This window comes from Nelumbo nucifera, chromosome 2 (assembly GCF_055504915.1).
Source record: "Nelumbo nucifera cultivar China Antique chromosome 2, China Antique-T2T, whole genome shotgun sequence".
In the NCBI taxonomy this organism is placed as follows: Eukaryota; Viridiplantae; Streptophyta; class Magnoliopsida; order Proteales; family Nelumbonaceae; genus Nelumbo; species Nelumbo nucifera.
In genome coordinates, this window is record NC_142650.1 from 107,756,229 (window position 1) to 107,828,317 (window position 72,089).

Genomic DNA, 72,089 nt, shown 5'->3' on the forward strand with positions numbered 1-72,089 from the left:
TAGTGGAATCCCAACAATAATTCATTTTTCTTTTTATCTTTTTTTTTTTTTTTGTTTTACTGCAATTCATCTTTCTAGTGAGTCTACCTGGCTTCGCCATACTCACAAGCCTAGTGCTGCTTTCTTCAAACACTTCTGTGTTGAAGCATTTTTGAAAGTCAGGGGAAATTGATTAATGACATTTTTTCTTTAAATGACAATGGTTGATTCTCAACTATCTAAAAACCTGAAATAAATCCATGCATCTGAACCCAGAGACAGCCCAACAGAGGGCTGACCCCTTAAACTTACCATAACTCATAATGTGTAAAATAAAATATTAACCAGATAAGTAATTGGTAGATGTATGACAGTCATTGTTGTTCATATTACTTGAATATTCTACTATTACATTTACAAGATCTCTGTATTCAGTAAACCAATGTTGTAACACTCGGAATCAAACCCTTCCCCAGCTTAAACTTTAAAACCAAAGAACTCCATGTTCTTGTTTCAATCTTGTTTGGGTGTTATTTCAAAGAATATCTATTTCATTGGCTTTAGAAATTACCATGACCAAATATTAGCAATTAGAGTTGTGTTTAAATGAAGCACTAAAAACCATAAATAGAATGTAAAAATTAGGTCTCAAAATGTGTTGAAGCTTATTCAGATAAGAGGCTCAGAATAATGGAAAATGTGCAGAATTAGATGAACAAATTAAACCCATAATTGCCATTAAAAAAATCACTTGCTTGAATCCAGTTTACTCACTCAATGTATGCAAGAAAGAAAACTTAAAGAAAGCTGTAACAACTAGTTGAACAGGTCTGCAGAACTAAAAGAAGAAGAGTATCTTTTCATATACAATGCAAACATTAGTAAAGCATATACAGATACATTATACCAAAAAACCTGCCCAAATCCATTAGCGTATGCATCACTCAGGCGGCGAAGAGAGAATGGCCTTCAAAATCAGCCTAGTGTGAACATGAATCAACTTAAACCGCTTAGCATGAACCTCAGTTTCTACAATCTGTTGCAATCGCCATTCTTCGTTGAAAAGCTTCAGAAGTGACCCGTCCAAATACCGCAACCCCTCTTTCGTGATTTCCCTCCCGGGAAAGCCAGACATCTCTTGCATCAAATACGTGAATTTCTCCAAATTTACAGAAGAAACAGTTTCTCCATTTTCAGCTGGCCTAACGACCGTTTGCATATTTACAGAAGAAATGGCTTCCCCGTTTTCAGAGGACAGAAAAATACAAATAGTAAAGTTCAAAAAAGGAGCAAAACTCAAAGAGATTGAAGATCAAAGCAATGTAAAATGTACCATGAACAAGCATGTAATAGACGAAGAACAAAAATGGCATCTGAGCTAAAATTGAAGAGGTCAGGCTAGACATCTAATTCACAAGATCCTTGAGGACTAACAAGTTTCTTCCATCGCTCAATCAAGTTATTGCAACTAACAGTGAATGTAGTGGAGGGCCGGTGTAGTTGGATTTCGAGAGCGCGCGCAAGAGAGAAAGAGGGCGGGAAGATAATGGAAAAAGGAAAAAGGAGGAGGGGAAAAGAACCTTAATTTGCGGATGATGCATCAGAGGCAGTCGCTATACTCTATAGCGGCAGTTTTAAATGAATGCCTTCTAAGATATTAGCGGCTTTTAGGCCTTCTAAACTATCGCTAGACTCATGTTGGACACAACAAAAAGCTTATACCGAAAAATAGGTTTTCAGTTTTTCTCTCGCTCTTCCCTTCGATCACTGACATTAAAGAGCAATTTCAATATAAGTTTTTTGTTGTGTCCAACATGGATTAAGAGTCCCATGTTGGCAACAATTACATAAGCCGCCGATGACATGGTAATGTTTATATAATTTGAAATGTAAAGCTGATTGTTAGAGTTTTGTTGGTTTTTGGACTAACCTATAGCCTAATTTTCAATGTACAACCGATTTTGACTATAATTTCCTTACTTTAAAACTAATTCAAAAGCAAAGCTATTTTCTTATCTAGATGGTGGGTTAATGATCCAACTTTTCAAAGAAACCCGTGATGTCATAATTGAATTATAAGTATTAAAAAAAAGATAGAATACCCAAACTGAAAATGCATAAAATTTTGTCAAAAACATTTGAGAACATTTATAATGTTATAAGAAATGGAAAATAAAATTTAATAATAATAATAAAAATTGTTATTTGCTAGAAACATTTAAGTTTATTTTTAATCATATTGTTACTTTTGCTAATTTTCAATTTGTATCTTAACTATGAGATATCTAAAATTCAATTAATTAATGTAAAGAAAAATTTCTCACGTGTAACACATGTGCTTATATATATATGTGTGTGTGTGTGTATGTAGGTATCATGTAGACATGTATTTATATATTTATACATGAATGTGCGTGTATATTGTATGTTAAAAATTTTAAATTTAAAGGCAAATTTTTTTCTGGACCATGATAAAATGTTCCTTTAGACATAAGAGTTAATAATGACAACGGGACAGGTTTAGGGCGGGATCATGTTCCCTATCCCTGGACCTTGACCCCGATTTTGAAATAAATTCCTATCCCCGACCTCAATCATTTCTAAGAATCAAAGTTATCCTCCATCCCTAATCTCCAATGGAGAAAGGTCCCCCATGGGGAGTTCCTAGATAGGAGGAAATTACTTGTAACAAAAGGAAGGCCCTTTTCTCCAACTGAGACCATCATCAAGCTAATATTGGTTATTTCTCACGTTGCTGGTGTTTGCTGGGAAAACAACTAGATTTTAACAGTGGCACTGGCATCTGGAGTGATCCATATATATGGCCAAGCAACATTGGAATCGATCAGAGCAGCTCCTCCTGAGTCCTCACCAACATTGCTTGTTAATAAGATGATTGTGTGTAGTTTTATACCTATGTTAGTGGGTATATGTTAATGGGTATTGGCAATGCTAGATGTCCCAACATGGTTTGGTTGTAGGTTGTATGTTTTATACCCAACATACTTAAATTCAAGAGATTTATTTCAATTTTTTATTATTTTTCGTCGTCTTTATTTATTTATTTAATGCTGGAGTTGTTTATTGGGTTCTATATTTAAAATACCGATTTTGGATGGCATTAATGAAATCTAACAAACCATATTGGTGGAAGCAATTAATCCCACCATTAACATAGTGGATTATCGTAATTTAATTATGCTTTGTGATATCATCAATTAATCCCACCATTTCTACGTGACAGCACCATCACGTGCTAAGAATTGGTCACAACGTGACCTGTTGAGGGGTGTCCATCATGGGCGTTTAATCACCAATCACCATGACTAACGCTAAAATCCTCCATTCACGTTTTCCACGGATGGAATATTTTGATAATCATTATGGCTTCCGTTTATTTTTCGGGAAATTATTTATTGGTCCAAGTGTTGGGTGGGAAAGTTATTCATTTGCAGATGGGTATCACTTATCTAATAAGTGATTCTATAAAATCTATATAAATTTGAAGAATATCTTAGTTAATGAGAACCTAAATCCAATTGATTAATTTTCACGGATGTTAAAATCTAAAAAGAGAATGGACCCTATATAGGACAATGTCAATTCGAATTGACAAATTTGATGTTTGTGGCACCACCACCAAATTAATCTTGGAGAAACATGGAAGCTGCTTTCTCGATTTCTCCATCAGATGAGGTACACTTGAGCCATTAAAAAGTAGATTGCAAAGCAAGGTCTTAAAAACTAAATCAGACACGAAACTTTTTTTGGGATCGTTCCCGGGTTAAACGGTTCGACCATCCAGTTTAAATGGATGGCCCTTTTAATTAAAAAATTAAAATAAATAATTACAATAAAAAATGACCAAAACTGTTGTCTAGGTCAACGGTTTAATCGCCTGGATCAACTAGTGGTTTTAGGGTTAAACAAAACTGGTTCTTGGGTCAACTGGTCTGGTCCAAACCATGTTGCATGGTACTAATTGTTAGAGAACAAAAACCCATTCAAGGAACTCACCTAATAGTTTCAGCTATCAGCTCGAACTCACTTTTTGAAATGGTATTAGAGCCTATTTGACCAATTAATTAATTTACTATTAATTCAATACTTATTGCTCCATTATAATTAATTACATTTCAGCATAAGGTATGAATTGTGCTTGTAAGCCTATTAAAGTTCCCTACAAGCAGGCGTGTTAATATATAAACCATTCCACACATTTCTTAATGTACAATTTAAGCTTCTAGGTTGAATGGATCTTTGAGATGGTACATATGAGAACCTGTTTGTACAAATTGTTTAATATTCTATTCTTGTTGGCCCCATTATAATTAATTAAACTTAAGCATAAGGTATAGATAAACCTGTAATTTTTATTGTAATTCCAATAGACTTCCCAGAAAGGGGCGTGTTAGAAAATAGGGGTGAGCAAACAAAAACCGAACCAACCAAAAAAAACCGATTGAAACTGAACTGAAAAATTGGTTAACCGAAGGTACCAATTTAGTTTTGGTTAACCAATATAAAAAATCGATGATTAATCGAACTGACCGGTATACATATATTTCTATATATTTTATACATACTTATGTATATTATATATATTTTATATATCATAAATTAATAAATATGCATTATATAAATATATACTTATAATATATTATATATTATTTATTATTTAAAATACAATATTTTATATATATTTATAATTTTTTATTATATATTTATATATATGTTCATAATATATATTGTAAAAACTAAAAAACCAAAAAATGATAATTAACCGAACTGGTCAACCGATTAACTTACTAGCTTCGATTTAGTTCCAATTACCGGTTTTCCAAATACCGATACAACCGGTTTGGTTCCAAAAAATACCCCCACGGTTTGGCTAACCGAAACCGAACCGTGAGCACCCCTACTAGAAAATAAAAACGATTCAACCACATCACGTAACAAAAATGCATCTTATTATTTTTTACTACGACTTTGTTTGGAAATAGTACAAATACAAATATATAGAGTGTAAATATGTGTATATATATATATACACACACACACAAATATGGAAATGAAATATGTTTATTTGGGGTATGTTTGGTTTGTAGTTGGAATTGAAAGCAAAATCAGAATCAAAATGGTTTATTCCTATAGTCTATTTGGTTTAGACAGAAATGGGAATAGGAATTCAAATTAGTAGAAATGAGATTTCATTCCCAAGGGAGTGGTAGGGATTGGCAATTCCCTCAAATGGGGAAATACCATTCCCCATAGGAATGAGAATGGGATTCTAATTCTGCCCAACCAAACAGTTGGAATTGATATAACGCATTCTGATTCCAATTCTAAACCCTTATTTCTATAAACCAAGCAGAGCCTTAAACCCCTATTCTAAATCCAATTTTTCCAAGCCTTGATTGGCTGGAGACAAAATCTTGCACGTTATTTATCACGATTGAACATGCCAACATTTAGTATAAATGGGGCCCAGATGGAGCCCACATTGAACACTGGTGTGTTCAACCGTGATAGCTAGCCCTGCCCGGTATGTACTATTTTTGTCTCCAGCTCATTCAGACTGGTTGTAGATGAGTCCAGATCTCCTACACTCTAAGTATGTGGGTGGGGGTGAACTTCCAATAACAAACGAACACGTCTTGTGTTTAGAGTGTGGACCCACCCACATGCGTGGAGTGAGACTAAATGGTAAAACTTCCATTTGATTAATATTTTATTTTTTTAATTTAAAAAACCAAGAGTAAAAGTAAAAAAAAAAGGAGTGAGAACCGATCCTGGACTCCATATGATGAAACCCTCCTTCAAGCTAATCTTGAAAGATTCAAGTTCGAGATGAAGAAAAACCTGTGACTTGGTTATTTGAATCGTGCTCTTGACCGAAGGTGGAAGAAGAAAACTCGGTCTTGACTGAAACTAGAATAAGACTCAGATTTATCTTCAATGAAACCTCCAAATCCCGCTCTTGATCTTGACCGAAGATGGAAGAAGAAAAACCAGATTTGAAGAAATATTTAATCGCACAATTCAAAAGGTTTCACCATTAAGATTCTAGGAAGCAACTCACAAACGAGTGCTTTCATATAGATTTTTCGCCCTTCGCTGATGCTTGGAAAAGGGTTTTCTCGTTTGGAGTCCAGGGTTAGTTCCACTTCTTTTTGTTCACTTTAAATCTTTTTTTAAGTTTTAAAAAATAAAATATTAATTTAACAGAAGTTCATTTGTTATTGGAAGTGCACCCCCGCTCACATATTTCGAGTGTAGGAGATTCGGACTCGCAACCGGGATCTCCATTTGTTTTAGAGCTTTGGAATTTGAAAATGTTTAGGGTAGTCTCCGCACAAAATACAATGCATAATTTTTAATTTTTTATTATATAGTTAAATTGCAGATTAGTATTTTGTACTTTGAGACTATTCTTACTTTATTACCCGTTTTTCAAAATGTGCCATTAAGCAACTCTTTAAAACTATCAATTTCGTCCAAAATTGTTAATCAACCTTAGATGACATGTGAAATGATAAAAATACCTTATGAGTTTTGAATAGGCAATAGAATCATCATTTTGAAATGGTCAAAATAGCCATGTTTAAATCCCTTTTTTCACTATGATTGGGCACTATTATTCACTTTATGCCCTAACCTTTCTTTCTGTTGAAGAAGCTAATATGAAAAAACATTGTCACAGAGGACGATGTCGTTGTTGGGGAAGGGGGATTAGACTGTTGTCATTGTAATCCTTTTTTTTTTTAATTATTCAATTCATAACAAAGAGGGTTTTAGATTGTTGTTGTTGCCAAACTTGAATATGTTAGTGTAGTAGGAAGTTTGATGTATGCTATACTTTGTATTAGACTTGATATTGCATTTGCAGTAAGTAAACTTAGTTGATTTACATGTAATCCCGGTGTAGAGCATTAGAAGAAAATTGGGAGAGTTCTTGGGTATCTCAAAAGAACCTTGGAACTTGAATTGTTCTATTGTGATTAACAAGTTGTACTAGAAGGGTATATTGATGCAAGTTGGATTACTGGTAATGAAGATAACAACTCCACCTCTGGGTGGATTTTCGTCCTTGGTGGGGGTGTAATATCTTGGGCATCCAATAAACAAACTTGTATATTTCACTCGACCATGAAATCTGAATTCATAGCATTGGTGACTACTGGAAAAGATGTTGAATGTATTAGGAATTTATTATTGGATATAAAACTTTGGCTTAGTCCTATGCCTCCAATTTCTATTACTATGATAGTGAAACAGCTCTGTCAAGAGCCTATAGTGATATATACAATGATAAGTCCAGACATATAAGTCTAAGACATGAGTTTGTTAAGCAATTTATGTGAGCTCATCACTATAATTTATGTGAGGTCAAGTAAAAATATGGTTGATTCTCTAACCATTGGTTCTTCTAGAGAATTTGTAAGAATGACAACTAAAGAGATGGGATGATTAAAACCCTTTACTTAGTCACCTGTAATGACAACCCGACTTGAACTGGAAACATCAGTATTGGGTTTAATGGGTAACAACAAGTTACAACAATGTGGCTATTAGTAGCGACTTTGAGAAATTTCCCATCACAATATAAACAGTGTTGTTCGTTATGTTGAGAGGTTGACTTAAACTCTTAATGAAGTTTTGAAATGTGTCAAATAACAGAACACATAGTGGAGTTTTACTAACTTGAACGTAGAAGTTGTGTCACTTTTCATGAGAGCTTGTATTTGTTCTCAGGATTGTTCATGAAACTAGGAAAGAAGCACGAGGCTACAACAGTGCTTAGCAAAATTTGAAACTCATGTAGAGATTGAACATTTTTTTTTTCTGTATGGGTATCTCCGGTCTGTCTTGAGTGTAATTGGTTTAAGGTCTTGCCACTAATAACCTTGACAAGGCTCTAGGATATCTGTACTAATAAAATGTTTAAGTTATAAAACTTTTGTATGGATAACTATATTATAGTAGTTTGAATCAAGAAAGGCCTATGTAATTGATCAATCAAAGTGGGGGATTGTTAGATTTTAATCTCATTAAAGATTAAATCCTATAGGTTTTAGAGGAATGTCAAATGAAGATAAATCCTTAAAATAAGGAATGTCAAATGCCCCCTATGAACAACGAGTTTTTAACTGTATAAATCCTTAAAATGTCAAATGCAGCTTAAATCCTATAGGGGAAAAGGCAAGGTTGAGAAAATGGACAGTCCAAAACTGGGTTGTGATTCCTTGGGGTGGTTTAGAGGATTCCAGTTCAACTATTGCTTTTTTTTGGTTGTTTTTTGATTGGGTGTAGGGGATGAGGTTTTAGTTTATGTAAAAGTTGTAGAGCATGTAGTTCTGTGAGGGTTATTTAGCTTGTATTGTACTTCCTTGCTTTTTAGTTTTAATAATTTTTTATTTATCTTCAAATTAAGAAAAAAATACTTTGAAGAGACTTTCACCGGGTGAGAAGAAAAGTATGCATCTTATTTCTCAGATGTGATACATGTTGAGAAAAGTCCAGATAGCTCTCTCAAAGTATTGGGTGGATACTGAAACGGAATCTCCAAGACACACTCAATCCGGAAGGATCTTGGTGCTTATTTAACCTTGCCTTTATTATAAAAGACAAATTATTATACATCAGTTGGATTGAATGAAAAATCTGAAACTAATTTCCATTTCACCCTAAAATCACTTTTTCACAAAAATGTTGATTTAGTTAGTGACCCGCTTACTCAGACACTTGAACCATCGATTTAGATAACAGTTTTGGCTGTTTTTTATTTTGTTTCAAGTCAAAATGTATTATTCATTTGAATTGGACGATTGGATCATTTGATCTAGGAACTAATTCCTATAAGATTCTCTATCCGGTCTAATTTTAAAAACCTTGCACTAGATACATTGACTCGTGTCTCCCTCTCTCTCCTAAACACCATTCATTTTCTAGTAAAATGCAAATGTCGTGAGTTGAGAAGAATTTCTATCATAACCCCTTTTTTTATCATCCATGTACGTATTATAAAATCAAATGATACGAAGAAAATACTATAGAAAATTGTTTTCATATAATACTCCTGCTGCCAATCTTTTTGCTTTTGTTTACATTAATTGTTCATTTCTCGTCCATTCCAAACCTAGTTTCATGACACCATCATTTGTTATAGATTTCTGCAAAATCGATCGATCCACCACCTGGCTCTGTCTCTCCAGCATCACTCCCTCTAACTTCCTTCGACCTAATTTAGTTACCTATCCCACCTCAACAATTTCTCTACTGTTAGAATAAAAAAACAAAAAAGAAAAAAGAAAAACCAAATGGGTAGGATCTGGATTGTTGCCCATAATAGCAGACATGATCCATATGGGACAATCCTAATTTCAACCACCCTTAGAAAGAGCTCATATGGTAGGCGGTAAACATTAAAACTCCCCCCACTGTAATTTCCACGATTTTAGGGGATTTTAAATTGGAAATTTAAAATTTAAAAACATCTCCGTTCGGTTGAGATCATGGGAAAGGCTACAACTTGAGCCGAGTTAACTCAAACCCTACCCAAAAAGGTAGGGTTGGGTTGGAGTTTGGATTAGAGTTAGGGTTGAAAAATACGAACCTGACTTAACTTTGGGATGGTTTAAGGTTGAGGCCTTCACCAATCCAACCAAACTAGAACCCAACTTAATTTCATGTTTGCATTTATAGATATCATATAAATATGTATTTATGCATGTAAATACTCGTGCATTTGTGCAGTCATTGTTCATGCAAGTGTGCATATGTAACTATGCATCCATAAATTAATGTATATATATATAGTAAGACGGTCCATGTCACTTTGCTGCTCCTTATTCCATTACCCCAACCCTACAGTCTCCTTGACTCTCTCTCTTTTCCCCCTTTCCATCATTCCCAATTTGTCATCTCAGCATCCTCTCTCTTCATTCCCATTGGTTCTCTCTCTCCCCCCACAACTCATGTCTCTCACATTCTATAACAACCCAACTTCTTTCCTTAATTAACTCAATGTATGCTTAATCCTTTCATTTACTTTTATCTATAATTCCCCTCTATTCTCTCAATTCTCCCATAAAAATAGGGCCATAATTTATTAAGATTTGGTTTTCCAAATCAAACAATATTTATATCTATATATGTGATTTCAAGCAAAGAGAGGGGAATTAGGGGAATTCGGTGTTTCCTATATATTCATGGAATATTCCATTATTGTTAAATAATCTATTCTTAAATAATAATCTATTGTTAAATAATCCACTAGTTATGAAAATTATTGAAAATTTCTGGAAAACATTCTACCAAAAATTATGAAATAATTATTTCAGAAACAATCAATTATTTAACAAATATTGAATACTTTAATAATCTACCAAAAATTAATAAACAATCCATTATTTAATTAATTTTTGTTATTAATAAATGTTCAAAATTCAATGCTTAGCGTAATTTACATTAATCATTATAATTTAAAAATTTTTCATTAAATTTTTTTGATAATAATTTATTGATAAAAGATATTACTAATTAGCATAATTTACTAATTTCTATAAAATCAAGAGTTATAGTTAAAAATTATCAAATAATTTAGGGAAACTCATTAACTAATAACCCATAATTATTTTTAAATAAGTAATTAAAAATTAAAAAATTAATCTATGAAAAAAAATCTCCAAAACTATTTAAATAATAATCCATTATTAATATTCAACTAAATAATTATTAAAAAAATAGGATATTAATCTATTTAAAATTGCCCCAAATTGGGGATGGGGTTTGCATATAATTCCCTGAACATGATGGTAAAGTAATAAAATATCCATAGATTTAATATCGATTTTTAAAAGGGTTTCTAACAGATAAGGGCAACTTTTTGCCCTTAATATCAATAAAAAATAATATTTTTATATATTAATCAAAATAGGATAGTTTTTTTTAGAAAAATATCAAAAAAGGGCAGTGTGACACTGTTGCTTGTCTTCCTCCTCTTGTCTCTGTATTCATGCGAATGGATAGTAAGATTCCGATCAAGTAATAACTGGAAATGCTCTTCATGTCCTAGAAAGCAATCAGGTGGTGGGGCATCTCTGCCGTGACGTGGAGGAGTCGAACTCTTCGTCTACATAGAGCAAGACAATCAAGTGTCTTCCAGGTTTAGTATCGGAAGCAGTTTCAGAAAGATTGAGCCCTCCACTCGTGAGAACTTCGTGACGGAACACCGACGAGGCTTGGGCTGTGCACGTGACAAAAACCTGGTGAGGCTTGGGCGGAATGCCGTGACGGCATCGGGTGGGGATGAGTCCTCTGCTCGTGTCCCATTTTGCACACCGACATGGGCGAACAAGAGAAGAAAGAGGAATGATAGGACAATGGATTCATAAGGAATGACCAGAATCTTATGTCACAGAACCTCCGGAGGTTCTGTGAGTCCTTGGAGATGGACACTTGGACATGGCTGTTGGTTTAATTTCTGGGACATGAAGAGCATTTCTGGTTATTACTTGCTGAAATCTTATGATTCATTTGGATGAATACAGAGGCAGAGGAGGAAGACGAACACCACTGCCCTTTTTTGATATTTTTCCAAAAAAGATCTCATTTCAGTTAATATATAAAAATATTTAATAATATTAAAGGCAAAAAGTTGCCTTTATCTGCTATTCTCCTTTTTAAAAATATTTCTAAGTTTTCTTCATATTCTTATAATACTAGGGTCTCATAATTTCATTTATAAAATACCTCTAAATTCCTATAATCCTATTTGTAAAATATCCATAAATTAGATTTTTTTAGTTGATTACCTTAGGTGACGAAAATTTGGAGATTCCCCATTCCCAACAGGAAATAGGTAGTTCTCCCCGAACCCACCTTGCCATTAGGATCGGGGCGGGGATAGAGTAGAGTGCCTTGACTTAAGGGGCGAAGGACAAGAAAGGGTGCCCCATCCCGTACAAATGCACGGGTCCTGCTAGTATGATATAAAGAGAGAGAGAACCTATGTCTAACCCTTGAATATTACATATAAATACAATCACCCTTCCTCTCTTGATATTATGATAAACACCAAGCTCATCTTAATCAACTGACGTGAGATACATTCAAAACAGAGTAATTACTATATTCACCTAGGATTAATCTATCTATCAACTCCAGCAAATGCTAATTTGGGTGCTTTCGAACTCTTTGGGTTTCTGGAATAGAATATAACATATTCTTGGGAAAATCCTTTGGTAGGGACTACAAATGCGAACTGCAAAGCTTTAAAGCCTAGAGAGGTAGAAGGCATTATCTTCAGCGCCAAGACCATTAAAGAACATAAAAGCAAAGAGATCCATTTCGTGCTTCTTGAGTGTCAAACTGATCTCAGCCCCACCCCGATCGTTGGGATTCTCTGCAATAAAAATGGCTCCTAACCTGATCTCAGCAATCTCCCCCCACAGATTCTCTGCAATAAACTGATCTCAGCCCCTACTCCACCTTCTTACGTCTCCCCCACCCAAAATCTGCCTCATAAAAACCCAGATGGTTTGACCCAGCAACTCCAAAGTTGGGGTGAGTTCCTACAAATAACAAATCTGAAAGCCAGAACTCTGCACCATCGAAAACTCCATTCTCCAACTGCTTAGTTTTCTCATCAATCAACTTTGCAGCCTTAGCAAATCATGTTCAAGTAGATCAGTTCTCTCTGCTTTCACTACCCGATTTCCGATGCAGTTGCCGAAGTACGTTCACGGAACTAGGGGTTCGTATCTGCCCCCCACAGATTTACCCCCCAAATACATCCCACACAATTGAAACTCAACGCGTGTCATGAAACACGCGCACTAGGAGAGACATGTGCAAGGGGGGGTTGACGCTGTTTTCAGCATCTCCGAACATGCGCGCCTAAAGGGGGTTTCTTCTCCATTCACTTCGAACCCTAACCCTCAAACCTTTGGCGCCCTCATTCTTCTCCATCCACCAATCGGTCAAATTCCGCCGGCCGACGACCATACCGGCAAGAGGAAGTAGTCTGTAATGTAGGTTTTTATCATTTATTTTTTTGTTTTTTCTCATTCGTTTTATAATATTCACAGATCTGAACATCTCTAGTGAATCTCATATGAGCCAGTGAAATTTTAATTGTTTATTTCTGAAAACGTATTTTTTTGCATAATTAAAAAATAATAACTATCATGTGTAAATGTAGGAATCATCATGGATCGGACCATGTCAAGACCAACAACCGGAAAAGTGGAGTTATCAGGGACGAAAGATGTTTTTTTTCTGTTTTGATGTTCTATCAACCGGAAAAGTGGAGTTATCATCTGCTGGGTTATTTTTTTTCACATAGTACATTTTTTCTGTTTTGACGTTCTATCAACTGGAAAAGTGGAGTTATCATTTGCTGGGTTATTTTTTCGGACAAGTATGGATATACACGATGCAGAATTCTGAATTCCAGCCCCCCTACTACCCTATTACTGGGCCTCTCCCCCCTACTACCAAAAACCCAAGTGAAGTTGGTATCTTTTTTCACATTCAGATTACTTTTCATATTCAGATTAATCTTCCGGTTCAATAGGCTTTCAATCGATTAATGTATTATCAATTTTTTATTATTGTTTTAGTAGTTATTTAATGTTCAATCGTTTATCTCTATTTGTTTATTTCAATCTCTGTTTCTCTATTTGTTAAGTAGTTATTTCAAGTTCAATAGTTATTTCAATATCTGTTTGTTCAATCGTTTATAGTAGGTATATGCTATTTCAATCTTTGTTTTAATGATTGCCCACCACCGGCGATTATTTATGGCCAGCCGCAATGGCGTGGCGTTAATAGGATAGAGTCATTTATGCTTGGCCGGATGAAACTAGAATTTCAAAAGGTGCTGAAAACGGGTGTGATGAATCAATTTTTTGTGAAGTATTAATTTTTTGTATTAAATACTTCGTTATTTGGTCTGCTTTCAAGTGGCCAATGATTCAAAGGTCGAAGTGGAGAACTTTTACTGAATGAGGACCTGGATGCTGAACTGACCAAGTTGAGCTGGGTGCAGATTGGGTACCGAGCTGACTGAGCCGAGCTGGGCAGGTTAGGTGCTGAATTGACTGGGCCGAGTTGGGCAGATTAGGTGCCGAACTGACTGGGTCGAGCCGGGCAGGTTAGACGCCGAACTGACTGGGCCGAGCTGCATATTAGGTGACGAGCTAACCAGAGTGCAGAGCTACCTATTAGGTGCCGAGCTGACCAGAGTGCAGAGCTACCTATTAGGTGACGAACTGACTAGAGGGCCGAACTGCCTGGTGGCGAGCTTGATTGATTGTTGAGCTTCGTAGTTCTTTAGAGACCTACAAGGAACCAATGTCAGAGGACCCGGGGTGGCTAACCCGGCGAGGTCGCTCCGATGCTTAAGTTAGTACTCTCATAGTAGACTACGAGTTGAAAACCACAAAGTATGAAAGCTAGAATATGCTTATTTGCCCCCCCTATGCCATTGGGGTTGGTGCCTTTATATAGGTATTGTTTGGCGTGGGTTTCACGCATCGCATCCGAGATTTTCAAGAGGTCACCTAAGTAGTCCGAGATTCCCTGAGGCAACCAAGATGCACGTTGACCACCCTCCAGATCGTTTGGCACGTAGGCCAACTTCCAAGAATCGTGCCAGATCGCCAATTTGCGCCTGGGTCAGGCCGCCAGATCGCGCCTGGCCAATCGATGGCGTTTATTTTGTTCTTCATTTTTTTTTACCTTTTCTTGGCAAAGTGTTTGGAGATTAAAGGGATTCCCCACTAACTGCCTATCACACACACGGTCAATATTGATCGAACCTCTACTGAGTACGTCTACCTTAAATTCATGGCACCTGTACACAACTTTTTTCCCTTCTCTATTTGAATGCAAATCTTGGCTTTTTTTTTTTTTTCAAATGGGTGATAAACCACCCATCTGTGGCCAGTCGACGGCTAGGCAATTAAGTTTTTAATTCATCGCTCAATCGAGCGACAAACCTACTATGGTCGGGTTAAGAAGGTGACTCCATTGGTGAAGTGGTTCGGGTCGGGTTGACCCGGGGTATAGTGTTTCACTTTACAGAAGTATTCCGATCCGGTTTGTTTCAACCCGGGTTTATTTCATTTAAACCCATATCAGATAATTTTAGTTTATGATAATTAATTATTCAAATTTAATATGAAAAATTAATAATAAATATTTAATATTCTTATTAATTAAGATTATTAATTGATAATTAACTATTACCACTAATGTTAAACAATAAGTCGGTTTACATTCCTAAGAGACCCAAAATTTAACTTTTAATTGATAATTAACTTTTAATATCAATTTACATTCCCAAGTGACCCAAAATTTAATGTTTTGCTGACATTAATTACTGCTAATTAATAACTTATACTTAACAACAACAATTAATTACTGAAAATATTTAATTACTGATAATATTGATACTTATTAATTCTGACTGATAATTAATAACGATTTTAATAATGACAATTGTTATTTCGGATATATTCATTTAATTTTTATATTAATTCATAATAAATATTACATAATTATATAAGTAACGTTAATTATTAGTACTATAATTACCAGTAATTATAACTAATAATATTATTATTTTCCATTAATTATTTGATGTAGTGAAAATTATTCAACTTTCAATTATTCAACATTGTTAACTTAATTAAAAATAAAAGAAATTTTTATTTCATTATTTAACAAAAAATAATATAATAAATTTATTACTTAATAATTATTACTTCATTAATTAAATAAGATATTTAATTACAACAAATTAATTACATAATAATAATAACATAATTATTATTACTATTACTATTACTATTACTATTACAATTATGAATTTAATCTTATAATTATTTATGATTTTATAATTAGTATAATATTAATAATATTTTTATAATACTGATTATTATTAAAAAATCGTAAGAAAAAAATTTAGTTAATTAAAAATAATTGCCGAAAATACTGATATCAGCAATTAAAATATTATAAATAATTTACCTATTGTAATTGACAATATTATGATTAAAATAGTATAAAAATAGTATAATTACAATATTTAATTATTATCATATCAATATTATTTCATTGTAATTAATATAAGTAACTATGGCTAGCAAATGTGAATTCATTGAATGAATATTACTATAATTACTATAATTAATTAATATTTATTTTTGTTAATAAATGCTGTTAAATGTAATTTATTACACTTTATAATTAATTGCTGTTAATTATATTACTATGAATTAATAAATACTTTATCTTTAATGTATTTACATTAATTTATTTAAATACTGTAATTATCATAAATATTAGATGTATTTTTCATTATACAGTTAATTACGTTTTGCTTAAATACTATATTTATAATTACTGCTAATTTCAATTTAAAAATAATTTCTTTACAATTGAATTACTGTTAATTGTTGTTAATTAATACTATCTTTATATTTTATTACTGTTAAATTTAAGACCAATTTAAATATAATTACTGTTAATGCTTTTAATTACTGATAACGGGTTTTCGGTTTGATCTCCTAATTAAACTGATTTCGTTTTTTACTGTTAAATACAGTAGTTATTTATTATTAATTACTGTTAAATAATTCTGGTTTTTAATCAATAATGTTAATTATTTAAAAATACTGTAATTATTAAATTTAATGTTAATTACTGTTAATTATTAAATATAAGGTTATTTATTTAAAAATAATTACTGTAATTATTAAATACATTAATTTAACTCATATTAATTATTTTGAAAATAAACATTTAATGTTAATTATTTATATTATAATTATTATCCGAAATTATAATTCATATTTATATGAAATAAATGTTTTTAATAATATTATATTAATTAATATAATTATATTATTATAAATAATTATTACTAATGCTAATGATGATAATTATTACTTTGGAATGTTAATTAATAAGAATTTTAATAATGTTAATTATTAATTGGGATATAATCATTTTATATTAATATTAATTCATATTAAATATGTTATAAATATATAATTAGTTTTACTTGTTTACATTATTATTATTACAAGTAATTATAATTAAGTTAAATTATAAACTTTCAATTATTCATTATTGTTAAACTTAAATAATTATAAAAGCAATTACTATTTCAGGAATTAACTAAAATTCATAATTATAAAAAATTAATTACTTCATAATAAAAATAAAAATAAAAATAAATAATAATAATAATAATAATAATAATTTAATATTACTTATTTCAAAACAGCACATACATAATAAGAATATAATATTAGTAAATAATAGCTTACTGATTTCATAATTATTAATATATTATTAATCTATATTACTCAATAAAGACGTGGAATAAAAAAAATATTCAAATTACCACTAAATGAATGAACTAAAAATCTATGAATACTCTAATTGACTTGAATTTGACACATCAACAAGCACAAAATTATAATTTCAACCTACATTTCCTATTTCTATCTCGTAATTCCCATAATTCAAACATACCATTAGGTTATGTACAAGTTTCCCTACCTTTTTCCTTAAGATTAATTCTAGCAATGCTACGTGCACCGTGGGGAGCTTAGACTTAAAATCCATAACCATGATTGACCAAAAGAAGTGTTGCCACCTAACTCGGAGGTGACTTCCATACTCAGGATGGTACCATTATTCTCCTTTCTTTCGTGTTTCTTTTGTTGGGTGGGCTTTGTAGTCCTGATTATATTATCAGTTGATTGTAGCCATACATGATGATGATTTGGTTGTAGTAATATATTTTTCATCTCTAACTTAAGAGGATGGATGCATTTGCAAATGTTGCTTAGCATGGATTGTTTTTCTTAACAGCTCTTTGAGTGATTTTCTTCATTCTTTGCCTCTTTAAATGGATGTCATTTAAATGCTTTTTATCCATTCATATATCCCTAAATATTAAGCAATGTTGGTGATATTGTTGTGAACATCCATCTAATGTTACTATTTTATAAATAGATTAATGATTTCAAAGTTATTGATACTTTTTTTGGGGCGAGTTACTCAACAGGACATCAATTTTTTGCTGTTAAATAGTAAATTTCAAATTAAATGATACCATAGTTGCCCCTTATTTAGTATGGGGTCATTGTCTAGATAAAGCATGGTAAGTCTCTTAAATCAAATAAAGAGCCTACCCTAAATGTCTATTATAAATAATTTAAAAAAATGAAATAATTCAAATTAAATCAAATAATTACTTGTTGAAAATTACTAGATTAAGTAAATATTAATAACAATCAATTATTTACAGAAATAGTTAATAATAATAACAATCATCAAGTACTTAATTAAGTAAATAATAAAAAATGAAATAACAATCATCAATTATCATTAATGTTTATTCAAAGCATGCCTCATAATAATTATCAAATATAGTAATTAAACCTTAAATAAGAAACATTTTTTATTAACAGTCATTAAAATTTTTAAGCCAAATCATTAATGTTTATTCTTAAATGCAAAATATGAACTAACAAATCTATTATATAATAATTATACTCGGTTGGAAAAAATTATTATAAGTAAATATTTAAATAATTATAAATTTAGTTTTTGTTATTACTATATAACAAAAATTTTAAATTAAATACTAAAATAATAATAATAATAATAATAATAATAATAATAATAATAATAATAATAATAATAATAATAAGAATGGTTAAATTAAAGTAATAAACGGTTCAAGTTGAATTTAATGACCCGTATAATTTTATGGGTTTGACATATAAGGGTCAATTTATGTGGACCCGTAGACTATATGAATGTCTTAAAAAATGACAGCTTATAAATAGTAATAAAAAATAGTGATAAAAATCATTAATGTTTATATATATATATAACTTTCCGGTACTTAGTACGGGGTCATTCACTAGTTGAAAGTAAAAGCAGAGATAAAGAGAAACAAGCACAAAGAACACACACGGATTTACGTAGTTCAGCTTATAGCCTATGTCCACGGGCAAAGGAGGAACAAAAATCCACTATGAAGTTTGCAATGGAGAAGAAATACGGAGTTATGCCTTCACAAAAAAAAAAAAAACTAAGCCCCAAATAAACCCAATGTCTCACTTGTCTCACATAAGTAGAGGTGCTCACGGTTCAGTTAACTGAACTATGGGATATTTTTTAGAACCAAACTGGTACTATCGATTATTAGAAATCTAGTAACCGGAACCAAACCGAAGCCAGTCGGTTAACCAATTGATCAATTTGGTTAACCATCGTTTGGTTCATCGTTTTTCGCTTTTTTAGTTTTTACAATATATATTATAAAAAATATATAAATATATAATAAAAAATTATAAATATATAAAAAATATTATTTTAAATAATAAATAATGTATAATATGTTATAAATATATATTTATATATAATGCATATTTATTAATTTATAATATATAAAAAATATAAACTATATATACAAAATATATGTATACCGGTTGATTTGGTTAACCGCCGGTTTTCTATATTAGTTAACCGAAACCAAACCGACTTGTTTGGCTAATTGATTTTTTTGATTTTTTTGCTCACTCCATGTAAAAGAGAAAAAACCCCTGAAATACATAACTCTTTGTATTTGATTCGGACCTATAAGATGAATATAGATCAGGTCCATAGTGCCATGATACACTTTCACAACAAACCACTATAAAATTGGGAGAATGACCAATCAGCCCATACCAGAATTTTATAGCTCCAAAGTACAAGGGAAATGCATCCTGACCGTGAATTGATGCCAAATTCATAAGCAGGATGTGGTTTATAGGGGGGAGAGGGCTAGTAGTAGGGGGGCTGGAATTCAGAATTCTGTATCGTGTGTATCCGTACTTGTCCCCTATAAAATTTTGTCTTTTGGATTTGTCTTAAATTAATTCGAAGCGTATTCATAAAACGGGTCACCACAAAAAATTGAAGTTACAATCATAATAGATGTTGACTCGACCTTCTTAGGTCTCCCCATCCAAAATCAGCGTCGTAAAAGCCCAACCGGTTTGACCCAGCAACTACAATCTTGAGGTTGCTGCTCCCTGCAGATAACAAACGTGAAATCCAGATCTCTGCATCATCCAAAACTCCACTCTCCAGCGGTCTAGTAGCCTCATCAATCAGCGTCGCAGCTATAGCAAGCGCATCGTGTCTTAGTAGATCTGCCCTCTCTGCATTCACCATCCTGTTTCCAATGCAGTTACCGAAGTAGGTTGCAAGAAGTGGAGGATCGAGACGAGATCTACAGCCCACGTTAATCAAGAAACGAAATCTTTCATTCCCCGCCTGAACCACGCAAACCCAGGTTGCTCCTTCCAGCGCATTGACTAGATCCTTTCCCTAAGGTGGTGTTTGGGATTCATACCATTTTTTGAGACCTATTTTCTCAGAAAATGGTATTGTATAAGCATGTTATTTTTTTAGTTTTTTAGCTTTTTTTGTTTGGTATTATTGTTGTTGCTGCCATGTAAGCTTTTTTTAATGCCACATCAGCACACCTTACTCAACAGTAAAAAATTAGGATTGGCATTTTCTCGTGCCGCACCTTTCCCCACTTAGTATGTGTTTGGTTCCATTTACGTTTTTTCATTTAACGTTTGTACTTTATTTACTTGCAAAACTGATAAAGGTACGTAATAATTACAACCGTTTATGATAACTAGGTGCCATTAAGCTTTAAAAAGCAACTTCCCCAAGGGCAAACGTATAGAGAAACCGAAGTCACATTTTACTATTCTCGATGTGTACGAAAGAGCATGAGAGAGGAACTATTGAAGTGGTGCCTATATGATAATGTTTATTGAATAAATGCCCACAGTACCAAACATCCTCTTAACCTTGCAATATTAACTCCATTTAACTGTAACATGGCTCGGACTACGTTCATAAATCAGTATTTTGTAACTCTTCTTTCTCCTGACTGAGAATCGGTCTCAGAATGGAGGAATTTTACTAGAAGGCTCAAGAATATCATCTCAACGCCTTTTGGGTCCTTGATCAGTGTCCTATCATAGATTGGGAGAGATTTAGATGGCAAAGATGCCTCTCTTAGCTTGCAAATTGAAGCCCATGACTATAAAATGAATCCCGATTCAGTGAACCCTTACGTTCACGGGGTGCGTGAACCCTCCAGTAGGAGGTGTGCTTCTTCTACTCTCTGCCTCTCTATTCCGTTACTCTAAGTAATGTTAAATAATCCGTTTAATTTGTCAACTAGTTCAACCGTCACCCGAGCCCTAGCTCAAGCACACAAGACCATCAGAGGTGTTCTCATTGTTTCACCAAGCTCCGACGGCTTGCATTCAACTAGAAACAAGATTCAACCTCCAGTAAGCATCCCTTCTTCTCCTTTTCCTCGAAACCTTGTTATTCATCTCAAATCTTATTATCTTCCTTTCTATAGACCACCAGTGGCATTCTTCACTGTTTCACCAAGCTTTGTCAGCGTGCAATCAACCGGCAACAAGACTCAACCGCCGGTAAGCACTCAACTCTGCCTTTCTCTTCTTCTAGCAACAGGCAGACCATCGGCTAGATAAATCCATCCTTTTGTGTACTGTATTTGTTTCTAAAAAGAAAAATATAATCGATACATTTCAAACTTAACAGTTCTTATGTCTGCATTGTTTTTAATTTTTTTTTTATCAATAACAGTTAAGATTCTACAAATGAAAGGGTGAAATCTCACTTCCCACGTTTTGTCTATGTTTTGTCTACTGCATTCTTTCCTTACTTCAATATCTGCATCAAAAATTTGTTCTTAGTAAGTGAAATCTTATCATTTTCAATTATCCAAAACGAGGAAGGTTGAAGGGAAATTGGGTGGAGGATATAGAACTATCTATGGAAAAGGAACAAAAGGGAGATATTTACCTAAAAATAAAAAGCGGTGGATGTAGACTACAGACCCTCATCTAATTGAGAATGATGAGACTAAGAATTTTATTTTTTATTTTTTATATATATAAAACTATAAACCAAATAATTATACTTCACCCCAAGCAAGAAACACCAATTTGATATTTCTGGCTACCAACAACCTCTCAAGACATGCATTTTTAAGGAATGCCTATTTCAACTACAAACAGCCTCAAATAACAGATGTATGCCAATTTATATTGATCAACCCAAAATGTTTTGTGTAGAAAAAATAATGATACAAAACACAGCCTAAATCGTATAATGAATGCATTTGTGAATTGTGAGACACGGTTCTTGTTTTTCTTCATTGAATTTTGGCTTAGTTTCAAAATGTTCACTCCTTTATTTTCTGTGATAAGGTTACATTAATATATTATTCAGATTAGTTTTCATCTCGTTCTTGTTTGATCATCTCAAAGTAACTAGGGATGGCAATTTCCCTATCCCCATTAGGTACCTAGATTAATTCCCCAACCCAATGGGGTCAGGGATGGAGATTGTCTTGGTGGGGATGGCGATTGATAGTGATATCCAATCAAGGATGGGGAATTCCCCACCTTGCCCCTCCTTGACCCCGATTATATATATTAAATATATATATTATTATTTATATTATTTATGATATTATTTATATCAAAATATATTTAAAAATATCCTATATTTTAAGTAAATCCATTTTTAAAAATAATTTTAGTTTAAAATTTATGGATACTGTATCTAGCGGGAATCAGTGATAGAGGGTCATTTGTATCCCCGTCTAGGATCAGGGTCAAGAACAAGGATTTGTTTCAAAGTGAGGATTGAGGATCGGGAATATGGTCCCTGCCCCGAACATGCCCCAAACCTACCTCATTGCCATTCCTAATATTAACTATTAAGGCTAAGTTTGGAAATAATACAAATGCAAATACATACAATACAAATACAAACAAAATAATACAAAATATAGGGATTTGCACTCTATATATTTGTATTTGTACTCCTTCCACACTGAGCCTAAAACAAAAATTAGTAGAGAAAAACTTTTAATTCAATCAATATCATGTCGCCATTGAGAGAATTCAAAGAAATGTGAAAGACTTTTTTCAAAGGAAAGTGATTTTGGGTGCAAGAAAGAAATTAGTACTAAAACAAAAATTAGTAGAGAAAAACTTTTAATTCAATCAATATCATGTCGCCATTGAGAGAATTCAAAGAAATGTGAAAGACTATTTTCAGAGGAAAGTGATTTTGGGTGCAAGAAAGAAATTAGTAGAGATTTGAAGCAAGTTAAGATATGGTGGAATTTAATTAGACCCAACCAAGCGAGCAGAGAGAGAGAGAGAGATCCCAAGTCTTCAATCCAAAATGCAAATTTGATTCAGTATTGGCCTATACTGGTACGGGATATGCTTCCCGTGAGTCGTATGTATCATAGTGATTCAGATCCGTATCGGTCTGTATCACATTGTATTGGCCGATACGCATCGATAAACAGTGTTTCTTTACAAAAAATTGCAGCCCCAATGATTCAAACTCAGGTCACTAGAGCGCACCCAAAGCTTGCACCTTAAATGCACTTCCAAGCCACTAATCCATGTTTATCCTTGTGACAAAAAGTAAAAGAAAATATACTTCATTAACTTCTCTCTGAATGCGATTTTGTCAATCTCTATTACCAAAAAAAAGTCTAACTAAAATTTCAAAAGAATAATATTCAAAAAAAGTATTTTATAAACTAATACAATAAATAATCTATCAAATCCATGCTTATTTAAAAAGATGATTTTTAATATCAAGAAAATTATACAAATAAAATATTAAGATTAGAATAACTATTTTAATACTTAAAATTTATAAACTTGCAAATGATATGCATATTAAAATTACTATAAATTTTTACCAATTATAATTAATATTTCAATTTATATTAATAAGTAATAACAACATATTTATTACTTATACAAAAGAAATTTATTGTTTATAAAATATTTAAGAGTATAACATTAAATTGAATTTATCAAATCCATTAATCTACATTTATCTCAAAAAATTATTTTTCATATTAGAAAAATTATATAAATAAAATATTAATAAAGGAATGATTGTTTTAGTAATTAAAAATTATGAATTTTTATATGATATGTATATTATAAATTTTAACAATTTTGATATACCTTAAAAGTTGAGGTTAGATTTTTATAAATTATTAATTAATATTTTAATTTGTATTTAAGAATTTAATATTAGTTGACTTTTTTAATGTTAAAAATTTTAAAAAATAAAAATAAAATAATTTATATAATAATTAAAATATAATAAGTCCATATGTTTAGTGCCTTGGACTCTTGATTGATGCATTATAAATAAAATTATATGATATATGTGCATCCTGATATATTAATTATAATATATTTCTTCATATATATATCACTAAAATATACATTTCCTATGTATTTATATACTATTTGTGATTATTTTGATCTTAAATTTAATGATATTATTGTGTTTATGGAATTTATATGTATTTTCCTAGCGTATCCACGCATTTTCATATTTTCGTTCGTATCCATGTGTTTTCAAAACGTATCTGTATCCGTATCCGTATCCAAATTGTCTGATACAATATCCGATACTGATACTTTAATCATTGATTTGGAGTTTGGACTCATTGGGCCCAACTTGAGTTGCACCCCAAGTTTAATATGCTAATTATTTTGAACCATTAAATTCGGACCGGTCCAACCCAATTCATTATACTGGACTAGTACAATCTATTTTAATTGGATTGTATTCAGATTGGGTCATATATATCCTACCAGAAAGAGCTACCATACAGCCATTCCTGAGCGTAGAAGGCTCCTCTATCACTTTGGTTCAATTAAAGTCTCTCATACATATCTTAACCTTGTCCAATTCAAACACCCCATATCTTAGCCACACAATCTTTTCTCTTTACAATGTTTCCCTATGGCTAAACAAACATGTCATAACCTAGCTAGCTATTACTAAAATATATATTAAGGTAAATTGTTGAAAACTCCCTTAAAGTTTTTAGTTGCTGAAACTTTTTTGAAGTTGGTGATTGTAATTACCTTGTCTAGACTTTCTAACATGGTTTCAAGTAGACCCTCTTTGTTAGAATTCTCTAAAAAGATGCATGAAAATCTCCAAAATATCTATGCAATTACTTTTGATGAAAATATTTATTTCCCAAATTTTCTTTTCAAATTGATAGCCCAAACCATTCCAATCTCTTTTCAAAAATTGATTTATTTTTCAAACTTGTCATTCATATCAACCATTCAAAGGTAAAGCTAGTACATTTTAACTGAAAAAAGGGGTTTTAACTGTTCAATCCACCCCTAGGGTGGAGCTAAGATTTCTAGGGGTGGACTGAATTCTGACCATGAATTGATGCCAAATCCATGGGTAGGATGCGATTTATAGTGGGGGGGGGGGGGGGGTGGCTACTAATAGACTGGGAGGTGGCTGTAATTTCAGATTTCTGAGGGGATGTACAGCCTACTTATCCCAAAAAAACTGTAACTTTAAATTTTTTTTTTTGTTATTAATAAAGAAACCAGTCTCAATAATACTCATAAACCAGTCTCATATATATTAATTTTTATGATTTTTTTTTATGACAAGGAGTGATGTTACTATACAGCCGGAGCTAGTGGCGGTTTCACCACGGTTTAGAGCTATAGTCACTTGATATGTTGGCTGAATTATAGTCAGGAAATGAGATTTTAACTTGGGAATCACTAACTAGGGTCAATTCTCATGCTAACTGGTTAGGGTCATAAAATTTTGGTCTGGAAATGAGATTCTAAGTACGCCAAACACAATGACAATAAGACCTAATTTATCTTAGGCTCGAAATTCATTCTAGAATTTATTCTTAAAAGTTAAAAAATTTTAGCTCCAAAAAGAATTAATTTTTGGGTCAGAGCTCAGTCACATGTCTATTAAAGGGAGTCCACTTGTTAAGATATTAGGTAGTAACTTTGAATAAAGGGATAAGATTTGAAGGTGGTTAGTTCGAAGTTTAGTATTTAATTTCATGTACTTCGAGGGAGACGAGAGACCTCCAATAAAATACCAAAGGTAAAATTCTTTAATTCATATACTCAAAACAATACTTACATATAGACTCCGATTAACTCTCAAATCTCATATTACCATGACTCCCTGAACTAACCAACTCCACTACAAATAAGGCATTAAACACTAAACTCAGCCATGTACTAACACAAGTACTATAGATGTGTTTCACATACAATTATAAAAAATCATTTGTCCTATTTAGGGGTGCAAGTCAGGTTGGCCGAGTTAACAGTTTACACTGTTTCGGGCTTGGGTTTTGAGTTGTGCCTATTGTAATTTTGACAAAATTTTAATTCTAAACCGGAAAAGTTGTACCCTTAGTCCTACTTTTATTCATCCGATTTTACTTACCCACTAACCACCTCTAAATCTTATCCCATCATTCAAAGGTACTATCTAATATCTTGACATGTGGACTCTTTTTAATAGACACTAGAGAATGACCCCGTACTAAGTACGGGGTAACTAAATGTGTTTATAATTTAGGTTGAAGTTTACTATTTAGTATTTATCAAAAATAAAATTAAAGAAAAATTAATATGGGTCTTGCATCTTTGTAATTGACAATCTATTTTGGCCTATTTTATTTGAAATCCACTATTAATTTATATTTTTTTAAATTGATTTAAGACATTAAATGAGATCTTATTGGTAAACAATAACCCACTTTATTTGGTATTTACTATTTATCTAATAAATCTATTTTGAGTTATTTATTATGTTAAATTAGGTTGCTTCCTAAAAGTTAAATCAAGCTTGTGACTAATAAAGTATTTTCTTTTTGGAAAAAAATCATTTAAAAACAAAATGGGTTTATGGTAATCTTTTAATGGGTCCTACCTATTAGATTATGAATAAACATGTGTTAAGCTAATAAATAAATGTCTATTGAGAATGTATAGGAGTGAAATTATTCACGTTTTAAATCCTATTTGTTGAATTAATAGGATGCCACGTGTCTGAATGGTAGTAGTGGGTTGTGAGATTTAGCAGTAATTTCTTAGAAAGTGACACGTGCCTAACTTTTCAAAAAAAATGAGAGGCCACATGTTTGAATGGTGGGGGTTGTAACCTGGTAGTGGACTATGGATTTTAACAGGAATTTCTCACAAATTGTCACATGTCTAGATTTCAAGAAAATAAAAAGAGTTCAAATCTCCTACCAACGTCTACCCACACAACATCGTAGCCACACATGGAGAATATCATATCCTCCTACATAGTATTATAAGGGGGAGATGTTCCCAATTCACGGGGGTAGTATATATTATGAGTAGACGTGGGCAAAGTTCTCGTGCACAGGAGATCCGAAGTCATATAAAAAGTCCACCTGTCTGAATAGTGCTAGTGGGTTGTAGATTTTAACAATTTCTCAGAAAAAACCATGTGTCTAGATTTCTATAAAAATGAAAATGCCACATGTCAGAATGGTGAGGGTTGTAGCCTTAACACCTTACTTTAATACATATTAGATTAGATTAGATGTGACTAGACCTGTTCATGGGCCGGGCCGGGCTTTCACTTGTCACTAATAAAAATATACTAGGCCCAAGCCCAAGCCCGGCCCGACCAACGGGCCTATAACTTGGGCCTGAGCCTGGCCCTGATAAAAAGCCCAAAGCCCGAAGCCCGGCCTAATTGAAAAAAAAAAACAAAATTTCCTATTCAAATTAGAATTAAAAATTCAGATAGTATTTTTTTTCTATTTAAATGAACAATGGGCTTAAAAGATGGTATTTTTTCCCTTTCTTTTATATTTTAAAACACAATTTTACATTATTAAATCAAAAAATTTATTCAAATGGACATAATCACATAACTCATTTTAAGTTTAATATTAGGTCAGGCCGGGCCGGGCTATTTTGGCAAAGCCCGAGCCTGGCTCGAATTTTATGCAGGCCGGGCTTTTTGGCCTGAGGTTAAACCTGCGGGACAAAAAGCCTGTTCAAGCCTATCCGGGAGCCGGGCGCCGGGTCGGCCCGTCAGGCCACCCGGCCCATGAACAGATCTAGATGTGACAAACTCATTCAAACAATGATTTATTAGAGCTCAGTTTTAACCAAACATGGCCTTCTTTTCTCTGTCAAAAAAAACAATAAGAAAAAAAACTAAAAACAAAAACCATGTGCGGCCGGCTGTCGCTTAACGAAACCAATGCAGCTTCGCCGAACTTGAGTTAACATATCAAACACTTGGTAATTTGGGATGCTTAGGAAGGGTCTATTTAGTGGACAGAGATTCGATTTATTTAAATTGGAAAATAGTATATAATATATATATATATATCATGAGAAAGTAACACATAAATCCATGTCATCGCACAGAAAACCAACTCATTTGCAAGCTTCAAAGTCTAGAGGGGTTAAATTCAGTACCCGTAGCCCTAAGACCATTAACGAAAACAGAAGCAAAGGCATCCATTTCCCCCTTTTTGAGCGTCAAACTGATCTCTGCCCCACCATCTCCATTGGGATTCTCTGTGATAAAAATGGCTCCTGTTCTGTCATTGGATGTCAACTCCACCTTCTTAGGTCTCCCCCATCCGAAATCTGCATCGTAAAAGCCCAACCGGTTTGACCCAGCAACTGCAATCTTGGGGGCGCTGCTCCCTGCAGATAACAATCGTGAAAGCCAGAGCTCTGCATCATCCAAAACTCCATTCTCCAGCCGTTTAGTAGTCTCATCAATCAGAGTTGCAGCTATAGCAAGCGCATCGTGTCTTAGTAGATCAGCCCTCTCTGCATTCACTATCCTGGTTCCTATACAGTTACCGAAGTAGGTTGCAGGAAGTGGAGGATCGAGACGAGATCTACAGTCCACGTTAATCAAAAAACGAAACCTTTCATTCCCCGCCTGAACCAAGCAAACCCAAGTATAAGCGCAGACCACCGTGAAGGTCGACAGTCGAGGTTGTGGTAGTTGCTCCTGCTTCTTGCGCATTGCCCAGATCCTTCCCCTTAGCCTTGCAACATTGTCTCCATTCAGCTGGAACGTGGCTCGGACTACCTTGGGTGGGCTCATAAAATCCACCACTTTTAGTCTTCTTTCTCCTGACTCATGAGAATCGGTCTCAGAGTGGAAGAATTTTACTAGCTGGCTCAAGAATATCTTCTCGATGCCTTTTGGGTCCTTGATCAGTGTCCTGTCATAGATCGGGAGAGATTCAGTTGGCAAAGATGCCTCTCCTAGCTTACAGATTGAAGCCCACGACTTCATAAAATGGATAGTTGTTTTAGCGTCAACAACTGAATGGTGCAAAGCGATTCCAAAGCATATACCGGAATTTGGGAAAACGGTGGCTTGCAATGCCAGCAGCGGGACGACTGATCCAGTTACTGACAACTGAGGGACAAGAGGATGTGATTCATTTGCATCTCTCACCTGGTTGCCGGAGAGACGGTGGAAGTCGTCGTCGGACTCGGCGATAGTTAACGAGACTGCGTTGCCTTCCACATAGTGGAGCATGGGCTTGGGAGAACCCAGCGGCCATGACAGGCTTCCGGCTAATGGGTAGAAGTGCCGGAGGGTGAGGGAGAGCGAGTGTTTGATGCGGGGAAGGAGAGCATATGTGAATTGAGTGAGTGGATGGGGGAAATCGTAGAAGTAGAGGAGTTGGGGAGGTGGCAACGGTAAAAAGAATAGATCAAAGAAGGTGGGAGGGAGGGATGCCGGAGCGACTGAACCAGGTGGTGGAGCGACTTTGCACAACTCCATCACCTTCACTTGCTTGGATGGCGCCATGGGAATGGGAGTGAAGGTAATGAATGAACTCCGGCAACTGGGGTATGATCAGATCAATGGTTTTCAATTTTAGTGGGTTATAGATTTAAGGTTATGGAGAGTTGAGCGGCTGTCTTGCTGTCACTGTCTGTATTATTGGGGTGCCAGTTTGGAGTTTGGAATTTATGCCAATTTACTGAATAACGGGTGGATTTTTGTCATTTTTAATATTTATAGTTCTGCTGTGGAAATCAGAAATCTACATTCAGTCTTAGCCTGTTTAACCTGTTCAACCTCTTCAACCTTTGCCACTTGTCCCTATCCATCTATCAATACATTTAACTTGACCAATTGACATAAGAGAAGAATTTATTTTTATTTATTTTACTTTTTTATTTTTTTTCCAATTTCTATTCCTCGTGCCTCCAAAACCAATTAGTTGTTTTCAAATAATAAAACAATAAAACAATAGTTGACATAGTAGCCCTAAATCCATAGCTTCCATACTAAATACTACTATCATTTGAGCTATTTGTTTTAAGTCCATCTCTCATTAAATGCATTTTGTCGATGGTTGATGAAATATAAAATATTGCAAAAATTTAGAAAGGGCATTCCCAATTGAGTTCATTCAATTGAAGCCCAACAAAAGCATTTATTTTTGGGTTATTTCTATCTGGTTCGTCATAGTCCATTTTGCTCCCCGACTACCCAATTTCTTCTATTATTTATTAATTTAATATTTTATTATTTTTATTACCTTTTATTAAACCCAACAATAAATTTATTTTTATTTATATGTATAGTAATGTGATATTAAAATTTTATCCATCATTCGAAAAATAAAAATTATTTTTACTTAGTTATGCAACACAAGAGTATCTTTATCTTATCTAATTGTCCACTAAATTATTCAAGTTTTGTTGTTCTTGAAAATACTAGCTTTTCTTTGGTTATTTTCTTTTCCATTTAATTGACAACAAAGAAAATTTAGTAGAAAGGAAAAATAAGCAAATATAAAACCTGAAAACCATTATATGAAGTGGAGATTGTAAACTCTTGATAAACAAGGAAGACACTCATTAATGTATCAATTTAATTTTCACTCTTAAGATTTTAACTAGAATAAATATGAATGTGTATTGCTTCTTTTTAATAATAGGATTATTGGTTTCTTTTTCTTCTTTATTTCTTTAACCATTATCTATATGTTTTATGATAAACAACAAGATAATTAGAAGCAGTATGGAGGTTGGACCACATTCTATGAAGTGACTAACGATAAAAGGAAAATGTGTGGTTGATGACCACGTCCGCCTTTTTCTCGAGCGTGCGGTTCGGCTCGAGAAGAAGAACAAACAACTTCAGGTGCGGGTGGCTTCGATGGAGAGCAGCCAAGATGAGACCCTTGTGTTGCTGAAGGAGGAGAAATTGTTCAAGTAAACACTGGAGGATGACTTTGAAGGCCGAGAAGGCTCTCATCGCCACGGCCAAGAACCAGTTGAGGAGGTCAGAGGCTGAGGCTAAGGCAAAATATCGAGACGCTATCGCTGTTTGGTAGTAGACATCAGAGTACCAATAGTGCCTGACACACTATGGATCTGTGGCCTACTTGGAGAGGATTGACAACACCAAGAAGGCTCATTTGAAGATGGCATCAGACTTCCCCATTGACTAGTTGCAAATGCTCCCTGACTCCCTTGTTAGGTGATGTAGGCACATCCGGATGGGGCAATAGAGAGCCTACACGCATCAGGCGGTGAAGCACATAGTGGAACCAATCGGGTCATGGGCAAAGCTGGTGTCAGCACCTCATGTTGGACAAATCAAGGCACATGCTAGGCTGGGCTTGGCAGGCCTTGCGGAGCCAATCGCACACCCTCACTTGGCGCTGCCAGATGATCGCACCCTCGGTACAGACTACATCTAGGCCGTCCAAGGTCACCCGCCCCGTGGCAGCCTCAACTGTAAATAGAGAGGTGACCCCCATAAGGTAAAGGATCCCAAAACATAGCTCTCAAACACTCTTCTTGCTCTCTGAGATCTCCTGCTCTTTAGTGGCCTCATTTTTGGTGCCCGCACCCAATATATCGTCCACCTTTCTCCTTTTGTTACTAACTTGACCGTTGGAGTCTCTACCTCGGATGCCAGTCCGAGACCTTTGACGATTTCTCTCACCTCGCAAGATCAAATTACCCACCCTCAGCCACCTCAAACACCTCGACTTCGGACACCTCACACCTTGACTTAGGAGCAAACTAACAGTATTCACCACAGCCAATCCAAGAGTCAACAGTAACATTATCTTCTATGGCCTATAGCCTTGGTGTGCTTGCCTCAAATATAGGGACCAGTTGTGTAGTGCCTTAGATCATGATGGTTCCTTTAAAATATTGAGTGGACTGTAAGGATGAATATAATAAGGCTCATACTTGATAAGGACTAGTTAACATATTTAAATGATAAAAGGAAGAAAGTAGAGGTAAATAGAGCTTAGAAAAACAATATATTTGTGATTCCACTTGGCCCTATTTTGCAACTGACATGTAGAATTTGGATGGTTCAAAGTTAGATTCCATGTTTTTGCCCTAATTCAAGCACAACTCATGTGGTGCATCAACCGAGTGATCTCACCATTCAATACTCTTACAAGACCCTCCCTCTTCTCCTTCACATGTTCTAAGGTCATTAAAGCAAAAGGTCAATTTGAGAGCGTAACCCATAAAGAACTAGAATAAGAAAGATTATAATATTCCAAACCTAATGAATAGAAAGGAAGATCATAGTATTATTATGTTTCACTTCAAAAGAATTAAACACCCTATCAACAAACCATCCCAAATAAAAATTAGAAAAATTCAAAGTAGAGCTAGGGCTGTAATCGGATCGAACTCAGATCGGATGCAACAAAATCTGCATCCGATCCGATTACTGTAGCATATATATGAATTCAGTTTGAAATTCGACTAGATTTAAAGACTTGGCTTTGAATCCGAATTCTAACAGACCCAATTTGGATTTGGATTTAATCTGACTCTGCTACAAATTTTTTAAAATATTATAAATGATGAAAATTTATTTATTTTTAATCTTTATAAATAATAAATTAATATAAATATAATACACTAAATTTATTATATATAAGTTCAGATATAATATAATATAATATATAAAATATATTTTTTATAATTTTAAATATACTTATATAAAATTTATATATTAAAATTAATAAATGTTATATTATAATCGAATTCGGAATTTAATCGGATCGGATGGGGTCAAATCCGAATCCGAATCGATCTGATTATTAATTGGATGTAGATTGTATCATTTGAATCTGATCCAATTAAATATATACATCATCCGAATTCAAGATAATCAGACCATATACCAGATCGGGTCTTGGATTTTCAGGTACCAATGATAGCCCTAATTAGAGCTAAGGACTAAGTAAGAGTTAAAAGAATCACCAGCATTGCCCAAGTTTCATTTTTCTTTTTTCTCTGTTGTTAAGGGGGTCCTCCAAGGTTTTTAGAATCAAACTGGACAATAAATCGTTTAAGGGTCCGGTTCTTGAGTCAACCGCTATTTGAACCGAATAGACGACTATTTTGACAAAAAAAAAGGAAACAGCCAAAAATCATTGGACGGTTTGAACACTCGGGTCAGCGATTTACTGACCAAATCGACGGTTTTTTTTTTTTTTTACTAAAAGACGATTCTGGGGTAAAATGAAATTGGTCAGGAGACCAATTACCGTTTTTCCTGTCTGACCATCCGGTCTGGTCTGATTTTGAAAACCATGGGTTCTTATAGTTCCTTTTTCATGTATAATTACATATACATTCAGCTGTTGCTTGGGAATTTCCCAAATTTAGGATATGCCAAGTTGATCATCTACAAACATCACATGGCCATCATTCGGCTAGGCCAAGCATTTTGATAATACAGATTTATATAATAGCAATCGCCATCAAACATAGAAAATTCAGAACCTAGAACTGAATAAAAAAGAAGAAAAAACAAGCCAAGCATCTCATACGGCTATAAATTAACAAAATATGCAGATCCATTTATAATTGTTAATACTATAATTCAGTAGTCGGTGGATTCATGTCAAGAATCAAGACATGTACTAGATGCCAAAATCCACAACCCCAAAACAATATTTCTTAGACTGTTTTATCCCTTGTGCCGTAAAAGAATATTAAACTAAAATTGATCTTATTGCTTCTAAAAGTGGAAACAAAATATTTCATTCAGTTAAAAAAGACTCACTTTGTTTCCATAGAAAGGAATAAGCTCTCTCTCTTTGTTCACCGAATCTATTAAGCTTTATTCTCTAGATCTGTAAGCAGGTTTCCAATAAGGAAGAAAGAATGTCTTGTGTCGTGGGTAATTCAAAAGTAGGGATCTATTTTTCCAAAAGATTAATGCATAAAAAATAGTTTAGTTTTTTTTTTTTAAAAAAAAAATTGAAAGTTAACAGAGGGTTAACCTTTGTTAGACCATTGTTGGGAGGTTGGACCGGTTAAATGTATTGACAAATGGATAGGGACAGTTGGTCTGATTTAGGTGGCTTAGTAGAGAAGAGAGGAGGAAGAGGTTAGTGGGTTCTGAATTCTGAATTCTCATTTCTATGAAAATTTTTAAACCCTCCAATAAAAAACTTCCACGTCTTTATTTAATAAACTTAATGGAATTTTTACATGTGGACTAAAAAATGAAATTTTGTTGTTTTTTAGAAGGTGGAAATCTGAAATCCCTATTTAAAAAATAAGAATAAATTAGAAAAAAAGTTGAGTCTAAACTATTGACTTCTCTACCAACAAGAGGCTAGCAAACTAAACAAGAAAGGGGCCATTTACTAGAATACCCTTTATAGTTTCACGAATTTACTTCAACCTACCTTATTCATTTCACCAAAAACACCCCTTATAAAATGCAACTTATTTATTTGATAGACCTTTCATTAAGGAGTGCTTGTTTAGCCAACAGAGAGGTTGCTTGTGTTTTATTAGGGGTAAAAGTGGTATTTTCATTTCAATTTTCTCTTGATTAAATTTATTCAAATGGACATTAGGGTCAAAACTGTCATTTTCCACTATCATCTAATGGAAGGTCGATTAAGAAAATCCATCACAAACTATAAGGGGTGTTTTAGTAAAATGTAAACTATAAGATAGGTTTTAGTAAATCCATGAAACTATAGGGAGTGTTTTAGTAAATGACCCAAAAGAAAGCTACTAGCAAAAGAGCTCCAAGTATGCAAATCCTCTGAAAGAAAGGGCAAGGGCTAGGTAGGGGGGTTGTTAACAAAAGCACCAGAGGCCACAAGACCTTGTTTTGCTAGTCTATGGGTTACAGTGTTAACCTCTCCTCCGACCAAGGTCTCAAAAGGCTAAAGGCGTAGTTGAGGTATAATGAATGTCCCAAGAAGGTAAGGCTTAAGCCTAAAGGTGTTGTGAGTGTAAGCCTCGAAAGTTAAGAAAAAATTAATTAAAGTTCATAAATTATAAAAATAACATGTAATATACCATGTTAGAATGATAGAGGGTACAAATATCCATAAAATAGAAGTTTATAAGCAATACGTTTTAATTTTAAACATTTAATAAAATAATAATTAATCATCTAACAATTATAAGCATTCTACGTTTTATGTTTCAAAATGTAATCTTATGAAATTATTCATACGAAGAATCATCTATATAGTGGACATTAGATTTATGGTCATCCAACAGTTGGGAAGAAAAGAAACAATTTAGTTGATTTTATCTATGAAAAAAAATCAATAAAAAGAAAAATAAATACATTAAAAAATAGAAATGAGAAAAACAACAAGCTTGGAATGTTAAATTAGAATATTAAGAAAAAATTCCACTTGATTTATCCAAGAGAAACTAATAACTTGATTGGCTTGATTGGCCCTTTTTTTGCGTTGGACTCTCTTAGGCTAAAAGACTAAGAGTTTAATAGAACTCGATTTACCTTATTGGTTTTTCATTTTTATTTATTTTTATTTGGCCCATAATTATTGAAGGGCTTTTTCTATATATTTTAAACTATAAAAAATGCATAAAAATATGTATTTTTTGCATGCAATCACTAAATAATATTAATGCTTGAGGCTTACGCCTTTGAGGCTTGAGGCTTATGCCTCATTCTAACGAAGGCTTAGGCCTCAAATCAAAGCTATAAGGCTTAAGCCTTGAGACAAAATCTATGCACCTTGCCTTAACGCTTTGGCCTCATGCCTCAAGGCTTAATCTTTGAAACCTCTAAACCATTGCATAATGAGTGCCTAAGTGAACAGACTACACAATCACCCTGGCTGAGACCAGCACAACACCAAAAACAGCCTTCCCTTGGCTGACAAAAGCACCACTAACAATGATTTTTATAGAGACCTAGGCTTTGGCGGCTTCCAAAAAGGCTTTTCTTGACTTGAGACTTCAGAATGGAGCACTATTAACTGTTCCTTCACCGCTATTTCCTTCTACTATGTCACCAACCTGTTTAGTTTAGACAACAAAGAAAGCATCATTGTGAATTTCACTCTTAAAAATGCAAATGCTTCCGAAAAGCCAAACACTCCATATCACCAACATATTGCATTAATCGCCCACACCACTTCTGGTCTTAGTAATGTGGCTTGTTCAAGTCAATTGATAAGCCCTATTTCACAAGCCCAAAAAATAATGGCAAGGTTGAACCGTTGAACTATGTTCTAATAATAGCCATTGGAACACCTTAATTTTTTACAGGCATTTGATTTTATCAATGCATTTGATGGCCATCAACACATTAGTGTCCACTTCTCTTTGTGAGTCAAGAGATATGTACATGGATTTAGGGGTTAGGATTTCCTTAGGGGTACCTCCCCAAACTACTTTGTGCTCTATCTCTGGGTTCAGAATATGAATTTGCCTTTATTTGATCTACCAAATCATTGGGCAAGAGTCTATATATAGCATTCATGTGATCCAAATATGTCGAGAATTGAGCACCTATGAAAATCAGACACGTACCACCAACTCTTGAGACCAGCTTCAGTCAGTGCAACGTCGATTCCCACAGCCTTTACAGCCTTGCATTAGCAATATCTCTATATTTGTGTGCTTTATTTCATGGGGAGATACTCCCAAAGGGTGTGAGCATGGACTTGCGCTGACTAAAGCCGAACTCAGCTCAATAACCACCCTGTTCATGTCGCCCTAACAATCTCCTCATATCTTATGCTAGAAAAATCACCTCACTGCCCTTGGGGAGTCCAGATCTCCTGTCCATACAAACTCTGCCCATGTCTACCCACATAACATCACAGCCACACATGGAGAACATCTCATCCTCCTACATAGTATTATGCAGGGGGAAATGTTCCCAATTCACTGGGGTAGTGTCTTGTGGGTAGACGTGGGCAGGAGATCCAGAGTCGCCCTTGGGTACTATAACTTGGTGACAACAACACAACAATCCCATTTAGCCAATAGTCCAACATGTGAGACTAAGAACAAGGCCCATCATCCTACTATGTACACCAAACTTGTCAATGCATGGAGAAACAAGTGTCTCAGGATCTTAGACACATATTATAGACCAATACAATGCTTTCAAAACTGGACCAAATAGGAAACTGTTTTGGGTCTGGTTCCCAGGTCGAATGGTCTAACCATCCAGACCAAATGGATGACCCGCTCTGACAAAAATAAAACGAAAAACAAAAAATGACCAAAATTCGTTGTCCGAGTCAGTGATTCGTTGACCAAATCAACGATTTTTGGCAAAAAATCATTTTTTGGGTGAAACAGAACCGGTCAAGTGACCAATTCTCAGTTTTTCTGGTCCAACCATATGATCTGGTCCAATTTTGAAAACACTGGACCAATCAGTATCAAGAGGCAATTATTCTCCCTATAAATAGGTATGCATTTACTCCTTTACCCGGATTATTAACTACACTTTCACTTCACCACCTTGTACCTACTCACCTCATCTGTAGACATGTATGACTTGATTGTTGGAATTCTCCTGCCAAAATATCACCTTGGAGCCTTTGACAACCTAATTGTGCTTGCAAGAAGCGACTACGTATGAGGTCTGCACCAAATTATCTTCCAATCACTGGTGACTTTTTGAATGTTACCAAAACCCTACTTTCTATAATTGTCATTTTGGAATTAAAGAGGAAATGATAGTGGCAAACATTAGAGTTTCGTTGCTACTTCTTCAAACTTCATTAATTAATAAGAATTGTTAAAAGATGTAATTATGTATCAGAGAAAATGAAACAGCAACCTTAGATTATTTTTAAAATTTTATCAACCTCAAACTCAATTTTCTTTTTCGTATTATGCTGAATCGAATTGTCAATTATATGCACTATGTCATGCACAGTAATAGTATTTGCTATTTTTCTAGATTGCTAAAGTATCATATAGGATTTTCTTGTCATTCTAATAATCATTTTGTTTCTTATACATTATTATTTTTTATTTTGATAGGTGGTTTGGATTTAGCTTACTTGGTTTTGGTGTGTTCTTTACTTTTAACTATGGCTTTTAGGTGTGATCCCTCGTTAACATAGGATGGTGACTCTTGACCTTCCAAAATAGAAATGTGAGAGAGAGAGAGAGAGATCCATGTTCAACTAAAATACATCCATAGTGTTATATTCTCATGTTGTTGATAGTGTTAACATCATCTGTGAAACAAAGAGAAACCTGAATGAGGGAAGAACTCAAATGATTTTGTTTTGAGTCCTCTGTATTTATATTTATATGTTGGTGTATGTACACTAGGCTGACAACTATTGGTACAATACAAAGGATAAGAAAATAGAAATATAAGTACAAGATTATGATAAGGAGATGATAGAGTTGAAGTAGATCAAAATTCTAATTCTCCAATTGTGATGGAATTCAAATGCGATAAGGCTTATCTTTGTTATGAGCTTTATCAGCCCCCCACAAGTTGACAAGGGATATACACCGTCAACTTGGATTTTAGAGTAGAGAACCGGAGGCCTATGAGAGGCTTGGTAAAAATGTTGGCTAGTTTATCAACCGAGGAGATAAATTTCATACTAATATTCTTTTATGAGACTTGTCCTATACAAAGTGAAAGTCAATTTTAATGTGTTTTGTACGTGCATGGAACACAAAATTCACTACAAGGAAGGTAGCACCAAGATTGTTGCAACACAAGACTAGAGGATTATCTATAGGAATACCAACTTCACAGAATTAAGAATGAGCCAAATCAATTCTTAGGTAACAAGAGCAACGTTGTGATACTCCGATCCATCCTGGAGTGAGAAACTTTGCCTTGCTTTTGAGAAGACTAGGAAATCAAATTAGGTTCCATGGATACAAATAAGGCACCCTGGGGAACGGCCATCATTAGGACAATCGGCCCAGTCAACATTTGAGAATGCATGAAGACGCAATGAAGAGGAAGGGTGTATACTAAGCCATAATGTACTATACCCTTGAGGTAACCCAGGATACGTTTCACCGCAGTCCAATAAGAAGTGGTAGGAGAGTGAAGAAATTGACAAACCTTGTTGAGGACAAAAGCAATATTAGATCTTGTAAATGTAAGATATTGTAATGCACCCACAATGCCATGGGTGTGGGTAAGGATGTAGCATCCATCATAGCAGCCTGTTGAAGGAGATCAACAATATACTTACGTTGAGACACAAATAGGCCATCATAGGTGCGTTGAACCACAATTCCAAAGTAGTGGAGAGACCTTGTCTTTGACAGCAAATGAAGTACTCATGAAAGAGATCAAGGAGGAAATGATCTTGGAATATGAGCCCGTTTTAATGATATTATATATGTATATATAGCATAGTAGTAGTAGATCTAAAAATGAACAGAGAAGTGTCTACTTTGGAAGCCATAAAACTAGTTTGAAGTAAGAAAGCACTGAGCTTATGATACAAAGGATATGGGGCTTGCTTTAAGCCATATAATTACATTTTGAGATGACAAACATGATTCAGGAAATTTGGATTTACAAATCCAGGGGTTGTTGCATATAGACATCTTCCACTAGAGTGCCATGTAAGAAACTTTTTTGTACATCCAGTTTTTTAATGGTCTAGCCCTTAAAAATAAGAAGAAAAAGAACAACCTGTATCGTAGTAGGTTTCACCACAGAACTGAATGTCTCTGCATAATCAAGATCCTCTTGCTAACTAAAGCCCTTCGCTACAAGCCTTGCTTTGCAGCGAGATATGGAATCATCTGGATTATGTTTCAATCTAAAAACACACTTACAACCCACCAAGTTCATGTGAGATTGACGCGAGACAAGAACCCAAGTAGCATTTCGTCTTAAGAACAGCAATTTCCTCCTTCATGGTCTCACGCCATTTTGGATGACTTGGTTCAATAGTGGAAGGCAAAGTATGAGTAGACGTAGTGTAGACCTTTGGTTTGAAGATACTATTTTTTCCCCTTGTCACCATGTGATGCGTATTCTTAGGTAAAGAAGGAACATCATTAGCAATTGAAGGAGCAACACCATTATCTGTGAGAGGAGAAGTTACAACTGATTCTGGGAGAAATGAGAGGAAGAAGTGTTGTTATCACATAGTAGTGATGATGCGGGAGTAGCAGGAGGCATTTGTAGTGGCACACTAGCATTGGGTGGAGTTGTGGACTGAACTATAGAAGGAAGATCCACCATGGATGAAGAATAGTGCAATGGTAATTGCTTAGATGGCAAACTGATACATAACAACAACAAAGGGAAAGTTCTTTTCATTGAATAGGACATGACGTGATATATAAACACATCTAGTAGTCATATCTAATTAAGCAGCAGTAACCACGATATTCATCCATGGGAAACATTGACACCCAAACACCTTTAAAAAGTTGTAATTTGGTGTAGAGTCAAAGATAACCTTCCAAGGAGAACGCATTTGAAGGATTCTCATAGATAATCTATTTGCAAGAAATGTGGCTGCATGAAATGCTTCCCATCAGTACTTGTAGGGTACAGAAGATTAGTGTTCCAAGAGTGTCAACCCAATTTCTATTATTATTTGGCAATGACGTCTTTCAACAAAGCCATATTGTTCATAAGAGAGACGGTGAGTAATTCCTTGTTTAGCCAAGAATGGTTTAAATTTAGTGTATTCCCCACCACCGTCAGATTGGAACTGCTTAAGTTTGCAATCAAATAATGTTTCAACTTGTTTCTTGAAAGAATAAAGACACCCAATGCATCTGACTTCTTGAATAATGGAAATATTCATGTGAAAAGGCTGAACGCATCAATGAAAATCCATTCACTAAAGTTACATGTGTTGGATCCCATAGGTCTGAATTTATCAACTCTAATGGATGCTTATCTAGCACTAAATGGCAACTTGTGTGCCTTGCCAAGAGCATGCGAAGAACAAAATGAGAGAGTATGACTAGAAACTGGAAGTCTATGCTGATGTACAAGAAGTTGTTTGGTTCAACTTTCATTCTTTCTCATTTTTACCCAAGATGAAATTTTAAAATGGAAAAGAATGGGTACAAATAGGTAGAATGAGAAAATATTGCTATGAACCAAATGCTTTTTTCCTAAAAATGAATTCTTTTTAAACCGACAAGTGTCCTGTGTTGGATGTTACTCATTTTCATTCTTCAAAAAATAAAAAAATAAAAAAATTGTGCCGGTATTCATAAACCACCAGCCTAGGTCTGCAATAGTCAATGTTTACCAATTGGCAAAGATGTTTTGTAAAATTACTTTCGTAAAAGTGCTTTTATAAAAGTACTTTCATAAAAATGCTTTTATAAAAGTACTTTTGTAAAAGAGCTTTTAATAAAGTACTTTCATAAAAGTGCTTTTATAAAAGTACTTTTCTAAAAGTGCTTTTGTACTTTCGTAAGTGTTTGCATAAAAGTAATTTTGTAAAAGTGCTTTCATAAAAGTACTTTCGTGAAAATACTTCCATAAAAGTACTTTCGTAAAAGTGCTTTCATAAAAGTACTTCCATAAAAGTGCTTTTATAAAAGTACTTCCATAAAAGTGCTTTTGTAAAAGTACTTCCATAAAAGTGCTTTTGTAAAAGTACTTCCATAAAAGTGCTTTTCTAAAAGTACTTTCATAAAAAATGCTTTCATGAAAGTACTTTTGTAAAAGTGTTTTCACAAAAATTACTTCCATAAAAGTGCTTTTGTAAAAGTACTTCCATAAAAGTGCTTTTCTAAAAGTACTTTCGTAAAAAATGCTTTCATAAAAGTACTTTTGTAAAAGTGTTTTCATAAAAGTACTTCCATAAAAGTGATTTTATAAAAGTACGTAAAAGTGTTTTTATAAAAGTACTTTCATAAAAGTGCTTTTGTAAAAGTACTTCCATGAAAGTGCTTTCATAAAAGTACTTCCATAAAAGTGCTTTCATAAAAGTAATTTCATAAAAGTACTTCCATAAAAGTGCTTTCGTAAAATTGCTTTAATGTAAAAGTACTTTTGTAAAAGTGTTTTCATAAAAGTACTTTTGTAAAAGTGCTTTCACAAAAATAAACATCTATTGCAATAGTTTTTGAGGTAGAGTTTCCTCAAAGAATGAAATGAGCAAGATGGGGCATGATTATTTTTCACTAACAGGGACATGTGCGATGCACAGGAAAATCTGAAAGATTTAATAATTTTATTTTTCATTTAATGTTGATTTATAAAAAATAATTATTGTTAATTTAATATGAACAAATATTTTTAATAAATTTAGTTTTATTAATAATTTGTAGTAATTTTTATTCTTTTTATTATTTTTAAATGAAATTTTGATTAACTTTAAATAAATAAAATTAATTATAAAAGCTAACATTTTTATTAATTCCACTAATAATTAACAATTATATAGAAATGGCAACGGGGTGGGTTCAAGGCAGGGCACTCCATCCCTTTCCCTGCCCCATAGTCAAGACACTCTACCCCATCCCCGCCTCGTCCCTAATGTCACACGGGTTCAGGGCAATGTAACCACTCCTCAATGTCAGGCGAGTTCTGGGGCAAGGCACCCCACTCCTCATCAAGGATGGAGAATCCTCGAATTTCCCTGCCCCGTCCCCAATATTGGGCGAGTTCAAGTAGAGATGCAAATTGGGTCGTGTTGGGTCGGCACGACACGACCCGCATGTAGTCCGCACAAAGTGCAAGTCATGCTGCGTTGGCCCACGAGGCATCTCAAGCCGTGCCTCCCTCCTCTAGTATAATTTGGGGGGTCGGTTTGGCATGGCCCATGGCCCGAGAAAGCACGAGCCTGTGCCGTGCAATGGCTCGGGCTGGTCCATGGGCTAGGCCTTGGGCTAGGCTATGCCACACACCAGGCCAAGCTCAAGGCAAGGCACCTACTCCCTATCCAAGGTTTTTAAAATTGGACCGGATAGGGAACCGTTCTGGGGTCAAACAGTCTGATTGTTTGGTCCAAACGGATGACCCACTCTGACAAAAAAAAAATAAAAATTTAGAAAAACAAAAAAGGCCAAAAACTATTGTTCGGGTTGACGGTTCGACCGCATAGGTTAGCGGTTTGCTAACCAAATAAACGGTTTTTGGACAAAAAGCGGTTTTGAGGTGAAACGGTGTCTGGTTCCCAATTTTTCCGGTCTAACCATCTAGTTTGATCTAGTTTTGGAAACATTGTCCCCCTCAACCTAATATTCAATTTGATGATAGAAATGACCAAAATGATATATTGAGTATCAACCACATGGTAAATTTCTAAAAGTACAATAAATTGTCTTTAATATTCAAAAATGTAATTTTATGAAAAATTTGGAAAAATTATTTTCTTGTGTAATTTTGAAAATTTATTCAAATTTATTTAAATTTTTATTAAATAATTTATTTTCTTTTTAAATGGTTTACTTATAGAATTATAATAATTTATCTTATAATTTCTAATATAAACTAACCAATAATTTCCTTTTTCCAATATTATACTAATTTATCTTAAGAATTTGTGTGATTATTTGTTCAAATTATAGTTTTCCATTTCCCATAGTCATTTATCTTTAATAATTTTCAATAATTTGCAATGAAAATTACAAAATTTTTCAATGGTTTTCCAAAATCTATCAAATGTAATAAATTTTCATAAAATTTCCAAAATATTCTAATAATTTTCAATAATTATTTAATGCATTTTAGATAAACTTTCAAATACTTAATATCTTTTAATTTAAAAAATGTTATTTTATGAAAATGTAGTTTTATGATTTTTTTTGAAAATTTTATTACATTTGTTTAACTATGGGGATTTATTGAATTTTTTTTAAATTGTTATTAAATATATTTTTTTATTTGGTAGTTTACTAGCAAAATTACACTAATTTATCTTTGATTTTTTAATATAAATTAATTAATAATTTTATTTTCTAACATTATAATATTTTGTTCCCCCATTTGTATTTGGTTATTAATTATAATAATAACAATAACTAAAATTTTATACTTTTTTATAATTGTTAAATATAATTCTCAATTTTATAGAAATTAGTTAAAGAGTTTGCAATTTCTATAAAATGTTGTTAATGAATTAATTAATAACAATATTTATTAATTTTTGGTAATTTACTAACGTATTTATTAACTTTTGGTAATAACACTATTTAATACTCATTGCATATGGGTGGGATTAAATATCAAACGTATTTAACTATTTGTTACTTAATATGAATATTTTAAATGAGGAGAGTGGATATAGATGGAGGGGATGCATTTTAAAAATTGATTAGGGAGTGAGTCAACATGATACTTTCCTATTGGTTTAAATAAGATACCTTAGGAGAGAGATTATATGAATATTTTTTGGTACTTGGGTGACATGGCTTAATGGGAATGGTGGGAAGGGGAGAGGAGAGAAAGTCAAAAAGAATGTAGGGTGGGGATAATGGAGCAAGGAGAGGCATGGTGATGGGGACTCGTCCGATGCAGGGACTTTGTTAAGATAAAGTTAAACAATAGAAATGCATAAGAGTATATAATTGTTTTATATTTTAACGTTTTAATAAACAATTTGACCAAACTCAATTAGAGTTGGTCGGTTTTCTAGTATTTCAGATCGGCTTTGGTTTAATAAATATATATTAATATTTTATATTTTAAATTTAATTTCTTAATACTGAAAAGTAGGAAAATTCCCATATTTCTTAGTCTAAAATATTTTATATCATAGATTTAGTTTTTGTAATTTATTTTTTAATAATATCATTGTAATTTATGAAATTTAAAGTTAATTTTTAAGTTTAAATCTTTTGAGCAAACAAACTCAACCGAAAATAGACACAAATTGATACAACCCGAATTCGTGGGTTTTTAGTAATGGTCAATTGGTTTCGAGTGACAAACTGCGGACTTGACCAGATCGATTTGGTTTGCGAAACAACCTGCAACTAAACTGAACCAATCATTGAACACCTAATTTCAACTAAATTTATAGTCTAATCTCTAATAAACAACAATAGTTTAATCTCCAATAATTATTGAAAATTTATAGCAAATATACACAAACAAAAATATAATAAATACTAAAAATACACTAAATTAGTCAATAAATAGTGTAATCTAAAATAATCATTTAATCTCTAATAAGTATTAATATATAAATTATAAAAAATATATAATTACGAAAAATAAATTTATAATAAAAATACAATAAATATGATAAATTAAATTTCAAAAGTTAAATAATAGTTGTTTAATATCCAATAATTATTGATAATTTTCTATTAAATAAAAAATAAAAATAGATTTATAAATAATTATTAAAAGGGTATTTATAAAAAAACAATAAATAATTACTAAAAATAAAATAAATATTAATTATAGTATATATAAATATACAATGAATATACACTATTATTGTAAAATTATTACTAATAAATATAAGTTTTCGATAGTTATTTTCTATAATTATTAATTGATATAAGTGAAATTAGTTATTTACAATATTATTTAGTTATTGAAATAATATTGTTATTTAAATTCTTAAAATATTAATTATTTATTGAATTTAATAATCCGTAAAATTATAATTGTACTATTATTACATAATTTGTTATTAATTTTGTAAAATATTAAATTATTATTAATATGAATATTATGAATTCTAATATAATTATTTTTCTACTTTTAAGATTTCTTTTAAATTTATTACATAATTTCGTTATTTTAACTACTTAAAATTTTGTCAAGTTAAATATTTTTTTATTTAAATGTTTAAATAATATGTAAAATATTTAAAATTTTTCATTATTTGAATTTTAATTATTTTAATGTTATTATGTAATATTAAATATTTTTCTATATTATTTAGCTACTTTTAATGTTTTTATTTAATATTTTTAGTTATTGAAATATTTAAGTAAAGTTTTATTTTTTAATGTTAAATTTTTATTATTGAATAATTCATAAAATTATAATTTATAATGTTACTATATAATTTCATGATGAATTTTGTAAAAATATTGAATTATTAATAATATGAATATTATTAAATATATTAATCTTTTGTGTTTTGAATAAATATTTTAAATTTAGTATATAATTTCGTTATAACATTTAAATAGTTTTGAATTTTTTGAATTGAAACTTTATTTAGATAGATATAGATAAAAAGTGGGGGAGAGGATAAATAGGAATTAGAGATACTTTAGGAGAAAATCTCTCTACTAAATTAGAGATAATTTAAGAGATAATAAGGAGTTACAGATAATTTAGGAGATAAATAGGAATTAGAGACAATTTAGGAGGAAGTGGGGGAAAGAGGTGCCACTTAGCTAAACATTAGAAAAGCTTTATGGTTGTTAGAAATAGTTAGGTATGTGTGATTTCCTTATTGGTTTAATGGGTAATTATGTGAAATTAAAAAAATAAAAAATTCAAAAAAACTGAAAATTAGGAAGGGGGGTTTCCTACAAGGAGAGCTATGCTGCAGACCAGTTTTAATATATATATATATATATATATATATATATATATATATATAGATGCCGCTAGTGAATTTTTGTGCTATAGAGCTGACTTTTCATTCTAAAAAGAATGTGGCCCTTTGACAAAATTTTTGTAACCAAATAATCAAATGTAATTCATTCTTTCTTATTCTTGCCTAAAATGAGCAAGAATTAAGAAAATGAGGCACAGAGCAGTGAACCAAACATGACCTCCAAGTGTGATGGAATTCAAATGCTATGAGGCTTATCTTTGTTATGAACGTTATATCTGTTGGTGAAAACCATCCAATTAAGCAAACTCTTTGCATCCCCTCTTCTTGTTTTTTACCATTTTCTTTTTCTAGGGAGGGGTATTTGCTCTTTTACCCCTCCTTAGTGGTCTTGAATCACTATTACAGTCCTATGTTTTGCTTAACTTCTTTAGTTACTGCCCACTTGTTCTTTGTGCATATGCATCTGTCTCTCTTCTTTGTTTAGGGATTCATCCAAATCCCAAGACAATGTTTTGGAGTTGGTCAAATTTGAAACATTTCATTTCTTTTAGGGATTCATAATGTGGGCATACTCTCCTTCCTTCACCCCTTGGTATCTCAAAATTCAACATCTATACCTAAAAATTCACATAAGAATACATGGTGAAGCTTTCTTTTGGTGCTAATATTTTTTTTTTCTAAAATTTTTTATCTATAAGAGCTGTTTTTCTTATTCAAGAAAAGAAAAGAAAGCTTAGTGGGTTGGGCATATGAAAAGAAAGCTTGTGTCCCTCGCGAAAGTTGCTCTGCGATATTTGTGATTTTTTATTGGATTGCCATGTGTGTTGGATTCGCATGTTATTGATAACATGAACGCATTCAAACATCTACATGCATGGATTCTTTTTGAGACCCGTAAATATGTGTTCTACTTCTACATACCACAGAGCACAGATAAGTTGTACATGAGATTTCTTTTTTTATATTGCATCACACATTAACATTGGTTATATTTTTTAGGAGAATGATGGTTAAGTCCAGGATCAGAATTTTTAGGCCTAAAATATAGTTGGGGTGGGTGTTAATTCGGAATTGATGCCAATTCATGGGACATTTTTGTGTAGAGTGTGGGTTTTTGACATTTTAAATGTTTATAGTTTTACAGTGGAAATCAGAAATCTGCATTGGGCCTGTTCGTACTTTTCCGTATTTTTTTTATAACCATAATATTCATGGAGGATCGTGAAACTGATTCAGGGGAAGTCGAGGGATTACCAACTGGCTATCTAGCTATAATAGGGTTTTATAAGAATTTTGGCTTATTTTAATTCACGATTGTAAAACCCAGTTGCAACATAAAACCGTTTTAGGACCGGTTCCTAGGTTGAATGGTCCAATTGTCTGATTCAAACAAACGGCCTGTTCTGATTTAAAAAAATAATTAAAATAAAAAATGGCCAAAAACCATCATCTGAATCAATGGATTGACTCAGTTTGCTGATCAAATCAATGGTTTTGGGCCTAATAATGGTTTTAGGGTGAAACGGACTCGATTGCCTGAGCGATCCCGGGTCAATTGGTCTGACCATCCAATCCCATCCGGTTTTCAAAACCATGCTTTAATTTGTTCATGTATTATTGATTTATTTAACATCATAAATGAGATTTTTGTGGTTCAGATACTGTTGAAAGTATTAAAGCAATGAGAAATATTTGTTAAATGGACCCGTAGGTTCACGGGATACAGTTCAATCTCTCCAGGTTTCAAAACTAACGGAACTTGTCTCCTTAACGGTAGTTACTTCATTTTTTAATAGAACTTTCTAAAATCCTAAAATTTTGAAATGTCTATCTCTCGAACTCTCTCTCCTCTTCGTCTCTCCCTGGTGTCTCGTCCAAGGTTATGGTTATAGCTAGAGCAACCAGCAACCGGCGCAATCTTCGACTAGCTAGTGGCGAGGGGTTAGGGTTCATCTTCTTTACATCCCCTACAAAATAATGTTGTCTCATGTACGTATAATGTTCTAATTTCGGTTTTAACCAAAATTACTGAAGTAACCAAAAAGAAAAAATTGGTTCGGTTTATTCGATTTTATAAAAGTTCCGTTTCGATTCGATTTTGCAAATTGATAAACCGCTTTTTAAAACTTCGGATTGTTCGATTCGATTTTTAACCGAATAAATTGAATGCTCAGAACCAATTTGTAAAATGAATGAACGCCTGCATCCGACCTCTCGTAACTTGCTGCCAATCTTATGTTTCGTGGATATTGTGTAGGCTCTTTGCATCAATTCTGATGGTTGCAGTTGCAGAGAGTGAGTTCCCTGAATGCCAGAGCAATGTGGATGGAGAGTAGAAAACACTGTTCTCTCTTGGGAAGCTATTGCCGGAAAGAGTTGAATGGCTTTTCTCCAACTGAGAATCGACTGAAATTTTGCAGGGGTCCCCATTCATAATGTGCGTCTGCTTTTGTCATTTCTTAGTTTCTGATTTCATAGATGGAGATCCATCATCTAATGGATTCCATTTTTTCTTCTCCACATAGCTTTACATCTAAGCTGCAAAAAAGGTCAGCATGCTTGCAAAGCTTCTCTCTTCTCCTGCTCCAAGACAACTGAATCAAATCCGTGCAATCGTCATAAAAAACCCTAAGCCCCATAAACTAAATCCCCTACTAAGATCATTGGTTGTGTCCAATACCCCAGAGATTGCCCTTCTCCTCTACAACCAAATGCTCTATGATTCAACCTCACACGACCATTTCACATACACCTACGCCATTAAAGCCTGCTCTCAATTGTATTCTATTCAAAAGGGTCACGAAATCCATGCGTGTGTTATTACATCCGGCCACCACTCCGACGTTTTCATTCAAAACTCTTTGATTAGCTTCTATGCAGATTGCGGTGACATTGCCAGCGCTCGCCGGATATTCAACTCCATCGTTAACCCGGAGGTTGTGTCCTGGACTTCAATCATATCAGGGCTTTCCAAGAATGGGTGTGAAGTGGAAGCTCTTAAAGTCTTTGTGTCCATGGATGTTAGACCTAATTCAATGACACTTGTTAGTCTTCTATCAGCTTGTTCTCAATTGAGAGCTCTTCACTTGGGAAAGGCTGTTCATGGGTTAAGTTTGAGGAATTTGACTGATTGCAACGTCTTTGTTGACAATGCTTTATTGGACATGTATGTGAAATGTGGGTCTTTGGACAGAGCACGCAACCTGTTTGGAAGAATGAGTAAGAGAGATGTGGTCTCTTGGACTACTGTTATAGGTGGTTATGCACAAAGAGGCCGTTGTGAGGAGGCAATTAAAGCTTTTCAGGCCATGATACAAGGAGGTGAAGCTCAACCCAATGAAGCTACTATAGTGAATGTATTGTCTGCATGTTCTTCACTTGGGGCCTTGAGTTCAGGCCAATGGGTGCTTTCTTACATTAATGGAAGACACGGCCTTCCAGTTGATGGTCATGTGGGGAATGCTCTGGTTAACATGTATGCAAAATGTGGAGACATGGGCATGGCCCTTCAGGTGTTCAATGGTCTATCATGCAAGGATTTGGTGTCTTGGAGCACTATGATAGCGGGCATGGCCATGAATGGGTCTGCCAAGCAAGCTCTGCAGTTGTTCTCCCTCATGCTATGTCATGGTATTGTTCCTGATGGTGTAACCTTCATCGGTTTGCTTTCTGCTTGTAGCCACTCCGGCCTGGTTGATCAAGGATTGGCCTTCTTTAAGGCCATGAATGATGTCTATGGGATCACCCCTGAGATTGAGCACTATGCTTGCATGGTTGATATGTATGGACGTGCTGGACTGTTGGATGAAGCAGAAGCTTTGATTAGAGGCATGCCCGTGGAGCCTGATGGCCCAATATGGGGAGCATTGCTCAATGCCTGCAAGATTCATGGAGATGACAAGAGACATGAGCGTCTATGGCAGTGTCTTCTTAATACCAGGGGTGTAAGTGGAGGTACTTATGCACTCCTATCAAATGCATATGCTACTTCAAACAGATGGACTGATGGCCACAATGTGCGAAGTATTATGAGATTCATGGGGTTAAGAAAGACACCTGCATATAGTCGAATAGAAGTCGATTCACTCATTCATAGATGACCATATACCTGAAAATTAGTTAATTGGACACCATTCATCTTAATTTTCTTCTTGGTATTATAACATGATCAAATTTCAAATACAATGAAAGGGCAAGGGTCCAATGGTTTTTTTTTTTTTTTTTTATATACTCATTCATAGATGACCATATACCCGTAAAGTAGTTAATTGGACACCATTCATCTTAATTTTCTTCTTGGTATCGTAACATGATCCGTTTATTTGTACTGTCACTTTAAGTGTTTATTTACATTTTTTTTCTTTAAATGTTTCCTGTTTTTGTTGTTTGGTTGGGTTTCACTTTAAACGTTTTTTACTCTCCACCCCAGATTAATACCCACGGAACCAAATACAACCTATAACTTGTCTGGAGAAGGTGTGGAGTGTGCGTGATGTGAGAACTACTAGGGATATTTTCAGAATAAAAATCTCTAAACCCATGTTCTCTCACTTTTTTCACTCTTTTTGAAATACCACATGACCATTTCCGGATGGAATTACAAATGGTTCCTGATTAGGGTTGCAAGCAACTCAGGTTGGCCCATTCAAATTTTGGCAAAATCCCAACCCTAACCTGCCCATGTTGCACCCTATTCATGACAGAAGGTTGACTAAGTAGTTGTATATTAGATGGAGTGTTTTAGTAATATACAAATTAGATGGGAGGTTTAAGTAAATATGTGAAATCATAGGGTGTCTAAGTAAAGGACCCTACATCAAGCCCAAGTAAGGATTAAGGCCTATTGGAAAATTTAACAAATTTCCAACACAACCTGACCCAAGTTGCAAGCTAGTCCCTATCCATTATATATCTTAATTCCAGCTTTTTCTTAAATATTATTGACCTAATTTAAAAGGTCTTTTTCTTATGGGGTTGCAAACCATTTTATAGAGAAATCGACTGTTTACTTTGATTTTACCTGAAACCAAACACAGTGTTAGTCAATACATAATGTTTTAAAATATGGTATATTTAAAAAATAAATCTAAATTCAGCCTTAACCGGGTTGGTTAAATGAATCTTGCCCAACCGTTTTTCTTTATAAAGAGTATTTGACTTTGGCAACCCCTGAATTTTGCGAAAAAGGCCAATTTTGACCCAAAAGAATAAAAAATGTCATTTTCAACCCTAGACTTTGGTGAAAATGCCAATCGTAGCCAAACATAGATGGCGTCCGAAATGACATCAACGGATCCACTAAACAATGTTATGTAGCACCGCTAAAATTTGAAAAGGGCCACATTCAACCCACTTAATTAATTAAATTAAATAAATTACACTAATTAAGACAATTAAGTGAATTAAGTAATTAATAATTAAGTTAAACTAAATAGGGAAATGAAGTTAATTACTTAAATTAAATAAACAAAGCTAATCAATCTAAATAAGTGAATTAAGTCAATTAAGCAGGGTTTTAAAAATCAACCCAAAATGGAACCACTTTGGCTACCAATTTTTGGGTCAATGGTTCGACTATCTGGTTTGGACATATCAACCCGCCATGATGTTTTGAAAAATAAAAAATTAAATTAAAAAAAATGTCCTAAAAACTATTTACTAGATCAAATAATTTAGTGATTCATCCATTGGGATCAATGGTTTTATTTACCAAGTTAAAAATTCTAGGTAGTCAAACCATTCAACCTTGGAATCGGTCAATTGTACAATTTCATTTTATACCCGGATGGTTGAACCGTTCAACCTAGGAAACTGGTCAATTGTCTAGTTCCATTTTATACTTGATCCAAAATTTTTCAAAAAAAAAAACATTAACTTGGTCAACAACTACGGTTCCAAATGGTTGAACCACTAAACTATTTAATCCAAGAAATGGGTTCCGGGTCATTTTTATTTTAATTCTGTTTTATTTTTTATTTTTAAAAACATCATGGGTTGATCTATTCATGCCGAACAATCATACTTTTTAGGTCAATTCTTAAAACCTTTCTTAATTGGCTTAATTTACTTATTTAGATTGATTAGCTTTATTTATTTAATTTAATTAATTAATTATATATTTTTAATTATTTTAATTTACTTCTTAATTAGTGTAATTTATTTAACTAAATTAAATACTTTAGGGTCATTTAATCAGACGCCTGAATAATTTACCCATTTTCAAACATTAAGGTTGAAAGTGACATTTTTCAAACTTTATTAGTGCCACATAACATTGTGATACAGATAGTTGATGTCATTCAAACGCCGCGCCTGTCTTTGCCTACCAATGGCATTTTCAGTAAAACCTGAGGTGAAAATAGCCTTTTTCATTCTTTAGGTAAAATTGATTTTTTTGCAAAGTTTAAGGGCTGCCGGAGTAAAAAAAAAAAACCTTTAAAAAAATTCAATTAATCAATAAATAAGAAGTAATTGCATAAGTTGATATAAAAAGAGAAGAATAAATTGCACTTTTGAACAAGTAATGTTTAGAGTACTTCTATGTATGTATATTTTCATATGAAAAAATATAAAAATTTGTGTTTTCACATATTATTCATGATATAAGCTAATTATGTATTTTCATATATTTTTATATAAGAGCCAATTAAACCATTGGCATTAATATTCTTTATGTATTTATAAGATTTTACAAGGGTTTATTAAACATATAATAATGTCCTAATAATTCTCCACAGTTTTCCAAAAAAATATTCTCATGTCTCTTAAGATTGCCTATGCACAACTTTTTACCATACCTTTGAGTTTTGACCTTGCTTGTGGTCTATACTCTATAACCAAAAGTAAGCTAAAAAAAAAGAAAGAACAAATGCCTTCTAGATAACAAAGTAAAACTATTCTAGCCAATAACTATAATCCTATCATCATCATCATCTAAATTTTCTCCCAATTTTAAGGGGTCAGCCACATGAATCCTATTTTTATTTCACCATTTAGTTCTGCTCAATGTTGTATCCATCATTAAATTATGGGTGCTTAAATCATTTCTAATTGCTTTCGTCAAATCCTCTTTGATTTACATCAAACTCTTCTAGGCCCTTCCAGCTTGTAACAGATCACTTTTTATGACAGGTCAACAATTATAATATATTCACCACAAATATATATATATATATATATATATATATATAATATTTTAAAAAGAAAAAATAAGTTCCACCAGTGGGTCTCAGACGTGAATAGGGAGCTTTCATGCCAAATACAAGGCGGAGCATTTTTCTTTTAACGATAACTAAAATAAAATCAGAGAAAGCTCCCCTTCATATGGAGGGCCCTCCACGGTCGTAGATGAAAAGGAAAGCAAAATAATGCCCTACAAAGAACAGCGTGAAATGGGCTCTGGATCTAAATCTGAATTTACATTTAACTGGGTAATTTGGTATTTTGGGACTATGGATCAAAATTCAATTGAAAGACTCTATATCTGAATTACTTTTGACCAGTCAACTAGAATTATAAACATGATAGTCAATTAGGTGTTATTTATCAAAATTCATAGGTGAGTTTTGATTGGTCAAAACTCTTTCCATACTATGTATTTCCCGCATCATAGATTTTCCCCTCCACTCTCCATCCACCTTATATTGATAGAAAAAAGTTTTGACCCACAACTCCTAATATATGCAAAATAGGCTCATATTTTAGATAAATCTTATATCAAAAATTAAAGTTTAAAATCACTAATATTAATTATAAAAATTACCAATAGAAAGTGAACCATATGAATGATAAACTGTGGGACTGAAGATGTGGCCAATCTAGGGCACGTTTGGGAGGGCTGAGCTTAAGATTCTGCTAAGAAGCTTTTCAAAGAGATTGAAGCAAACAATCCTTCAAATGACTGACAGCCCATTTGGACTCTTCAGTATTTTCTCCCTGCCAGCTAAACACATTCCAACCCCCTACCAACTTGATCCAACACCGCACATCACACCATGAGACAGGGACCCACCATAAAAGTAGGATCCACTATGTATGAGATGTGCAGTGTCAGATCAAGTTGATAAGTTGTTGGAATGTATTTTATTGGCAGATAATCCGGACTTATAAGATCCACTTCAGCCCTCCAAACAAAGGGGGCACCCAGTCTCTCTCTATCATATATATATATATATATATTGAAATGGGCCTGGGCCAGATATCCAATATCATCCACTCCATTTCGTTCAAGAAATGACACAACACCTGGATTGGTCTGGGGCCCTATAATAAATAACTTAGGGCCCCAAAGAGGAAGCCCAGTGAGATAGAAAAAGGAAACTTTACAAGTAGTGGGCCTAGTGACCAGTTTTATCTACCTTCTCATCTAATGGCAAATGATGGGCCTAAAAACGAGTGACACGTGGCAAGTTAAGAGTAGCTCAGAGCCATCCACGTGTCCTAACCAAACACCCAATACAAAATCCCCCTACCTTAATTGGGAGCTGCAAATTTATCTTATGGATAACACCCCTCTCCAAATTCAAGCACTTGTCAATGCAATACTTCCAGAACCTCCCAGGGCTCCCCATTTCAACCGACTTACCTAACAGCCAACGAAGAAGCTGACTCCAAATCTACCAGTCAGATTCAGACCGTATTCAGTATGAAGCCAAAAATACGTATAAAAACCCCACAGAGCCACAAGAAAAATGCATCCATCCCACGACCAAACGGTACGACGCGATGATGGATTGATGTCTTCTTTATAAAAAAACGCGGAAGTGTGAACTTGAATCAAAGTCGTCAGTCTTCTTTCTTTCTTTCTTTCTCTGATTCTCTCTCTGTTTCTCTCTCTCTCTCTCTCTGGTTTGGTTCGTCGTTCTATCAGATGCTGCAGTTGTTCTTCGCCGTGGCCTTCTCGGCGGTGCCTTTGACACTGTACCTACCGCCTTTGCGGAGCTTGAATCTGTTCGTAGAGACAATAGAGATGTTTCTACGGGAGACATCTGTTTACACGGGGAGGGTTTATCCGCGGCTAAGGCTCGCCTGCTCCAGGGTCATGGCTTCTTTCGCTGGAGTTCGGAGGTAGATTATTGGGTTCAGAAATCAGATCTTTAAGTTTTCTTTTTTTTTTTTCTTCTTTGTTTTTGGCAAGTAGTTTTTTCTGGGATTTTTTTTCTTCATTTTTGTTTAATGGGTGGAGAGTGTTGGTTGGATGGGAAACTGTAACTATGAGATTTGAGACGTCTCTGTATACGGTTTATGTAAATGGATGTGTTCCTCTAAAAGAATAACACAAAATTGAGATCAGACGTTGTGTTTTTCTCCTTTCTTTGAGATAGGTTTCTGGAATGGGTTGTTGGCTGTATCTCTCTATTCCCCTGTTTTTTAGAGGATATTAGAGATGGGTTCATGAAATTTAATGGTGGGTAGTGTTTAAAATTTCCCAAACTTGATCTTTGGTTGTTTCTCTGATTTGGGTTTTGGTTTCTCCCCTATATTTCTTGTTCAGATTACTTCGTTTGGCGATTTGGGTTGGTGGATTGGCATCTTTATTAATTAGATAATTTTCCTTAAAAAAATTGGACATTTTTATGAGCTTTATGATAAGTACTGGGGCTAGAATATCTTTGAGGTGTAAATGGGCTGTGCTGTAATCCTTCTCTCTCCCCCTAGCTCAATTCTACTTTGGGTTGAATGTTTGTTGAATCTTGAGGCTGAGACAACAGTGGTTCTGATGTTGTATTGGGAACTCTAGAATTGCTCAATATCATCATCAGTAAGTAATGATCCTCTCAATCTCTCATATGCAGTATTCATCTATTGATAATCTTACATATTAAGCATTGAGTCTGTTTTTTGGCTTGGATTGTACCTGGTCTCTGGGCTAAACACTCGATTGCCCTTGCCTTTCTGTTCATAAAAATTTGCAGGTTTTTGTTTTTTTTCAGAGCAATGTATTGAATTTGATTAATTGGAGAAATAGGACTAACGATGGTTATCCACTGCTCATGGTTGTCTCCATTGTGCATTAATGTGAGGTTTGACCCACCCAACCATTTCATAAGTCATAACCACATCTTAATCTATTTCAGTTTTGTGTTTAAATTTGACCATAGAAAAGTGGAGAAGTATACGTACGTGGGGTTCGACCCAACAAATGAATTATCTCTCACACACACACATCAACCCTGCTGATTGATGTTGCCATTTAACTAAAAGGAATGTATGACAGAAAAACAAAAAGACTCCCTGCCACATACTGGAATGGTTTATTTAGGCCATCCATCGAACACTGAATCCTCACTACTAGTCGATCTCATGGGTGCGGCTTGAGTCCTGAATTTCAGGGAAAATCAAATTATTCGATCTGATTGGATATGTTAAATGTTTTGAATGAAACAATGTTGGGCGGTGATGTAGTGTAGACTGTGTAGTATCTTTTGGATTAAGGCAAAATTAATGGAGCTTCCAAGTGAGAAATTGGTTTTACAGGTTGAATCTTTATCTGCTTGGATAGTGAGTTAAACATGTCAACCTATCATTGTTAGCACACATTGATTGAACGTTTTTTGGGCAATTTTCCTTATAAACTGGGTTTGTTGCAATTTCTCTCTCTATATATATAAGAAAGAGAAGGACGATTCGGGCGGGGAGCCATTTCTCACCCAATGGTTGCCCCCTCTATGGCCCATCCATAAGTTTTGAGCCCCCTCATAAAAAATTTCTGGCTCCGCCCCTGATCACACCTGTGGGTCTTACTCTATCTGTCTCAAACCATTAGGAAAGTTGGAATGGCAACGGGGCAAGGCAGGGTGGAGTGGGGATGCCACTCCCCATCTCCATCCGTTCCTGCCAACTGGGACAAAGTTTTCCCTTCCCTGTCTAGGCACGAATAATTGTAGCATTGTTTTATGATGTCAAATTCATTTTATTTTCAATTCTTTTTCATTCCAGATTTTAGAATAAAATAGTTACAATTTATAAAAAAATATATTCAAAAATATTTTTAAAAATACTAACATATTCATAATATATATTACTAGGTGGGAACCTCACGGAGCAATGCATACTCTTCTTCACCCTTCAATCAGGGGTAAAATTATAAAAATTCTCCTCCATCCTTGTCCCATGGGGATCTGCAAAATGGGAAAAATTGTTATCCCTACAAACCATTTTTTTTTTGTTTTCACTACAAACCATCAATCTGAATGTAGAGGTATGGAATCAAACACTCATGTCTATAGGCTCTCTGGGGTAAGGTCAGTTGATCTCACTTCCTCATAGAGGAATCTGAATTTTTTCTTCCGAGTGCACTTCCAACTAACCTCACAGTACATCCTACTATATATTGAGAATATCTCCCCATAAATAATACACAAATGTCAAAGATGTTCCAAATGTGCGACTGATATGTGTTGTGAGGATGGTGTGAAGCCCATAATTCAAGTTGATTTCATTTAATTTCATGGGTTCCGAACTTCCAATCCTTTGAAAATGGGATAATGAAGGGTCCAAATTGTTCTGCCGTCGTTTGGTCTGAAAAAAAAAAAAAATCTTTTCCATGTGATAATCTTATCATAAAAATAATTAATTTATATTGCTATCCGTCAAGGGAATGACGGGTCGCTGTCTCTTTCCTTCTATCTTTTACTCAATGCATTTGTTTTTTTATCCCCTTCTCGAGTCTACAATTATTCCATCCATTCACACCAGAGACAACCTTTTCTTGGGAAATAAAGATGAGAAATATGTCATATCGATAAGAACAAAAGGTGTATCAAAAGCTATAGCTTGGTTCAAAATATGGCAATTGTATCATTTACATATCGATTTTCAATGTCATTGATACATACAATTCTGTACTAGAATTAAAATCTTCACCTCAATAAAATCGTGTTGACCCAGATGGTTGGACCTTTTGGCCCAGAAACCGGGCAGAATATTGGTTTCAGAAAATGGTTTTTAGAGCAATTGTTGATTCAGGATGTCGAACTGTTAACCTATTCAACCCAGACAATGGTTTTCAGAGCAATTTTTTATTTTATTTTTTTAAGATGTCACGAATTAATCCTTTTGGTCTGGATGATTGAACCACTGACCCAAAAACTTGTGTTCAAAGTTCAGCAACATTCTATATTGCATATTCTCCTTATCTTATATCCTCGCTCTTCCTTTATCATCTATCACAAATTTCCTTTTGTTATTTATATAACATAATATGATAATATAATATACATCGACGTGAAAGCATAGAAGCGGAAAAAGAAACTTGTAAGAAAAAATCAACTCTTTTCATATTCTTACCAGAGAATCTCTTTTCATATTCTTTTTTAATTGAAGTTAGTTTTGTAATTTTTGGATAATATGATTTTGGTACTTTCTGAGTTTTTGAAACTTAACTTTATTTTGGAGTCTTAGGAACAAGATCAATTTAGAGGGTCAAATTAGTCTAAACAGTCTTATTGAAAAAATGTAGAATTTTGTTAATTATGAGTCAAATGTAATCGCATTTAGAATTTTCTTAGGAGTCAATTTTTGCTCACTTTGCTTGATTATGGTGTTCTTAGGAGTCTTTAATGGTAATACACCTTATGAAAAGTAAATAAGCCATGTGCCATCTTTAAATTGAAATTTTGAAATATTATTTAAGAAATAAAGTGATTTCATACCTATTAAATGAAAAAAAAAAAGATGATAATTTTACATGCAGTAAATATTTGAAATGCACCATAATTAGACTAAATAATAATAATTATCTATAGTCATTTTAAAAGTCTTGAGTCCTTATTTTAATGACGGTTATTTTTGGAGTTGGTCTTAGGTTTAAAACAATTATTAATTGTTTCTAACAAGTTTATTCATTACAAATGGACCTGGTTTAATCTAGTCTAATGAATATTTTGGACCGGTTTAAAGATTATCTATTTTAGACCATTTTAGACCTGGTTTAATCTAATCCAATGAATATTTTGGACCATTTTGGACTGAGCCAAATTCGTTGACCAATTAACAGAAAAGATGGCAAAGCAAACAATGGACCCTAGAAGGGGGAGTGGTTTCTTCGGTGATTGGTTGAGGGTGAAACCTGAAGATGACAGTTTCAAGATCATTAACAGGGACCAACCAAAGTCAAGACAAAGACAGGCCAATGCCTGAGAAGAAAAACCCAGGCAGTCTTTTGGATGCGATGCTTATGAGTCTAGCATTTTTATTAATTAGTGGTTAATTAGCCTCCAAAATTCTGAGTTTTACAAGTGATTAGCCCCCAAAATTTTGAGGAATTTTAATAGGGAAGGAAAGTTGGACTCCAACTTGGCTTTTGTTGTTCAATGAAACCCAATCAAAATAAAATGAATCACCTTTCTGTTGACAATTTGGTAAATCTTCATCTGAATAAAGTTTCTCATGGACAAAAATGAGATTTTAGAACATTACATCAAGTATATGTCTAGCTCGATGCTGTAGTTGCAGCAGCGTTTTCTTTCTTTTTTTTGTTTGGAACCGCTGCTGCCAGGTAGGACGTTTCCTGGAGCAACAGCCACTTTTCTGTTTGGTACCAATGCTCCAGAAAACGATTTCTGCACTGATACCTATTATCCAGTGCTTCTACTATGTAAATATTATCTTACATCCAACGGTGGAAAAAACACCTATTTCATCCTATGGTCCCAATTGTTGAACAGGCTATAAAAAAAAACAAATTCAGAAAATCATGAGAAAAATGGAAAAAAATCTGAAAATTACATGAAAATAAGCCGAAAAATTCATACATTAATATAAATATATATTTATATAAATAAACATAAATTCTAGACAAATGTAAAAATATAGAACAAAGTATGAAAATCAGCAAAATTGAATGAAAATGCATGGAAAAACAGAATATATATTTATATAAATATAAATTCTAGACAAATGTAAAAATATAGAACCAAGCATGAAAATCAGCAAAATTGAATGAATTGCATGGAAAAAACGGACTATATATATGTAAAAATATATATTTATATTTATATAAACATAAACATAAACATAAACATAAATATAAATATAAATATAAATATAAATTCTAGACAAATGTAAACATATAGAACAAAGTGTGAAAATCAGAAAAATTGAATGGAAAAAAAGAATATATGCATATATATAAATATATATTTATATTTATATAAAATATATATAAACATAAACATAAATATAAATATAAATATAAATATAAATTCTAGAAAAATGTAAAAATATATAACAAATTATGAAAATCAGGAAATTGAATGAAATTACATGGAAAAAGCGGAGTATATATATTTATATTTATAAATATATATATTTATATATAAGTATAAATACATTTATATATATTTAAAAAATATAATAATTTAAAAATAGCACAATTCCGCAGAAACAAATGAACAAAAATTAATAGATGTTGCATGGATTAATAAGGTTGGCAGTGCCATAAGAATTCTGGGCTGCAATGATACCTTACACACCTTTCTCCGAAAGCAACAAAACAAAGTCGGATGGAATCTCTGACTGGTGCAGCTACTTTGCCATTTCCCATTTCGATCCTAATCCAGCTGATGACCATGAAACCTTTAATTTTTATTAACTTTTTTACAGGTAATTAAATTTCAGTATTATTTTCAGACCCAGCTTTATGAATTATAGTAGCTTCTATTTGACATTCTCTCATTACATTTCAGTCTTTTATAGAGGAAGATAAGTGGGTTTTGACTTTTGACTCAAGTAAGCTGTTAGGATGGAGAGAGCTAGCCCTCAAACAGGTTGTTGCCTTCTGAAGGTAAAAAGCAACCAACTAAACTAAACGCCCAAACTTGAATTAATTCGTATACTAGCATTGAAATCAAAGTCATGAAACCATTAATTTGTTGCTTCTTCTCTGCCATCATTTCTTTCTTGGGTAAGGTCCATTGCTTAATTGATCAGGAGTATATGGAAGGATGAGAAGAATAGTTATCCTTCCTATCTATGCACATGGGGTTTATGTAGAGGAATCTGAATCAGGTTTTAACCTGGGAAAAGACCAGACCCACTATTTGGATGAGCATTTGGGGTATGAAGGTTTTAAGAGTTGGGGTATGAAGGTTTTAACAGTTCCACATCCTCAGTTCAAAATTTAGACTGGTATCTCCACCAAAACAGAGCAAACATCACACTATTCGACCAAAACAAAATAGAACAGAAAAAAAAAAAAACTCAGAATGCTTGAAGAATACAGACCTGGTATCTCCGACGAACGAACAGACGGTGACTGAAAAAAGGAGACTACAGGTGACCTCGGTGACTACTTGCACTCGACCTCCAACTCCAGCGGCTGACTGCTTGCACTTCGGTGACTGGCTGTGGGGATAAACCTCCGCTGACTGCTTGCACTCGACCTCCAACTCCAACGACTGACTGGCTGCGCAGACAAATCTCCGGTGACTGCTTGCACCAGACCTCCAACTCCAACGGCTGAAAAATTGAAGAAGAGAGTTTAGGATTCGTTTAAAGCAGATAAGAAACAATATTGATGTGGTGCATTGCAATGCACCACATCAATTCAAATTAGAACACATAGGATGCCACGTCACTGCCATTTCAGCGCCCTGTTCGCAGCAACGAGCTGCACCTCCAGGAAATGCCAAATCTGGCATTGCTCCAAGTCATGGTTTCCCAATTTCCGAGGCATGACTTGGAGCACCATTTTTTTTAAAAAAATGTTTCCAAACAAAAGGCCGTTTCCTAGAGCACCGTTTCTCCGATGTGGTGCTGATGTGGCATCGTTGCTCCAGAAAACAGCATCCATGCCAAACAGTTGCCTAGTGTTTTCGATTAAGACAAATAAGGGCAATGGTGCATTTGCATTTTTATTTGAAACATGAATTGAAGATTTTGTGGAGTGAAAATGAAGAGAAGATTTAAGCATTTGTTAGAGAGCACAAGGGAGGTTTAAATAATTTTCCCTTATTTAAAAGTTAAGACCTTCCTTGCCTTAATTAATGACAAATCTAACTTGCAAAGAGATACTTGACTAGTAGATTTGGTTAATAAAAGCAGGTTGAAATCCTTATAACTAATTCCAAATAAATTAAAGGTAAATTGTTAAAATCTCCCCTGAAGTTTGGTAAGTGTAATTGCTTCCCTTGAACCTTATGACATGGTTGCAAGTAAATCCACTCTTTGAAAAATAATCTAAAGAGGCATGAAAATATCCAAAATACTCATACAATTAATTTTGACAAAAAATGTTTATTTTCCAAATTTTTTTTCATATGAATAACTACCCCAGACTCTACTAACTTCTTTTTCTTTTTTTTTCCAAAATTGATTTATTTTCCAAATTTACCCTTCACATCAATCACTCAAGTAAGTAAAGCTACAACTTTAAGTTCTCTTTGTTTTTATTGTTCATAAAGTTTGTATTGAATTTTTTCCTCCCATAGAAACCAGTCCTAATAGTAACTGTATGGGTATTTTAGACATTTACATATCATCTTTTAGAAGATTCCTGGAGGGAGTCTACTTGCACCTATATCAGAAAGTTCAGGGGAGGTGATTGTAATTAATAAACTTCGGTAGAGGTTTCAGCAACAGTCCAGAAAAGGGGAGGTTTGAGCAATTTACCTTAAATTAAAAAACACTGTTCAGGTACAATTCACTTGTTACTAGGGAAACCAAGCTGAAATATAGGGCCCATTTAGGAGGGTTAGCTCAAGATTCAGCTAAGGTACAGTTTCATGTTACTGGATTTTGTCTTTCTGGCAGGAGTGCAACTTGGGTGGGCCAGGCCTAACGCCTAAGCTCAAAGCAGTGTAAAATGCAAATTTGTACCAACCCAAGTTGTACCCTTTGTTTACAGTTTTTCTCCAAACATAGCTTATAAGTTGTTCATATGAGACTCACTTTGAAAATCTAAACGGGCATGCCTTTTAAGAAGAGGTGTAACTTGGGTGAAACTGGGGTTAGGGTAGCTTCATGTAGTAGTTCATTGGCTCCCTGCCAAGGCATGGTGGTATGCTGGCAATAAATTGGAGTTGATATCTTCTGCCAACAAAACACATTCCAACCCTGATCTACCAACTTGATCTAATACCACATATCTCACCATGAGACTGGGACCCACCATAAAAGTGAGACTTATCATGTATGAAATGTGCGATGTAAGATCATGTTGGTAGAGGATTGGAACGTGTTTTGTTGACAGGTGATCCAGATTCAATAAATTGAAATGCTCACATAACCCAAAGTAGAATCCTTGATTCGGCTAAATCATGCTTATCGATTATCATGGGGATGTTCATCATTGTAAATTGTTTTCCCTGCTGCAAGTTGCAAAAACAAAACAAAAAACCAGTTGGTTTGAAAATAAATTGGTTTTTAAAACAAAAGAAAAAAAAAACACAGAAAATTAGTTTTTAGCTATATACGCGTTTTTAGTTTTCAAAACTGAAATAAAAAACGCTTTCTCGAATTTCTAGTTTAAAGAACATGTTACACTTTCATTTTTCATCTCAAAGGCTTATCGACTATGGCATATGGAGGAAGAACACAAACAATTATATATAATTAGAAAAAATCAAGTGTTAATCGACACATAATGGTGTGTAAACGGATGTGGCCTTGGAGTCAAGGACAAAGTCGATCAAATTCTGTGATTTTATTTTTATTTTTCAAATTTTTATTCCCACCTCTGTACTACGATGTCAAGGTGGAGATCACATCTCCACCCCACAAACGCTTTACATTCATATCTCAGTGTGCATTGAAAATATCTCCTAAACTTATGAGCGGAAAATATTCTCAATATATGATTGGAATATGCTGCGGGGCACAGATGTGAATTCCTCAAAGTATGCATTCTTTTATCTTTTTATTGGATAGACTTGCTATGAAGATATGCAGCTGGTCCAAAATAAATAAAGATATGCAGTAAGGGGTGACCTTCTGGTAAGTTTGTGCTGCACCCCTAACCCAATCCACAGTTTTGAGTTGGGTTGGGTTGGGTTGGGTTGTTTCAACTTTTTTAATTTTAATTTTAACATATCAGATGTTCTTTTATCTTTCTTCATCATTAATGGTTCAGGCCAATTTCATCTTAACATTATTATATATAAAATGACAACTATCATGCTTCAAAAAAAAATTGCCTAAATTATAATTGGCATACTTATAAACAATCATAGATACATGCGTTCATACATGCATAGTACATAAGAAAAATAAAAACATACAAACATACATAGTTTAATATACACATATAAGCATACATTCATAATAATAATAATAATAATAATAATAATAGTAATAGTAATAGTAATAATAATAATTATTATTATTACTATTACTATTACTATTACTATTATTATTATTATTATTATTATTATTACTATTATTATTATTATTATTATTATTATTATTATTATTATTATTATTATTATTATTATTATTATTATTATTATTATTATTATTATTATTATTATTATTATGTATCTACGATTTGCTGGTATGGTCAGTGGGCCTTACATATTATATAGGGAAAATTCTAGATTAGTACCAGTTACTTTGGGTCTAGTGTCATTTTGGTCTCCGAACTTTAAAATGTGACAATTTAGTATCCAAAATTTCAAAATGTGTCAATCTAGTACCTACCATTAACCAACCCCTTAACCAGTCGTTCAGTGTCATTTGAAAAGGCACAAATACCCTTCAAGTGTCATCTAATTCTCTTTATCAACCATCCTGATAGAGGCCCATCCCAAGGCCCATCTCACTCCTAGGGGCGACAGCTCCTAGGATAAGGCCAAGAGTCCAAGATAAGCCAAGAAAGGATAATTCAAGATCCATCAAGACTCTTTCAAGACTCCAAGACTTATCAAGAATCCAAGCTTATTAAGACTCTTCCAAGATTAGCAAGAATTCAAGACTCCAATCAAGATCCAACAAAGACTCAAAGAAGCATCAAGAAATCCAAGACTCCCAGATTCATGCATAAGGAGAACCAGGGAGATCGGACGGTGGAAAATCAAGCCCAAGAATTCCAAGAGGGTTCGACCTTATCAAGACAGCCCAAGAAGATCAAGATCAAGATCAAGACTCATGTTCTTTCCTAGTTCTTTTATAATTCCCAACTGTATTATAAATACTGCTATTTTCCCAAAGTTATTCATCAATTCATACTTCAGATTTTAGAATTTCTTCAAGTTCTCTTCTTCCTATTTTCGCCACCTTTTCTCTCTCCTAGAGAAATCGGTGTTATTCGCTAGGTGCTAGCGAACGCCCGGTGCTTGCATAGCCAGCTCCGGTTCTCATTGTGTCCATGTTGCGTCATGTGGTATCAGAGCAGGGAATTCGCCCAGTCATGTCCAACCCAGACGGTAGCAGTCGCAACCCACCCCGTGACAGAGATCAGGGATTCCCAACTGTTTGGAGAGCAATCGAAGAGCAGCGTACAGCCACACGTAACATCGAACGATAGTTGGCAGAGGTGACTGAACAACTGCAAACCTTGTTACGGGAGGTTGTCCCACGAATTCGGGAAAATCCACAGCAGATCGCAGGAGACGACCACGACAGACCACCCGTCGCTACTGCGTCTCGACGCCCAGTTCTTGACGACGACAGTGATGACGATTTCAAATTTGGTGGTGCTCCAATTCTTCCCAGCAACGACAGAAACGGTAGAAATTGGCATAATCAAGGTAATTTCAACCCCCGTAGGAATAATGATGAATTTAAACTCAAGGTAGATATTCCTACTTTTAGTGGAGATCTTGGTATAGAGGGACTTCTGGATTGGATCACAGAAGTCGATAGGTTCTTTGATTACATGGAAATACCAGAGGAACGAAGGGTAAAATTAGTAGCTTTCCGATTAAAGGGAGGCGCATCTGTTTGGTGGGAACGGATGAGAGAGACCTGGATGAGAGAAGGAAGGGGTCCTATTCGAACCTGGAGGCGCATGAAACAATTGATCAGAGGTAGATTCTTACCTCCTGACTATGAACAATATATGTTTGAATCTTATCAGAGGTGTGCGCAGGGTTCTCGTAGTGTTAATGAATATACATCTGAATTTTTGAGATTAGCTGAAAGAAATCAATTATCTGAAAGTGATAACCAGCAGACAACCCGTTATCTAAGCGGTTTAAGACCGTCTATCAGAGATAAAATTGGGGTACAGATGGTTCTTAGTGTGCAGGAAGCAAGGAACCTAGCATTGAAAGCAGAACTAATGTTCCAGGACAAGGCACGCAGTGATAATTATCGCCAGTACAGCGGGAGCGACAACAGACCGGCAACTGTCGACAGGAACAAATCAGTTCCGGCAGTACAACCTTCTCACTCGGCAAGCACAAGTAACGCCGGTAAGGCTACTACAGGAGGACATACTCGAGGTAATCCTTCCAACCCTCCTAAACCCAGTAACCCTTATGCAAGGCCTGCTCCTATTAAATGTTTTAAATGTAATGAGATTGGACATAGATCCAGTGACTGTCCCAGGAAGAAGGCAGTTAATATGGTAGAAAGGGAGGAGGAAGAAGATATTGAGGAAGAAGTATATTGTGGACCTGATGGAGAGGATGAAGAGGGTCCATATGAACATGAGAAGTATACTTGTGTGGTAAGAAAATTAATGTTGTCCCAGAAAAATAGGGATACTTCTCAAAGGCACAGATTATTTCGTACCAGATGCACTGTCAAGGGAAAATTATTTAATTTAATTATTGACAGTGGTAGTCAGGAAAATATTATTTGCAGGGATGTCATCCAACAATTATAGCTGATTTCTGAAAAACATCCCAACCCATACACAATTGGGTGGATCAAGGAAGGAGGCGGCATACGAGTGGAAGAATGCTGCAATGTACCTTTTTCAATTGGTAAGTACCATGATGAAGCATATTGTGATATTGTAGATATGGATGCTTGCCATATTTTATTAGGGAGGAATTGGCAATTTGATACAGATGCAAGGCACATGGGTAGGAAGAATACCTACCAACTTGAAAAAGAAGGTACACGTTATACTTTGTTATCCATAGCAGAAAAAAGTATTACAAATACTCCAAAGGCACATGAGAAAAATTTTCTTACCATCACCCATCATCATGCTGAATTTGTTAAAGAATGTAAGGATACTCATGAGATACATTTGTTAGTAGTAAAAGAAGAAGATGTTAATGATGAAAATACAATTCCAGCTGAAATATAGGGACTACTGGATGAATTTAATGATGTAGTTCTAGAGGAGTTACCAAATGAACTCTCTCCCATGAGAGATATACAGCACCATATTGATTTTGTTCCAGGTGCTAGTCTACCTAGCCTCCCACATTACAGGATGAGTCCCAAGGAGAATGAAATTTTACGAGAAAAGGTAGAAGAATTATTGAAAAAGGGACACATTCAAATCAGCATGAGTCCTTGTGCAGTACCTACCTTATTAACACCTAAGAAGGATGGTAGTTGGAGAATGTGTGTCGACAGTAGGGCCATTAACAAGATCACCATTGGGTACAAATTTCCCATTCCTCGGCTGGATGACATGCTAGATCAACTAAGCGGAGGTGTAGTTTTCTCAAAAATAGATCTCAGGAGTGGATATCATCAAATCAGGATCCGTCCCGGAGATGAATGGAAGACAACCTTCAAGACTAGAGATGGCTTGTTCAAGTGGTTGGTCATGCCCTTTGGACTAACCAACGCACCCAGCACTTTCATGAGGCTGATGAACTAGGTATTGTGCCCCTTCATTGGTAAATTTGTGGTAGTCTATTTTGATGATATTTTGATATACAGCAAGTCTATCACTGAGCATGTGGGACATATTAGGGAGGTCCTGAAAACATTGAGGGAAAATAAATTATATGCTAATTTGAAGAAATGCATCTTTATGAATGATAATTTATTATTCCTGGGATTTATTATAAGCAAGGATGGTGTGGAAGTAGATGAGGAATAGGTGAAAGCCATTAGGGAGTGGCCGACCCCATCCACTGTCACAGATGTCAGGCGATTTCATGGGTTGGAAACCTTCTATAGGCATTTTATTAAGAATTTTAGTAGTATCATGGCTTCCATTACTGAATGCTTGAAAAAGGGGAAATTTCAATGGGGGGAAGAATAAGAGCAAAGTTTTGCTCTCATAAAAGAAATGTTATGTACTGCTCCTGTTCTTGCCTTACCAGACTTCAATAAATTATTTGAAGTTGAATGTGACGCCAGTGGAGTTGGCATAGGGGCTATATTGTCCCAAGAGAAAAGGCCCATTGCTTTCTTTAGTGAAAAATTATGTGAAGCCAAGAGAAAGTGGTCTACCTATGACAAGGAATTTTATGCTGTGATAAGAGCCTTGAAAACATGGGAACACTATTTAATTGCAAAAGAATTTGTTCTCTATACTGACCACCAAGCCCTAAAATATCTTAGTGGGCAAAAGCAATTAAGGAGTGATTTACATGCCAGATGGTCTGCTTTCCTAGACAAGTTCCCATATAAAATTGTGTATAAGACAGGACAACAAAATAAAGTGGCTGATGCACTTAGTAGGCGTGTAGCTCTCATCAAGACCCTCAGCGTTGAGATTGTGGGTTTTGAGTGCCTAAGAGACTTATATGCCCAAGATGAAGACTTCCAACAGGTATGGGAGAAATGTGTGAATAAGCAGTCAGCAGAAGACTTCTTTATTTATGACGGGTTCCTTATGAAAGGGGAACAGTTGTGTATCCCTTGCACCTCCCTCCGCGAAAAGATCATCAGGGATTTGCATGGGGGTGGACTAGTAGGACACTTGGGAAGGGACAAAACAATAGAAGCTGTTAAGGGGCGATATTACTGGCCGAAATTGAGAAGGGACGTCTCTACCATCGTAAGCAGGTGCTATGTTTGTTAGACAGCTAAGGGACAAACCCAGAACACATGTCTCTACATGCCCCTACCCATTCCTACTGCTATATGGGAAGACTTGTCCATGGATTTTGTTCTAGGCTTGCCAAAGATCCAGAGGAACATGGACTCCGTCTTCATGGTGGTTGATAGGTTCTCAAAAATGGCTCACTTCCTCCCATGCAAAAAAACAGCAGATGCATCCGCAACAGCCAAATTATTTTTTAGGGAGATTGTTCGCTTACATGGGGTACCCAAGACCATCACTTCAGATCGTGACACACGGTTCCTTAGTCACTTTTGGATGACCCTGTGGAGGTTGTTTGATTCATCACTTAATTTCAGCAGTACAGCCCATCCGCAGACAGATGGACAAACAGAAGTGGTAAATCGAACCTTAGGGAATTTAATTCACAGCATATGCCGGGAACGGCCGAAACAGTGGGATTTCGCCATAGCCCAGGCTGAGTTCGCCTATAACAATGCAGTGCATAGTTCTATAGGCAGATCCCCATTCTCTATCGTGTACATGAAGGTCCCTAACCATGCACTGGATTTAGTGAAATTACCCAAGGTACCCAGCGCCAGTATCTCAGCAGAGCAGATGGCAGAACAAATCCGGGCCGTCCAAGACGCCGTGAAGCAGAAGCTAGAGCAATCCAACGCCAAGTACAAGATGGCCGCAGACAAACACCGCCGACCTCAAGTGTTTGATGTAGGTGATGAGGTTATGGTCTTCTTAAGGAAGGAAAGAATTCCCGTAAGTACCTACAACAAGTTGAAGCCTCGGAAGTATGGTCCATACAAGATCGTGAAGAAGATTAATGATAATGCCTATATAGTGGACCTACTAGATCATATGGGTATATCCAAGACCTTCAACATTGCTGACCTTCACCGGTACCTGCTAGAGATAACACTTGCCTATCCTCGTCACGACTCGGGGTCGAGTTCTCTCCAAGTGGGGGAGAATGATGGAGGCCCATCCCAAGGCCCATCTCACTCCTAGGGGCGGCAGCTCCTAGGATAAGGCCAAGAGTCCAAGATAAGCCAAGAAAGGATAATTCAAGATCCATCAAGACTCTTCCAAGACTCCAAGACTTATCAAGAATCCAAGCTTATCAAGACTCTTCCAAGATTAGCAAGAATTCAAGACTCCAATCAAGATCCAACAAAGACTCCAAGAAGCATCAAGAAATCCAAGACTCCCAGATTCATGCATAAGGAGAACCAGGGAGATCGGACGGTGGAAGATCAAGCCCAAGAATTCCAAGAGGGTTTGACCTTATCAAGACAGCCCAAGAAGATCAAGATCAAGATCAAGACTCATGTTCTTTCCTAGTTCTTTTACAATTCCCAACTGTATTATAAATACTGCTATTTTCCCAAAGTTATTCATCAATTCATACTTCAGATTTTAGAATTTCTTCAAGTTCTCTTCTTCCTATTTTCGCCACCTTTTCTCTCTCCTAGAGAAATCGGTGTTATTCGCTAGGTGCTAGCGAACGCCCGGTGCTTGCATAGCCAGCTCCGGTTCTCATTGCGTCCACGCTGCGTCACATCCAAACATTGACAAAAAATGAACAGTCCCATATCTTTGCCTCTTCTATTCAAGAAAGTTGAGGTTATGTCTCAATGGGCATTCTAATGACTCCAACTTTATTGAATAGAAGAGGCAAGGATTTGGGACTGTTCATTTTTTGTCAATGCTTGGATGGTTGATAAAGAGAATTAGATGACACTTAAAGGGTATTTGTGTCTTTTCAAATGGCACTTAATGGCTGGTTAACAGGCTGGTTAATGGAAAGTACTAGATTGGCACATTTTGAAAGTTTGGGTACTAAATTGTCATGTTTTAAAGTTTGGGGACCAAAGTGGCACTAGACCCAAAGTACAAGGTACTAATCTAGAATTTTCCGTATTATATATACATCAAGGTTTTAATAACCCACCTAGAAATGGAACCACTCTAGCTACCAGTTTTCGGGTCAGCAATTTGACCGTCCGAGTCGAATGGTTCGGACGGTTTGCATTATTAGGGAAAATATTTCTCAAATAAAAGTTTTATATGAGAAAGGAGAAGAGACTACGGTTGTCGTCTCAAAAAGAAAAAAAAAGGAAAGAAAGAAGGAAAGAAATGAGAGAAAAGAAAAAAAAAAGTAAAGGAGATAAAGGAAAGGAAGGAAGGAAGGAAGGAGGGAAGGGGGGAAGGAGCAAAGGAGGGAAGAAGAAGAGCAGGAGGGGAATTTGATGCGCACTGGCAACAATAATGGCGATAGCAACGACAAGGCGATGACAACATATGAAGATCCCAAATTTGAGATCTCATATCCAAGATTGATTTCTCTCCAATCTCTGCAATCTTCTTCTTCTTCTTCTTCTTCTTCTTCTTCTTCTTCTTCTTCTTCTCTCTCTATATTGGATCTCAAATCGGAGTTTGTGCTTTAGTTCTCCCCTCTCTATCCTTTGCAACTTT

At 34.4% G+C, this 72,089-nt stretch overlaps 2 protein-coding genes and 1 pseudogene across 4 annotated transcripts; 1 reads left to right on the forward strand and 2 right to left on the reverse strand.

Annotated features, from left to right (window-relative positions):
- Nucleotides 1–12,145: 12,145 nt before the first annotated feature.
- Nucleotides 12,146–20,917, reverse strand: LOC148802743 (malonyl-coenzyme A:anthocyanin 3-O-glucoside-6''-O-malonyltransferase-like). The gene is made up of 3 exons (XM_088897973.1): nt 20,870–20,917; nt 20,071–20,388; nt 12,146–12,645 (listed from the first exon to the last, which is right to left on the reverse strand). Exons 1-3 carry the CDS (start codon nt 20,915–20,917, stop codon nt 12,463–12,465), a joined length of 549 nt encoding a protein of 182 aa, XP_088754099.1. The 3' UTR covers nt 12,146–12,462.
- Nucleotides 20,918–28,271: 7,354 nt separating this feature from the next.
- Nucleotides 28,272–29,950, reverse strand: LOC104603436 (anthocyanin 5-aromatic acyltransferase-like). The gene has a single exon (XM_010267462.3). The coding sequence runs from the start codon at nt 29,797–29,799 to the stop codon at nt 28,405–28,407; it is 1,395 nt and encodes a 464-aa protein (XP_010265764.1). The 5' UTR covers nt 29,800–29,950; the 3' UTR covers nt 28,272–28,404.
- An 18,582-nt stretch (nt 29,951–48,532) lies between these two features.
- LOC104591063 (pentatricopeptide repeat-containing protein At4g38010 pseudogene) lies at nt 48,533–51,029 on the forward strand (annotated as a pseudogene). Of its 2 annotated transcripts, XR_016082803.1 has the most exons (3): nt 48,533–48,730; nt 48,999–49,178; nt 49,267–51,029. The product of XR_016082803.1 is annotated as a pentatricopeptide repeat-containing protein At4g38010 pseudogene, transcript variant X2 (transcript). The 2 variants fall into 2 exon arrangements; XR_016082802.1 differs by having other exon boundaries at nt 48,534–48,730; nt 48,999–51,029.
- The last annotated feature ends 21,060 nt before the right edge of the window (nt 51,030–72,089 follow it).

Bases quoted from the DNA above. Each gene is read 5' to 3' on its own strand.
- LOC148802743 (XM_088897973.1), bottom strand. From the start codon at position 20,917: ATGTTACAGTTAAATGGAGTTAATATTGCAAGGTTAAGAGGATGTTTG. The intron at 20,389-20,869 runs GTACTGTGGGCA...ACACCACCTTAG, and splicing joins CAAGGTTAAGAGGATGTTTG to GGAAAGGATCTAGTCAATGC. The intron at 12,646-20,070 runs GTAGTTGCTGGG...TGATTTGCTAAG, and splicing joins GGAGCAGCAACCTCAAGATT to GCTGCAAAGTTGATTGATGA.
- LOC104603436 (XM_010267462.3), bottom strand. From the start codon at position 29,799: ATGGCGCCATCCAAGCAAGTGAAGGTGATGGAGTTGTGCAAAGTCGCT.